This window comes from Lampris incognitus, chromosome 3 (assembly GCF_029633865.1).
Source record: "Lampris incognitus isolate fLamInc1 chromosome 3, fLamInc1.hap2, whole genome shotgun sequence".
In the NCBI taxonomy this organism is placed as follows: Eukaryota; Metazoa; Chordata; class Actinopteri; order Lampriformes; family Lampridae; genus Lampris; species Lampris incognitus.
Window position 1 is genome coordinate 74,667,651 of NC_079213.1, and position 72,089 is coordinate 74,739,739.

At 43.3% G+C, this 72,089-nt stretch overlaps 2 protein-coding genes and 1 pseudogene across 4 annotated transcripts in view; 2 read left to right on the top strand and 1 right to left on the bottom strand.

The window, feature by feature from the left end:
* lrrc8c (leucine rich repeat containing 8 VRAC subunit C) overlaps positions 1-3,900 on the bottom strand; it is a 10,616-nt gene extending 6,716 nt beyond the window's left edge. Inside the window, exon 1 of the mRNA XM_056276393.1 lies at positions 3,787-3,900. The gene's annotated coding sequence lies outside the window, so the exon portion shown is untranslated. The remainder of the gene's footprint in view (positions 1-3,786) is intronic.
* Positions 3,901-6,284: 2,384 nt separating this feature from the next.
* On the top strand, positions 6,285-10,086 carry LOC130109832 (uncharacterized; annotated as a pseudogene).
* Positions 10,087-19,992: 9,906 nt separating this feature from the next.
* LOC130109627 (kynurenine--oxoglutarate transaminase 3-like) lies at positions 19,993-32,148 on the top strand. Of its 3 annotated transcripts, none has more exons than XM_056276608.1 (14): positions 19,993-20,181; positions 20,632-20,713; positions 21,972-22,033; positions 22,940-23,084; positions 23,877-24,026; positions 24,596-24,682; positions 24,794-24,919; positions 25,059-25,179; positions 25,285-25,361; positions 25,463-25,552; positions 27,005-27,191; positions 30,672-30,745; positions 30,882-30,968; positions 31,126-32,148. In XM_056276608.1, exons 2-14 carry the CDS (start codon positions 20,633-20,635, stop codon positions 31,180-31,182), a joined length of 1,344 nt encoding a protein of 447 aa, XP_056132583.1. In that variant the 5' UTR covers positions 19,993-20,181; position 20,632; the 3' UTR covers positions 31,183-32,148. The 3 variants fall into 3 exon arrangements, with proteins under 3 accessions (XP_056132583.1, XP_056132585.1, XP_056132584.1); XM_056276610.1 differs by having other exon boundaries at positions 20,042-20,108; XM_056276609.1 differs by lacking the exon at positions 19,993-20,181 and adding an exon at positions 20,467-20,475.
* Positions 32,149-72,089: the final 39,941 nt, after the last annotated feature.

Genomic DNA, 72,089 nt, shown 5'->3' on the forward strand with positions numbered 1-72,089 from the left:
TTGATTAAATGATTAATCAAACTTTAACATCATCGTCAAAATTATAGATGACGATGATGCCATGTGCAGATTCATCGCCTTCTCTGGTGAGGGGCAGTCACTACGCAAGAAGGGGAGAAAGCCTTGAAGGTTTCAACTGAAGTGAAGAGACTTACATCTGCATACAAACCCACCATATCTCATCTAAAACTCACCATAACACAATAAAAAATTGACCCTGGAAAGACTGGCAAACAGATGTTACGTCCCTTGGAAATTGCGGTTCGGCTTTCTGTTGGGGATAGATTCAATTAATCCTCTGGTAATGTTACATTCACCAAATATGATGTGAATGTAAGCTCCAAAAATGAATGCTGTAGTAGTAATTTGGTGTTTTTGTCCAAAGTCCAGGGTTACTGTTTTGATACTGCCTCCCACACAAACCAATAAACTTATCGATCAAATTTGTTTGAACACCAGATTTGAATTACCTTTCCAGCATTGGAATTAATCCAATTGGTGCATTTGGTTTATTATACATTTTCTTAAGGCTGACGTGTGGCAGTACAATGATACAGCCCTGTGATGGCCTGGCGGCCTGTCCAGGGTGTCTCCCTGCCTGCCGCCCAATGACTGTTGGGATAGGCTCCAGCATCTCGGCGACCCTGACAGCAGGATAAGCGGTTTGGATAATAGATGGATAAATTATTAATCCTTAAACTCAATAGTCAAGCCTCGATTGTTTATCTCCAGCAGATGGCAATTTGTAGAGTTGACTAAATCTGGTAAATGGCTAGTTGCAAACAAAGAGCCTTTCAGTCCAGTCCTGGGTTGATAATTATCTTCAAGGAGACTTAACCAGAGAAATAACATGTAGAGTGCCACTTTTATGCCAACTTAACACAGTCACAGGTCTGTATTAAACTGGCTAAATGAACATGTCTCATTGAGCATACTGTTTCAGAAACTAAAAAACAACAACTGGGGGACAATAATCTTGCTTCCTCTGGCAAAGAAACTAAAAAGAAGAGTCAAAACTGTTTTTTTTTAATTTATTTTTGCTACTGTGTGATCAGGTGAGGTTGTTAAAGGAAAGTTTTTTTTTTTTTTTTTTTTTTGCACAATCTTGGTCTTATTTTTGTAGGTTTTATCCATTGTGCATATCGGTTATGATACCATTTTACTCACCAGCATTATTTTGGGGATTCTGGACATGAGATCGCCGCTAGACACAGCTTTACATCCTTGTCTTAGCCTCAGACTGTACATGATTTCCCATAATGACTTCTCACTTGCACTGGCTGGGTAGCTTATTGGTGGTTACTACTGCTTAAGGCAAGTATATGCTGATAATTCCTGCAATCAGGAAGAACCAGGAAGTAACCCGGCATTGTGATGGACCATTGCTGATAATATTAGACATTTCAGGTAATAACTTTTAACTTGGATTTTTGTTTTCACCTCCAAATACATGGTTTAGATAATTGGGTTAAACTGGACTTGTTGAAACATATCTGACGCTTGTGTTCCATTGACCCCGTAAGACACCATTGTAAAGCTATGTCCATCCGTGGTCCCATATCCAAAATCTCCAAAATTAAGCCAATGAGTAAAATGATATCACAACTGATATGCATGATAGTAAAAACTATGAAAATAAGACCAAAGTTGTAAAAAAAAAATCCTTTAAAGGCCTCAGACTAACTGTAAACTCAAAACTGCTTTTTAGTACCTACCTAGAAATAGTCAATAAGACAGATTGAAGTAAAACGTTATTTAATTTGCAGACTAGTTGGTTTATGTCCACATATCTTCATTACTGTCTGTCTGACACAGCCATTATATCATTCTGGACAGACACAGGCCTGCACTTCGTTCTGTTTTTGCACAGCGCAACAAACATATAGTCATACTCATTAAGTGTCCATCAACCCACATATCAACCCAGAAACTGTATCTAGGAAATGCAATGTCCTCCAGCAATGCAATGCAGATATAATTATATAAACATGTAAAAACCCATAAAAGGACAAACAAATCCCTTCTTTTCCCATTTTGTTTTTTTGGATGTTGATGTTTACATTGTTCAAGCACTCTTACGTGCCTTCTACAAGAACTGTCTGTGCTGTAGTGTCACCTCTTCTTAACAACAAGCATGGTGAGAAATAATCCCTTTTCTAGTGAATGAAATGAGCTCTCACTCCACAGCTGACATACAGCATAGACTTAAAGCTACTAATACCTGTGGTGATGAAGGCGGTAAGAGTAACAACCCGGTACAGCCACAGAGCGGTAGCATGAACAACAGCAACGCTTTCCTTTCTTCCCATGACTCATCAGTTCAATTCCTTGATGCTGCTCATTACTATATCTCTTTTTGTTCACCTTTAATAATTTGCTTACCCATAACGGGATGTATCTTGATCCCAGTATCATCACCCAGAGCGGATTGTGGTGTCATTCAAACTCAAAGGGCCAACTTAATGAACTTGCCGAGTAAACGTCTCTGATTCGGGTAAAACGCCACTTTGTAATCAACTCAAAATCTAAATCAAAGCTGTCACAGCACACTTCACTAATGGAACAGCTTGCCATACTGAGGTGTTGAGGAGCAGAAAAAGAAAAATGCCAGCAGACTTTACACGATATTCACCGGTCAACTTTACAGTGGAAGTACCAAGATGAGCTGTATATCTATGGCTCTGGGCAGGTGTAAAGCCTATGATACAACCTTTAATTTTGAAATACAACCTCTAAACTCTCACACGTTCATCGGAGTTGTGTCATTCATTTGGAATTATGCCACAGGGTGGGTGGGGGGAAAAAAGCAGTGTTGCAAATAGTTTCCCATGGATAGATCTGAACTCGTGGTTTTGCTTATAATGATACTACTGTTAATGCTCTTCTGTCATGCGATACTCTGCAATATAACAACAATATTAGCAACGTGTCAGTGTGTGAACAGGGTGACTTGCAGTGTGCATACACACACACACACACACAGACACACACACACACACACACACCCCATATTTTCCTAAACTTTCTTTTTAAACTGAGCAGTGGTTTATGATATACATTTTCATAAAGCAGCATCAATGGACTTATCAACGAATCTATGAGACGAAGAGACAAAACAAAACAAAAAAGTAAAATGCAGCTATATTTTGCTGGCTAATTCATTTTGATCTTTCTTTGGTTGTTGGATAAAATGATTTGCTTCCGGTGGGTGAGTCAGCCGCCATTGAGCGGGTCCATGGACCAGACCTCATCCCCTGTCTCTTCCTGACAGGAAACGGTGCGAATCTGAAATAGACCGTGTTTGTATCACACCCAGTCGCAAGATCCAACATCCTGTCTTATTAAGCTTACAGGCAAACACCATAAAAACATGAAAGAAAGACTGCTCCGCCAGAGTCGATAGGACAGACTCAGAAACTACGAAATTTGTTTGTTTCTTCCTCTGAAACATTAAAAGGAGAGGAGAAAAACATCTCGAGTTAACAGTGAGGGTAAATTTAAGATGCGATCCGAAAAGCCCCTCCACAGTCAGTGGTAAACAACGCAGTTATCAACTCGCGTTGTACAAACATATTAATGACTCATCACGTTTTCTCTAATCATCATCGTCGTCGTCGTCATCATCATCATCATCATCTCTGACACGGAATAGTTCAGCATTTTGGTAACCTTACACCGCTACGCCAAGCAAGCCTGTGTGTCGGACTCGGAACCAATGGCAGTGTGCTCTACACAAAGAGGAAAGGACCGTAAATAGTTTATATATTTAGGATACCGTTGACTTACCTCGCGTTCAAATGTCAGCCCGACTTCTGTCCGTCTCTGAGCAGTCCGCTTCTTACACGATGGTGTTGTGGAGCATGGTGTCCTTGTGCGGTCCCCTTTTCCGTTATGTCCGGCAGCCTTCCTGAAACCTGAATCACACTATACAGTACGCTGGTTTGTACACCACCACAGGGCGTGGACTTCAGTTGTGGACACGAGGAGAAACTTTTTTTTGAGGGGGGGGGTGCGTGGGTGGGAAGGGGGATTGAGTTGTTGGCAATTTTTCAGCTTCACTCGTTAAGGGTAAAACTTTTGGAGTTTATCTTCTCACAGCTTTACCTGGGATGTTAATCTCTTGCAGGTTCTTCATTGTAACAGGGAGGCTTGCTGTTTGCTGTAGTCTGCAGTAATCTTGTAATCCCAGATGGAGTTTGCTAACATTTCAGTGTTTAAACTCAGACAAAGCAATTTATATACTTGTTTGTCTGCATTATTCATTCGTTGTACAAAAGGCAGTGAATTTGAAATCACGTTAACAGTGCATTAACAGTGCACTTGATTAAAAAATTGTTAAAAATCCTGAGCTCGGGTAGGCTATAACTGAAAATAATGAGAAAACATATTTCCATACAAAGAAATTTCAGTTGAGGTTATATGAAATTAAGGCCTACCAACACGTTTTAACCACATCTTGTTACAACCAAATTTTCTGAATATTATAACAAACATAGTGTGGCATGTAGAAGTCAGTAGCATCCGTAGTGTAACTGAGTGTATGAATGCATATTATGGCACTGTTTAGTGTGAAGTCAAAAATACCAAATAGAAGTCAAGGCAAAACAAAAACAGTGTTTTTATGAGGAGTCTCCACATGTCTGCAGTTTAGATACATTCTTTCATCATTGGGGAAAGAGGGCCCAGATGTTCACAGCTGCACTGACAACCCCACAGCTCCAGTCACCACAACCTTCAGAGAAGAAAAAATCCTGGGAGAGAGCAGAAGTTGTAACCGCCTACCTCATAAAAAGAAATGAAGTCCCGATGGGAACACCCAAAACAAATGGACCAAAATCAAATATAGGTGGTAAACGTGTTAAAGAAGACTCTTTACGGTTGTTCACTTCCAATCTGACTTGTCATCTGACCTGCTATCCTCCACCCGATTTCTGCCATTTGTGTCTTAATTGAAGCAAATTGTGAGATGCAATAGAAAGCACAGTGCCAGAGCACACCCTGTCTTTGTCATATTGTCTTACAAACATTCATAAACATCAAGTTCATGCATCAAGTTCATGCTCTGACCAGTAATTTTCAAAAGATGCATGGTGAGTATATGGCACAACACACCTTGGTTGTTCTATCATTTCTATATAATGTATGTCTGTCATAGTTATTCATTTAATGCCAGATTTAACACTATATTTTACAGATCTAATGAGATTTCCTACGTTATTGCGAGACAGTTTAATATGGAGCCTGAGAGCTGTCAGTAGAATTTGAATGTTAATTCGGTATATCTGAATTTTTCAGTGGTGTATGTCATGAATTTGAATTTCTAAATAATGATTTTTTAGTTCCAGCAGTCATTGGGCGGCAGGCGGGGAGACACCCTGGACAGGCCGCCAGACAGGCCACCATCTGCTTATCCTGCTCTCATAGGGCACAACCCTGAGAGCAGGATAAGCAGTACAGATAATGGATGGATGGATGGAGTTTTGAGTTTCTTTACAGGTGAATTTAGCTGTTGAAATTCAAAAAAATATAAATCCCTCAAATTCAAAGTGCAGAAATTCAGATTGTTTGCATCCAAAATTACATACTACTTACTACATACTACATATGTGTACTATCCTCCAGTGTACTACCAGTATGTGGGTAAACATTAATACTTACAATTAAACCATTCAGCCATTCTACAAGTTGTGTTGTGTAACACTCTTTATTGGTCGTTGTTGTTAAGTATTACAATGCATTGTGAGATATTCATGCCAGCATAGTGTCCATTGTTTGCATACTACGGATTTTCTCTGCATGTAGTATGACATCCTGGTATTTTTTGTGGACTATTTGATGCATATTATGGTTTCGGACATGCTAAAAATACTCACATTCTATTTTGGAGTGCAGAATATTTTGCTAGTATGTGATTTTGGATGCAGCCATTGTAACTGAACTAGGCCAAAGGTGATGCATCCGGGCTTCAGGAAAAGTAGTAAGATGCGTTCCAACTGCCTAGTAGTTCTTTATGAAGTGGACTGCACAGGATATTCAGCCATGTTAAGTAAGATTTCAAACTGTAGGGAGCAAACAATTCTCAGTTCAAAGGGAGCTGTGAACTGTGTAGAGAAGAACTGAACAATGGTTTGTCAGTCCGCCAGAAGTTGGCAAGCAATATTACCTATCAATCATTGCGCCTTCACTGGAGTGCCAAAAATAAAAAATGGAGCTCATAAAGGAGTTTACATATATGTCTGTAAGTATTGTCGTTGTAACTTAACGTTATCATTATTGATGTTACTATGTCAATGGTTAAGTCAGAACGTCAAGGCAGAGTAAGAGAAAGGCTAATCACCCTTCAGCGTGCTGAGTGGCACAGGAAGAGGGGCAAGGAAAAGGCCTGCAAGTGCAGTGTCTTTATTGCAGATCCATTTGGATTTACAAAGAAGCTGCTGGGGCAGAAACACCGTGGTCACCTGTCATACCTTGAGGAAGAGATCCACTGCCACGTTAGCAACACCTACAGTGACAGCATGAGGGAGCAAGACCTTGGCCACTGCGCAGCCCTTATATCCCCACCTGAACCCAGCACCCTACTCAACATCAGTGAACCCACACTGAAAGAGATCAAGGAGATCATCAAGTCGGCCAGAACATCTTCAGCCCCAGGCCTGAGTGGAGTGCTGTACAAGGTGTTCAAAAGGTGCCCCAGGCTTCTGAAATGCCTTTGGACGATCTACGGGGTGATCTGGAGGAGGGGAAAGGTTCCACAGCAGAGGAGATAAGCAGAAGGCACGTGGATTCCTAAGAAAGAGAACACAAGCAACATCAAGCAATTTAGGATGATCTCGCTCCTCAGTGTGGAATGTAAGATCTTCAAGATTGTTGCCAATCACCTCACAAGATTTATCCTGAAGAGCTCCTACATAAACACCTCAGTGCAGAGGGGAGGAGTCCCTGGTGTTCCATGATGCATAGAGCACACAGGTGTGGTAACCCAACTGATCAGAAAGGTGCGAGAAAGCAGGGGAGACCTAGCAGTGCTGTGGCTGGACCTTGCTAATGCCTATGGATCGATCCCACACAAGCTGGTAGAATTGGCCGTGATCAGACACAACATCTCAGAGAAGATCGAAAACCTCATCCTCAACTATTACAACTTTAGCCTGAGGGTTTCCTCTGGGACCTCAACATCAGCATGGCATTGGCTAGAAAAGGGTATCATCACTGGCTGTACAATTTCTGTGTCCCTGTTGTGGCCATAAATATGCTTGTGAAGTCTGCGAAAGTGGAGTGCAGAGTTCCCCGGTCCAAATCTGGCACCCGACAACCCCCGATCAACGTGTTCATGAATGACCCAATGGTAACAGCTACATCATTGCCCGGAAGCAGGTGGCTCCTTCAAGGATTTGAACAGCTCATTATATGGGCAAGAATGAGCTTCAAGCCCACAAAATCCAGGTCTCTGGTCCTCAGGAAAGGAAGAGAAACTGACCAGTTCAGCTTCCCTTTGAGAGGCACCCAAATTCCATCTGTGACTGAAAAGCCACTCAAAAGACTGGGTAAGAGTTTCACTAGCAATCCGAAGGACACATTGGTGCACCTGGTAACCAATGATGACCTCAACACTTGTTTCTCCACAGTGGACAAGTCAGGGCTTCCTGGAAAATTCAAGGCCTGGATATATCTACATGGAATCCTGCGCTGACTCCTCTGGCCACTGCTAATCTACAAAACCACTATCACCATCATGGAGGGCTTCGAAAGGAAGATCAGCCAGTTTCTGCTCAGGTGGCTGGGCCTGCCGTGGAGCGTAAACAGCACTGCCATTTATGGGCATAACACCAAGCTACAGCTTCCCCTCAGCAGTCTGACAGAGGAGTTCAAGGTCACCCGAGCCAGAGAAGCCCTGCTGTACCGAGATTCCACTGACTCCAAGGTCCTCCCTCTGTGGCTTTCAAGGTCAGGACAGGAAGGAAGTGGCACACACAGGAGGTAGTTGAGCCGGCTGAGGCAAGGTTGTGGCACAGCATCCTGATGGGCATTGTGGCATTTGGTTGGGCCGGGCTTGGCAGCAACTCAAGACCTTGCTATGGTAAAGCCCAAGGAAAGGAGAGGTGAACGCTGATCCAGGAGGAGGTACGCACGAAGGTGGAGAAAGCTCACTGCAGCAGAATGATGGGTATGTGCAAGCAGGGGACCTGGACCCAGTGGGAGCATACAACCGGATGAAAGATCACCTGGGCAGAACTCTGGAAGGTGGAATCACATCGAATCAAGTTCATTGTATAATGTCCTCCCAAGCCCCTACAACCTGTTCAGCTGGGGTCTAGTGGACTCACCTGCTTGCCAACTCTGCCAGAAAAGGGGATCCTTGGAGCACATCCTCAGCTGCTGTCCAAAGGCCTTGGGGGAGGGGTGGTATTGTTGGTGCCATGGTCAAGTTTTGTGGGCAGTAGCAGACACCATCTGCACTGGGATCAGCTACAGCAAGCAGCAACACCCAACAAAATGCACCATTGCCTTTGTTCGAGCAGGGGAGAAGCCCAAGCCAAAGGGCCAGGGTGGGCTGCTTGCAACAGCAAGGGACTGGCAGTTCCTAGTCGATCTAGGGAGACAACTGAGGTTCCAGGACACCATCGCAACTACCACACTCAGGCTAGACCTGATCCTGATGTCCATGGCAACAAAGCAAGTGGTTTTGCTAGCGCTAACTGTCCCCTGGGGAGATCGGATAGACGAGGCGCAAGAAAGGAAGAGAGCCAGGTATCGGATCTGGTAGCTGAGTATCAGAGGAATGTCAAGTGAAGTCAAACTTATTTATATAGCCCTAAATCACTGTTAAGTCTCAGAGGGCTTTACAGTCATTTTACATATTCCAACAGATGGGAGAGAGTAAATGAAAGTGTACGGCATCCCCAAGCCTGATTAGGAAAAACTCTATAGAAAACCTCATCAGGAAAAAAAATGGAGGACATCTCAGGAAATGGATCAGAGGAGGGATCCCTCTTCCAGTGAAGCTAAAGCCTCCACAATGGGTGGAGGGCCCACTGTGAGCCGGTCGAAGTGGGCTGCAGTGGTTTTGCAGGCCAGTCTCAACACCAGGTCTTGGAACTCTTTGGGGTTTGTGGGCTGCAAAGAAGAAGAGCCATTAGGAACAACTTGAAAGCTTGAGAAAAGGCTTCCCATTGGCTCTGGGTGAAGAGGGGTGATGTGTGATGTAATGTGCTACCTGGACACAAGTCAGGGTTTGATCACCCCTGGCTGGGTTGCTCAGGCGAGGGTGTCTGATGTTAAGACCCGAAACACCTGAGGTCCCCATGTTCATTACTGACGATGTGTCCTGGTTGCACCACGTAGTGTATCAAAGAAACTCAGTGCAAATGTTAGCTGCTGTAGTTAGAAACATAAGTAACCTAACCAACAGATGAGTACAGCACTCATTCATTATACATGCCACAGCCAGCATTATGCTGTGGAGACATCACTGTTCGATGAGTATTGCGGAGTTTAACAATAATGTTATTGACGTCTAACTATTAATTCAGGGTCCTGGGGGGAGACCTCCGAATTTATTCAGCACCACAGCCAAAATGAACATTTGTTCACAGGGAGGTGGAATGAGGCCAAGAGCAGATGGGAGTAAGTAATTCAGGATAAGATAATTGTACTTTTTTATGTCTTTATTATTAAGCGCTATTACACCTTTAACCTAGCGTTAACCATAATTATCCTTAATTTGTTACAGAACTGTGCTTAAAGAGATGAGCTTGGAGATCAAGGGTCTCGGTCCTACAGGTCTTAAGGAAGTGGGAAAATTTGAAGAAGAAGAAATACAAATACAAGATAGGAGTTATAAGCACAGAAGTTGTTGTGGAGGGGTACTTAGTTCCAGAGCTATGGGGGGGGGGGTGTGATGCATGAATATATATAATATCAATCAAAATAGTGAACTGATTAGTGCTTAAAGATACATTCAGCAATAAGTAGTCTAAGTAATTCTCAGTGAGTCTTAATAGCCACAGTATTTTTTTTCTTAATTTTGCAATATCTGATGTTTTGCAGAAGCTTAAGTACCCACAAGCTGGGTCAGGAGTTGAGTGAGGCAATGTAACTTCAGCCTCCTGGCCCTTGTTTTATGCAATGGATGAGGCCTTAGGTCAAAAAGCATCTATTTCTTCTTCTTAAATTTATTTCTGATTTTCCCCCTTTTCTCCCAATTTAGTGGCCAATCGCTCCCTATTCTAATTCAAACACCCACCCTCGTATGGTACGCGTTCGCCAACTGCATCTGTCTGGCCGGCAGTCTCGAAGGAGAGAATCCAGGCCGAACCACTGCTTTTTCTGACACACACAGAGACGCATTCATGTGACAAACACAAGCTGACTCCGCCCCCCTCCCGAAGACAGCGATGCTGCCTAGCTATGTTCTCCCCTGTCACCACCCTGCAGTCTCCAATCCCTTTCTGATCACGCCTCTTACATAAGATATAGTCCACCTGTCCGCGGTGGCGTAGCGGTCTAAGCATCGGCTTGGTGTCGATGCAGTTGCCCTCTGGGGACTGGGGTTCGCGCCCCGGTCTCGTCAGATCCGACTATGGCCGGACTCGATGAAGCAGCAATCATTGGCAACGCTGTCTTCGGGAGGGGGGCGGAGTCGGTTTGTGTTCGTCATGTGAATGCGTCTCTGTGTGTGTCGGAAAAACAATGGTTCGGCTTGGATTCGCCTTGTCACGAAAGTGGGGAGGCGCTTTCCTTCGAGACTGCCAGCCGGAGAGATGCAGTTGGCGAACGCATGCAATACGAGGGTGGGTGTTTGAATTAAAATAGGGATCAATTGGCCACTAAATTGGGAGAAAAAAGGGAAAAATCAGAAATAAATTTATAAAAAAAAAAGATATAGTCCACCTGTGTGCACTTTTCTCCACTCTTATACGTCACCCTGTGTTCCTCCCTCATCTTGAAATTCACCACAGCCATTTCCACCCTTTTCGCAAAATCCACCACCATCTGTCCTTCCAACGTTCCTCACCTCTGTTCCCTTCACCAGCACGCCCATTGAAGTTCACTCCAATCACCACTCTCTCCTCCTTGGGTACACTCTCCACCACTTCATCCAACTCACTCCAGAATTCTTCTTTCTCTTCCATTTCACTCTCTCCCCCACTTGCAGGGGATATGCGCTGATAACATTCATCAAGACACCTTCAATTTCCAGCTTCATACTCATCACTCTGTCTGACACTCTCTCTCACCTCCAACATAGTCTTGACATTCTCCTCCTTCAGAATTACCCCTACCCCATTTATCCTCCCATTCGCACCATGGTAGAAGAGTTTGAACTTTCATCCGATGCTCCTGGCCTTACTCCACTTCCAAATGGTCTCTTGCACACACAGTATACCTACTTTTCTTCTTTCCATCATATCAGCCAGCTCTCTCTCTTTACCAGTCACAGTGACAGCATTCAAAGTCCCGACTTTCACGTCCACACTCTTATCATTCCTCCTTTCGCGCTGCCTCTGCCCAAAAGTAGCTCAGTTTCCACTGGCACCCTGCTGGCCAACAGTGCTGGTAGTGGTTTGGTAACCCGGGCCTCGACTGATCTGGTATGGAAATCTGATTTATGACCTGCATATTTGATTTGGCAAAGGTTTTACGCCGGATACCCTTCCTGATGCAACCCCTTCCCCATTTATTTGGGCTTGGGGCTGGCACTAAGAATGCACTGGCTTGTGCATCCTCAGTGGCTAGGTTCTGATAGGGCTATACAACTGAAGGGTTTTTCTGTGCACCACATGGACTGTTCTATGATGATTACTGGCAAGGTAAAGGGAGGTGGTGTATGCTTATTTATTAACAATTCATGGTGCATTGAGTGGAAATAGTCTCTCAGTCCTGTTTGCCAGCGTTGGAACAACTAACAATAATGTCTTTCCTTCTCTTGGGAGAAAGAATAGACAATTCTTTCTCCCAAGGGAATTCCCCTGCGTGTTAACTGCTGTTGACATACCGCCGCAAGCTACTGCCACAGAGGCACTGGACGAACTATATGGAGCCGTTAGATGGCAGGAGAACTTGAACCCTGAGGCCATTTCAATTCTGGTGGGGACTTTAACTACTGTAACCTGAAATCTGTGCTACCAAAATTTTACCGTGTCACCTGCCCAACCAGAGGCAATAAGACTCTCGACCACTGTTACTCCATGGTCAAGGCAGCTTACAGGTCTATCCCACGACCTCACTTTTGGAAATCCAACCATCTGTCAGTACTCTTGCCTCCTGCCTACAAGCAGAAAGTTAAGTGCGTGCAGCCCACTGTGAGGACAGTACAGTGCTGGAATACAGAACACGAATCCAAACTTATGCTTTGAATCAACAGACTGGTCAATCTTTAAGAATTCAGCCTTGAATTTGAATGAGTTTGCTGAATCAGTCACTGGCTATGTTAGATTCTGTGTGGATAACCTTATCCCAGTACAGACTATTCACTCCTACCCCAACCAGAATCCCTGAATTAACAGCGATGTTCACTTGAGGTTGAGGGAGCGTACCACTGCTTTTAAATCAGGAGACAAGGAATGCCACAAATAAAACCAGGTATGACTTAAGGAGAGCCATCAAGCTGCTAAAAGTCAATATAGAGACAAACTGGAAAATGTACCTCAGGTCTGCTGTCTCAGTCCCTTATTGTAGAGTCTGTTTACATATGACTGTGTTGCCAAATATGACAACAACACCATTATTAAATTCACAGATGACAGTTATTGGACTAATAGGCAACAGTGATGAGAGGGCTTATAGGGGGAAGTGGAAGATTTAACTATATTCGACCTCTCTCTTTGTGTCAGTAAGACAAAGTAACTCATTGTTGACTTTAGAAAGATAAGAGGAAATCACATTCCTATTTCCATCAATGAGTCATCAGTTGAAATTGTGGACAAATTTAGGTTTCTTGATTTACACATTACAGACACCCTCACATGGTCTCTCAACACCAATATCATCCTCAAGAAGGCCCATCAGAGACTGTATTTGCTGAGGCGTCTGAAGAGTTTTTGTATGAGTACCAAAATTCTTTTGAACTTTATCGCAATACCACCGAGAGTGTCTTGACAGACTGTCTAACAGTGTGGTTTGGCAACCTGACTCAGGACTGCAGACTGCTGCAAAGGACTGTAAAAGACAGCAGCAAAAATCATTGGCATGGAACTACCACAACTCCATAATATTTACACCACTCGCTGCAAAAGGAAAGCCCGAAACATCATTAAGAACTCCAGCCCCCCTGCCCATGTTCTGTTCTCACTCCTTCCATCTAAAAAACGTTACTGGAGCATCAAATCACACACCACCTGTGTCAGTAATAGTTTCTTTCCTTCTTTCCACAGGCAGTCAGGTTGCTGAATTGCTGACACGCCCATTGTGTACTGTATATTGTGTATATAATGTATGAATTCATTGTGTACAAAGTCTATGTGGTCTATAGTGTTGTCTTTTTTTTGGAGGGGGCGGGGGGGGGGGGTTGTGTCCCTTGTGTTAAGGCAGAGAGAGCCAGAGCACAATAATTTCATTGTATTCCATACACATGATAATAAAGTTGAATTTGAACTTGATCTAAATATTACATCATAATAATAATAATCTGGGCTGCACGGTGGTGCAGTGGTTAGCGCAGTCGCCTTACAGAAAGAAGGTGCTGGGTTTGAGCCCCGGGGTAGTCCAACCTTGGAGGTCATCCCAGATTGTCCTCTGTGTGGAGTTTGCATGTTCTCCCCGTGTCTGTGTGGGTTTCCCCCGGGTGCTCCAGTTTCCTCCCACAGTCCAAAGACAAGGTGAATCGACCATACTGAATTGTCCCTGTGTGTGTGTGTGTGTGTGTGTGTGTGTGTGTGTGTGTGTGTGTGTGTGTGTGTGTGTGTGTGTGTGTGTGTGTGTTGGCCCTGTGATGGCCTGGCGGCCTGTCCTGGGTGTCTCCCCACCTGCTGCCCAATGACTGCTGGGATAGGCTCCAGCATCTCCACCACCCTGAGAGCAGGATAAACGGTTTGGAGAATGGATGGATGGATGGAATGATGATCTGTAAATAATTTGCATAATCTTAATCTCTTTAGGAATGACATCATACATCTTGTAAATGAATCAAACCACATTTATTCACGAGTTACATAAATGTCAATAGAATACATTTTTAACGGTATCAGTTTTTGTTCCAAAATATCTTGAATATTTCTATTTCAGTAGTGTAAAATGTTCACAGTAGCAGCAACAGGTATCCGAGGTGTTTACGTTACCAGGGTAACACACGGAGGAAGTGACGTGCACTGATGACGTTGCAGGGTGTTCTGGATGAAGGGATTTTGTCGAGGAAAATTCCCTTAGCCGAAATTCCCTGAACAAGGAGTAGGGAGTACTGTTTATGTACACCGTGGAACGGAACGCTGTTGAAGAGTTTGGAACAGTCGAATTTGCTGATGTTCAGTTTGCATGCAGTAGGTGGCGGTAATGCGCCACGTAACGTTCAATCCTCCTTAAAACTCTTCCAAGCGGAGACGTCGTAATGGTTTGTTTCTGCTTCGCCAGACAGCCAAGCAATTCACAAGCTTTGCCAAACTGGGCATCACCTATCCAGTTGGACAGCACTACCCTGTTGTTTGGCAATATATTAATTAATTCATTCATTCATCCATTCATCTTCAGCTGCTTCTCGGGTTACGGTGGCAGCAAGCTAAGTAGGGCACTCTAGACATCCCTCTTCCCAGCAACACCCTCCAGCTCGTCCTGGGGGATCCCAAAGCATTCCCAGACCAGATTGGACATGTAGTCCCTCCAGCGAGTTCTGGGTCTACCCCAGAGTCTCCTTCCCGTTGGCCGTGCCAGGTAAATCTCCAAAGGAAGGCGCCCAGGAGGCATCCTAATCAGATGCCCGAACCACCTCAACTTGCTCCTTTCGACGCGAAGGAACAGCTGCTCTACTCCGAGCTCCCTCTGGATATCCGAGCCCTCAACCTATCTCTGAGACTGAGCCCAGACACCCTACGGAGGAAGCTAATTCAGCCGCTTGTTGTCTGCGATCTCACCCATTCGGTCACTACCAAAAGCTCATCGCCGCAGGTGAGGGTTGGAACGAAGATTGACTGGTAAATTGAGAGCTTTGCCTTCCGGCTCAGCTCCCTTTTCAGCACAACAGTCTGGTACAACGTCCACTTTACTGCTGATGCTGCACCAATCCGCCTGTCAATCTCCCGTTCCCTCCTACCCTCACTCGTGAACAAGACCCTGAGATACTTGAACTCCTTCACTTGAGGCAACAACTCATCCCCGACCCGGACTTGGAGGTGCTGACTCTCATCCTGGCCAGTTCACACTCAGCTGCAAACCACCCGAGTGCATGCTGGAGGTCGCATTCTGATGAAGCCGACAAAACCACATCATCTTCAAAGAACAGAGATGCAATTCTGAGGTTCCCAAAATGGGCACACTCCTCACCTTTGAGATCCTGGCCAATGAATATCACAAACAGAATTGGAGACAAGAGACAACCTTAGTGGAGTCTAACACCCACTAAAAGCGTGTTTGACTTTGTGCCGAGAATGCAGACACAGCTCTCACTTTGGTTATACAAGGACTGGATGGCTTGTGGCAACTGCCGCGGTACCCCATACTCCCGCTGTACCCCCCACAAAGTGCCCCGGAGTACACAGTCGTAAGCCTTCTCCAAGTCCACAAAACACATGTAGATTGGCTTGTCAAACTCCCATGCCCCCTCAGCACTTCTGCAAGGGTAAAGAGTTGGTTCATTGTTCCAGGGCCAGGACGGAATCTGCATTGTTCCTCCTGGATCCGAGGTTCAACAATCGGTCGGAGCCTCTTTTCCAGCACCCTAGAGTAGACTTTCCAAGGGAGGCTGAGCAATGTGATGCCCCGATAATTGGAGCACACCCTCCGGTCCCCCTTTTTAAATATGAGAACCACCACCCTAGTCTGCCACTCCACAGGTACTGTCCCCGACCTCCACGCAACACTGAAGACGCATATCAGCCAAGACAGCCCAACAATGTCCAGAGCCTTCAGCACCTCAGGGTGAATCTCATCCACACCCGGTGCCTTGCCACCATGGAGCTTCTTAACTACCTTAGAGACCTCTGCCAGGTATATGGGTGGGGCTTCCCCTGAGTCTTCAGACTCTACCTCCTCCACTGAGGACATGTTAGCCGGGTTCAGGAGCTCCTCAAAATGTTCTTTTCACCACTCAACAACATCCCCAGTCCGGGTCAACAGTTCCCATCCCCGGTTGAACACAGCCTGAGTTGAGCCCTGCTTCTCTTTCCTGAGTTGCCGGATGGTTTGCCAGAACTTCCTTGAGGCCAATCGAAATTCCTCCTCCATAGCATCGCCAAACTCCTCCCATACCTGAGTTTTTGCTTCTGCGACCACCGAAGCCACAGCCCTTCTGGCCTCCCGGTACCTGTCTGCTGCTTCAGGAGACCCCTGGGCCAACCAAGCCCGAAAGGCCTCCTTCAACCTGACAGCTTCCCTCACCGCCGGTGTCCACCAGCGGGTTCTTAGGTTGCCACCTCGACAGGCACTGAGATACTATGTCCAGTCTGAATGCTTCTACTTTTCCTGGGAAGCCCAGATATGTCACCTTTGACCTAGTTCATTTACAATCTGAATTTCTGCTATTTGAATTTGAGAGATTTGTATTTGAACTTTTGCATTTTCAAAATCTGATTTTTATGAATCTGTAATTACAAATTGGGATATTTTAACAGCTAAATTCACCTGTGAAGAACTTCAAAAATATAAAAGCCATTATCTGTATAAGATACATTGACATACACTTCCCTCTGTTGTATGCCAAGCCTGTTGATAGCACAGGTTAAAGAATTATCCAATATCTAAAAATTCAAATGAGTGAAATACAACACCCATAAATTCAGATATACTAAATTAACATTCGAATTCTATTGACAGCTGTCTTGCTCCATACTTTAAGCTTAGTTAAAGTTTGGCTTGATTAAAGACTTACTTGGAGATTTCATTAAGAAATCTGGGATTCTTTTAATAAGACCAAAAAGGAACTTTTCTGGGAAGTGCGAATGAATGGGTATGAATTCCAGGTGGTGGTGGGTGAAGGGGCAGTAGAAGAACCCATGCACAGGAAAACATGACTGCGATTACTCTCTGAGTCAAGTCAATTTTATTTATATAGCCTGTTATCACAAACTAAAAATTTGCCTCAGTGGGCTTTACAGCAATACAACATCCTGTCCTTAGACCCTCACATCGGATAAGGAACAACTCTCTAAAAAAAAAAAAATCCTTCAACAGGGAGAAAAAATAGGAAGAAACCTCAGGGAGAGCAACAGAGGGGAGATCTCTCTCCCAAGATGGACAATGTGCAATGGATGTTGCGTGTACAGAATAAAGCACAATTTACAGAATACAACATTGAAAGAGGATAACAGGATTGTAATGGAATTATAAGGTATATGAAGAATATGAGGAGGATGCCAAGCAGTGTCCAGATGCCACCGGAACAGCCCAGGACCTGAGCCACACGACCACCATCACCATGTAAATCTAGCAGGAGGACAGACTACAGATGCACACAGGGGAGACTCACATCACACCATTCACATACACGGGAGAAGAGACAAGAAAAAACACCAGTCACATCTCAGAGAGAGAAGGATATAATATTGAAAAAGGATAACAAAATTATATGGATTTGTAATATATACAAAAAAGACAGTCTGTTATACAGCTCACTCTGCTATTAAAGCATCAGGTAAATGGGTGCTTAAATTTTGAGGACCATTTCAAGCAGACATAGGGAGTCTCATCTGAAGAACTTTTATGAACTAAAGATCTAGAGAACAGTAAAACAAGAGTTGATATTTGGCTCAACCTGAAATTCTGTAAGGACAGCAAGTCACAGATGGCACATAATTTGTTTTTGCAATAGTATTACTGGCAGTGAACTTCTCTGCTCTAACTCAGTTGCTGCCTTGTTTTTGCTTTGAGAAGTGCTGCATCCAAAGCTTATCCTGATCTCATTAATGAAATTTTGATGGTCGAAACAATGACCAGTTAGGCTATGAGCTGGGGCTATTGTGGATTTCAGGACATGCTGAAGTGGAGGGACATCGATTCTATTGCAAAGTTGTCACTAAAAAGGGGAAAGGAGATCTCAAAGTGTCTCTTGGCAGAACAGAATACTGACACATAATCAGGGAAGCTATTGAAAAGACATGGCTGGAAGAATGAAAAAAAGAGTGAGGATTTATTTTTCAATCCAACAATCAGTAAAAAAAAGATAAAGATCTTCTATATCAAGATAAAGGAGAGACAGTTATACAATAAGAATGAGGCTGGGGCACTGCAGGTGTATGTGTTTACAGGTGGCAAGAAAACAGCCAGATCCTGTGTGAGTCTGGCTGCCCTGAGATGGTCAAATGCCCCTGCAAGCTGAAAGACATTTTGTAAAGAAAGGGAGACTTTATTCAAGGACACGTCAGATTCAGTAGTTTTGTCTTTTTATTTGACATCAATGATTGGTCTGAATGAGAACCATCAAGTAAATGAAAGGAGGATTCTGCAGTTTTTTTGTCACTCAGATACACTATATGTGGCCCAAAGTATGAAGACGCCCCTTCTAATGAGTGGATTTGGCTATTTCAGCCACATGGACTATTGCTGGCAGATGCAGAAAATCAAGCAAACAGCCATGCAATCTCCATAGACAAACATTGGCAGCAGAATGATTCATATTTAAGAGCTCAGTGACTTTCAACATAGCACTGTCATAAGGATGCCACATTTTCAACAAGTCAGTTTGTCAATTTTCTGCCCCAGTCAGCTGTCAAGTCTGTCATTGTGAAGTGAAAATGTCAAGGAGCAACAGCAGTTCAGCCATGAAGCGATAGGCCAAACAAGCTTATAGAACGGGACTGCCAAGTGCTGACGCGCGTAGCGCATAAAACTCATCTGTCCTCAGATGCAACACTGACTACCAAACTGTCTCTGCAAGCAACGTCAGCACAAGAACTGTTTGTCGGGAGCTTCATGAAATGGGTTTCCATCGCTGAGCAGCCACATACAAGCCCAAGGTCACCATGTGCAATGCCAAGTGTTAGCTGAAGTGGGCTGGAGTGGTGTAAAGCATACCGTCATTGGACTCTGGAGCAGTGGAAATGCATTCTCTGGAGTGATGAAACACACTTCACTATCTGATCATCTGATGGGCCTATCTGGGTTTGGTGGATGCCAAGAGGATGCTGTCTGCCTGAAGGCATAGTGCCAACTTTAAAGTTTGGTGGGGGAGGATTAATGGGCTGGGTTGTTTTTCATGGTTTGGGCTCAGCCCCTCAGTTCTAAGTGAAGGGAAATCTTAATGCTACAGCATTCAATGACATTCTAGAGAATTGGGTGCTTTCAAATTTGTGGCAACAGTTTGGGGAAGGCCCTCTCCTGTTTCAGCATGACAATGCCCCTGTGCACAAAGCAAGATCCCCAAAGACATGGTTTGCCGAATTTAGTGTTGGAAGAACTTGACTGGCCTGCAAATATAGAGCCCTGACCTCAACCCAATCCAACACCTTTGGGATGGACTGGAACGCTGACTGCGAGCCAGGCCTTCTCGTCCAACATCAGTGCCTGACCTCACTAATGCTCTTGTGGATGAATGGGAGTGAATCCCCACAGCCATGTTTCAAATCTAATGGAAAGCCTTCCTAGGAGAATGGAGGCTGTTATTGCTGCAAAGGGAGGACCAACTCAGTATTAATGCCTTGGCTTTGGAACTAGATGCTCAACATGCACATATGGGTGTTCTTGTGTCCACATGCTTTTACCATGTAGTGTATGAACAGACTGATGTGATTTGTTTTCACTGACCAGTGAAGGGCAGTGTTACACCTCTATACAATCCGCCGTAAAATGTAGAAGAAGAAGAAGAAGAAGAAGAACCTCAAGGCCTGTGATTGGCTGTTTGCGTGCCTCCCTTTAATCTGAAAGTGATCGCGTCGTAGCTCGATCAGAAAACAGATTAAACTGCGATTTATAGTTTCTAACAACCCCCTACGGGCCCAGTAAACATACTTTCTAACGTTAGGATTTATGTAAGTGGTTGACAATATTGAATTTAATCCCGTGAGACGGAACTCTCTTCCGGTGCTTTCGTTTCTCTGTTCAGTAAGTGCATGTTATGGTTCAGAAGCATTAAATGGGTAGGCGCTATCGCTGTGGACGAGTGAAACAATGAAAGCACATTGGGGGTGGTTGTGTACATGGTGTCATAACGTCGCTATTGCTAGAAGTATCAGCACTGTTTTAAATGATAGCATAGTTGTGCTAATAATGTTAGTATTGTTTTACGTGATATTACGTGCAATCTGCGTTACCGTTACACTACGAGGCTAGGTCATCAGGTGGGTACGGGACGAGGTGTGTTTTTAAATAGGAAACATACATGGCGATGACTTCAAGGTTAGGACAGCTTTCTAACTAGTCGTGTCAATGTTCAGTGTATGGAAAATGTGAGGTTAAGTTGTACAAGTTCCGGACTCACTTGCTTTGCGTATTGAAAGAGAAAATATTCTGTTTCAAATGTTTTGTTTTTTTCTCTCTCCTGTTTTTATGCAGCATGAACATAGCACTGCAAACCCTGCGACTTGGATGTCATTTGGTTCGGGTGAACTGTACACGATCTGTTTGTACGTCACAGGTAAGGCCAGATCTACTTCAGAGATATCTGCTGGTTTGCTGTTATTATAGCACAAATACAGATTTTCATTGCAGACTTTTTATTTTGTTGGTAATGCAGTCAGTCACACCAATAGGCAAGGACTTCTAATTACCACTGACCTTGATGAATGCAAGATGTATTTAGTGAGACTATAAGACGACAAGGACAGAGGTTTGCAACAGATACTCAGTTAGATAGATAGATAGATTATTTTATTTATTTTAGTTGCAGGGATTTATATGAAAATGAAACCACAGCATTATTACTGAAAATGTATAACAAGGAAGCTGGGAATATATACTCAGATTTGTTAATATGCAGTCATACTTGCAAATCGTCACCTTCTTAAAATAATGGCCCAAGTAATATTTTCAAGTTTTTCAAAAAACAGAATAAACTGACATACAAATAACGCTGTAATTGACAGACAGGGTTATTTGTATGTCAATAGTCATATATTGTCATTACCTTTTTGTGTGAAATGATTAAGAAATATCATATATTCTCTATTTGTTTGAGTTTATTCTGTTTTATGAAAAACTTGAAAATATGACTTAGGCCATTATTTTAAGAAGGTGATGAAATGTGCATTCACATCTGCAGACTTGTATCATAACCTCCAAAAAAAAAAGATGACTGGCTGCAGCAATGACACTCTGGGGTAAGCAGTTCGCAAACAGTCTCATGATGGCAGTCTGATTGGGTTTGGGAATATTATGAGACTTGATTGTTTGGATGTGGCTGCTTCTATTCTTCTGTGCAGTTTTTCAGAGGCACATTAACATATTTAAAACCACAATGTGCTGGAAGACTGATAAAATTCACAACTAGTCAAACTGATTTGCAACTGTAGGTACATGGGAGCTCAGTTGTAAATCTGTTAAGCAATAGACAGGTTCCAAATTTAAGACATTTGAATATAAATGTGTGAAATGTTTGCAAATTGTGTACACATTCCCAAATATTAATAACAATTATGAATTTTTAATCTTTGCAGACTATCATACAAATCTACATATGAATCCACATTTACAAATACGACTATAGCAGATCTGACTCCACATTTCCAACATCCGAATACAGATTAATCATTATTAAATACACCTTCACAAATCAGGGTACACATTCACAGCTTGCCATGAACACATTTTTAATAATAGTCCTGATTATTTCCAGATTTAAAGATTCACAGAACCTTAAATAAGATTTTTACTGTTTCCTGGTTTTTATATTGTAGTGCATAATGGCATCAAGGCATAAACACTCCAAAAGAATTGAAGGACTGGATAAGAATGTTTGGTAAGTTCAAGTAAAAATGTTCCTGTATTGTTAAAGCAGTAAGTTGTTATGTGAAGAATAATCAGGTTTCACTAACAGGTTACAGAGTCAGACAAATCTGGTCTTGGAAAAGCTAAGGGCAAAATAAGTGTGGCAAACTGTAAGGGCACTCTTTTGTTATACCTACACGTATGGGATTTTTGTTCGTTATTTTTACACCTGCCACATTATGGGGGGGGGGCAGTATTCAGTGTTTCACACAGGTCTGAAATATACTTGTGGTGGTGGTCTGCGCTGGGTGGGGTCGGGTAGGTGGGTGTGGTTGTGACCTGTTGGCTCTAAAAACAGGCTATTAATGATACTAACAGTGCTTTACTGTGTGAAAAGTTTGTAGTCTAACTTTAGTTAACCTAGTATGTCTCTCTAATTGTGACTGCTCAAAGAGAAAACAGATTATGTTCCTTTTTATGAGAAGCCTTTGGAGGGATAACCACAGCAACTGCTGTACACTTGCATTTTTGGTATTCTTTCTTTCAAAGAATTGGAAGTGATAACCAAAGTCAGAGTTATTACATGGTAAACAGAATAATTTATACAGTAAACAGCAAGTGTGTGCAAAAACTATAAAATCTGTGCACTCTCTCTCTCATTCTTTCTCTCTGGCTCTGTTTTTCTGCAGAGTGTGCAATTGTGTGCATCCCATTGAGCTGAGTAGAGCAAACAGGGAAGTGAGGGGCAGAGCAGGGAGAGATTGTCCTAGTTTTGTCAGACTGATTTGAAAAAATAAAATAAAGATAAAGTGGGACTCCCAGCTATACCTGGGTGGCTGCTAGTGTCCCGGGATGGCCCGTTACTCCTTTAAAAGTATTGTAATCCGATTGATGATGTTTTTGTCACAACTATGTGCTTAATTCATTGGTTTGGTAGGGTGGCCTTTACTTCAGTGGCAGCAGACCCATCCATTGTTAATCTGGGCCAAGGTTATCCAGACATCCCGCCACCTTCTTATGTGAAGGATGCTCTAATAAATGCTGCATCATTGGACAAGATGAATCAGTACACCAGAGGCTTTGTAAGTATGAGGAGAGGACCTAATAATAATAATAATAATAAAACAATCTTATATAGCGCTTTTCTAATAAACGAAGTCGCTTTGAGTATTAGAAATGCCAGACCAACCTCATGTTAATCTGGCATGGTCATGCAGTTGGTAACAGCTGAATTCTAGGTAATAAGTAAATAAGGAAGTTCAACAGGAAGCTGTTGATTGACCAACGTTAAATCCAAGACAACATTACATGTTTTTAGCCTTTACACGCTTACAATTGCAATCCAAAAATCATCTCTTGCCCATGACACGTCACAGGCAGGTAATTGTGTGCTACAAATTTTAAAAATTCTGCACAAAAAGGGATTATTCAGAATTAATATGTACTACTACTGCCACTATAATACATTTCTCCCACTTAGCTACAGTTTGAGTTAGTTTTCTTCTCAGAGCACCAGTTAGAAAATAATGTCATCTGCTGTTAGTTTGGTGAATGGGTGGCTGAGTGTTTAATAGAGATACATTTTAATTATATCACCTGGATTCAAGTTTCATATTGTTTGGCATCTCACCTGCTGAAGTGCCCTTGGTTATGAAACAATCCCGGCCAGCTCCAGGGGCATTGACCCGGAGTACTGAATTCACCGGAGGAGGGCAGGTGAAAAGAAAATGTAAATTTCTCCACAGGAACAATAGATAGATATCACATTAAATTATTATAAACAACTTGGTTATTAGATAATTTCTTTCTGCTAGAAGGCTGCTGTTTATTTATACTATCTCTCATTTTATGTTACTTATCCTTTCAATTGTTAGGGCCATCCATCCTTGGTGAAGGCCCTTTCTCAGGTTTATGGCAAAGTCTATGGCCACCAGATTGATCCTTTGAAGGAAATACTGGTCACAGTAGGGGGTTATGGTTCCCTTTTCAGTACCATGCAAGGGCTGGTGGAAGAAGGAGATGAGGTAAGGAGATGTATTTTACTTTTAAGATACAATCCTGGAGATTTACATGCAAGATAATGTCCTTTTTAATAGTTTTTATTGCTGGCGTATTGAAGACAATAGCTAATCCACAAATAGTCAAATCATGAACACTTTTGTAAAATGATATGGCACATAGCATTTTATGCCTTCTTCATAACAGCCAAATGCATAAGAATAAAGAAAGTAGTGGGCAGTTTTGAAAAGAAAACAAATTGGTTGTGGCTAACAAGCAGATATGACAGACTAACCATGTTTTTGTTTTTTGGCAATGGGGAAGGTGATGACACAGCAACATTAGTGACTCTCTCATTTCAAATAGATATCTTGGATTTGGATTGTTCAAACATTGATGCAATTACTTGTATCACAGTAGGCGTCGCTTAGTTAAAACAGTATGATCTTCAGGATTGTAGCGATAGAGGCATTTAAAAACACAATTTCCCTAAATTTGCTCATGTAAGTGATACACATTATGATTCCATTGTGTTTTTCATCACTCGGTCTTGCATGTTAATTTTTTTTTTTGTATGGAAATCTCTTTTCTCAAGGTTATTATAATTGAACCCTTCTTTGATTGCTATGTACCCATGGTACGAATGGCCGGGGCCAAGCCTGTGTTGATACCATTGCGCCTTGTAAGTTTTACCCAAAACCTTTGCTTTTTTGCATTGCTTTTCATGTCCCATACATGGTCAGTAACCATTATAAAGCCTATGTTCTCCAATTTCCCTTTTTCAATATTATAGAAGTCTGAAAAGAAGAAAAACATTACAAGTGCTGATTGGGCTCTTGACCCAGATGAGCTCGCAAGTAAATTCAACTCCAAGACAAAGGCCATCATCATTAACACCCCGAACAACCCGATTGGAAAGGTATTCTAATGAAGCTCAATTGTCATGAAGCCCAGAAATCAGAACAATGATTTTCTTTGCATAACTATAATAATATCACAACCTTTCCATAAAGATGACTCCACTATCAGATTTTACCATTGCTGTTATCATCCTCCAGATATTCATGAGAGATGAGCTGCAGCTGATCGCTGACCTCTGCATTAAGCATGACACTCTGTGCTTCAGCGATGAGGTTTATGAGTGGCTCATCTATAAAGGCCACCAACACATCAAAATAGGTACCATTTCTGTCTAACGAACAATGAATTTGTCTTTTCCAAGCATTATTTGCACTCTTTGTCTTGGTGTCACTATTCAGTTTTCGTATATATTTTTCTCAATAGCTACCCTGCCTGGGATGTGGGAAAGAACAATCACAATTGGCAGTGCAGGGAAGACATTTAGTGTTACAGGCTGGAAGGTAAAAAGATTTAAATCCTCCAACCCCCCCCCCCCCAACATTTCTGATTTTTTTTTGTGTTCTGCCAGTCATAATAATCTCATAACATTTTTGTGTGTCAGCTTGGTTGGTCTATAGGGCCGGAGCACTTGATAAAACACCTTCAGACTGTCATGCAGAATACCTTGTACACCTGCCCAACGCCATTACAGGCAAGTCTTCGAAGCCCTTTTCTGTTCTCTTTGGAATATAAACGTAAAACCAAACTGGCATCTGTTTTACTTGTATTCTCTCCGTGTTTCCCCCAGACATTTTCTATTATTTAAGGGTGTGGGAGTGTGAGGTGTTGGTATTATTATGTTGACGACCAAGGGGAGTGCCGTTGACATTTTTGCCTGTTGTGCTTCCATTACTTCACCAAGGCTAACGTTAAACCCTGCACCGTATTCCATTACACCGCACTTACAAGTTCAGTTTCACTGTGGTAATAATGTTCCAATAAAAAAGCACTTGGTATGAAAATACAAATAGTCTCATCCCACGATGAGTCACCTTTCAACTCATTTGAACTTATAAGCATCTGGAATTTAAAGTAATCGTTAGGGAAAAAAATACTGAATTTGAAGCAATGCATGTTTTAGTCAATGTATCATAAGCCATCCCACCGCGGTCTGGCATACACCAAAATACCAGACAGTGTTTGACATCTGTGTTCTCAACAGTGCTTCAACTCTCCTGCATGGATTAATGATGAAACAAAGTTGCATTTCATGGGGCGTCCGGGTGGCATAGTGGTCTATTTTCGTTGCCTACCAACATGGGGATCACTGGTTCGAATCCCCGTGTTACCTCCAGCTTGGTCAGGCGTACCTACAGGCACAATTGGCCGTGTCTGTGGATGGGAAGCCGGATGTGGGTATGTGTCCTGGTCGCTGCACTAGCACCTCCTCTGGTCGGTCGGAGCCCCTGTTCAGGGGGGAGGGGGAACTTGGGGGAATAGCGTGATCCTCCCATGCGCCACTTCGCCCTGGTGAAACTCCTCAGTATCGGGTGAAAAGAAGCGGCTGGTGACTCCACATGTATCGGAGGAGGCATATGGTAGTCTGCAGCCCTCCCTAGCTTGGCAGAGGGGGTGGAGCAGTGACCGGGGTGTCTCAGAAGAATGGGGTAATTGGCCAGGTACAATTGGGGAGAAAAAAGGGGGGAAAATCGCATTTCACGGACAAAATAATAAAAGGAGAACTATAGATTTTTCTTGTGAAAACCTGTAATAGGGTTGAGCGAATAGACAAATGCATAAGGAATCGCTTGCTGGTGCATTTTCTGAAAAAATCTTAGGCTGATTTTAAAGTACTTTATTTTAGTTATTTAAATTTCTGCATCTACAAGCATTCAAAGCATCACGCGTGAGGCAAACCAGCACATGTGCCATGAATAGTTGCAGTTAAACATGTAATTTTGGCTTTATTCCGGATATGCAGCCTACGTCTACTAACAAGCCCCCATAAACCAATCAAGGCACAGCCATCTCCACGTACCTGCTAACACAGGGGTGTTAGCAGGTGGCCCATTATGGTAGAGAAAGCTCCTCTGAAGCTTCTAGCGCTCATTGCCTCCATGATGAAACAGTGGACTTATCTTAGCAGCTGTGTCTTGTTCTGCAGGAGGCTGTGGCACAAGGGCTGCTGCGAGACTATGAGCTTATGGGCCAGCCTGAGTGCTACTTCTCCTCACTGGCAGAGGAGCTGAAGGGCAAGAGAGATCGCTTGGCTGCCATCCTGCAGGAGGCTGGTATGTCTCCCGTCATCCCAGAGGGAGGCTACTTCATGATCGTGGATGTCACAGCTCTCAGTGAGTTACTGAGTCATGTTTATGTTAATATTTACACAAATGTAGTTTGTCACTCGGTTCAGGCCTGCTTGAAGAAGGACACTGTGATAGGAATGTTCTGCAAGACCGTTTACAATATGTTATCCAACAAACCACTCAGGTTTTTCACCTCAACCTGCATCAAATTTAGGACAGTCCCATTAAAAGATGCCCTTAAATGAACTAAAAGTGGGTCATTCATTATTTCCCAGAAAGGCATCCTTACATGGCAGTGTCAGCATTCCCAGAGCTCCTTATCTTCTCAAACGAACACAACAATTCAACAACATACACTACCGTTCAAAAGTTTGGGATCACATTGAAATGTCCATATTTTTGAAGGAAAAGCACTGTACTGTTCAATGAAGATAACTTTAAACTAGTCTTAACTTTAAAGAAATACACTCTATACATTGCTAATGTGGTAAATGACTATCCTAGCTGCAAATGTCTGGTTTTTGGTGCAATATCTACATAGGTGTATAGAGGCCCATTTCAAGCAACTATCACTCCAGTGTTCTAATGGTACAATGTGTTTGCTCATTGGCTCAGAAGGCTAATTGATGATTAGAAAACCCTTGTGCAATCATGTTCACACATCTGAAAACAGTTTAGCTTGTTACAGAAGCTACAAAACTGACCTTCCTTTGAGCAGATTGAGTTTCTGGAGCATCACATTTGTGGGGTCAATTAAACGCTCAAAATGGCCAGAAAAAGAGAACTTTCATCTGAAACTCGACAGTCTATTCTTGTTCTTAGAAATGAAGGCTATTCCATGCGAGAAATTGCTAAGAAATTGAAGATTTCCTACACCGGTGTGTACTACTCCCTTCAGAGGACAGCACAAACAGGCTCTAACCAGAGTAGAAAAAGAAGTGGGAGGCCGCGTTGCACAACTGAGCAAGAAGATAAGTACATTAGAGTCTCTAGTTTGAGAAACAGACGCCTCACAGGTCCCCAACTGGCATCTTCATTAAATAGTACCCGCAAAACACCAGTGTCAACATCTACAGTGAAGAGGCGGCTGCGGGATTCTGGGCTTCAGGGCAGAGTGGCAAAGAAAAAGCCATATCTGAGACTGACCAATAAAAGAAAAAGATTAAGATGGGCAAAAGAACACAGACATTGGACAGAGGAAGACTGGAAAAAAGTGTTGTGGACGGATGAATCCAAGTTTGAGGTGTTTGGATCACAAAGAAGAACGTTTGTGAGACGCAGAACAAATGAAAAGATGCTGGAAGAATGCCTGACGCCATCTGTTAAGCATGGTGGAGGTAATGTGATGGTCTGGGGTTGCTTTGGTGCTGGTAAGGTGGGAGATTTGTACAGGGTAAAAGGGATTCTGAATAAGGAAGGCTATCACTCCATTTTGCAACGCCATGCCATACCCAGTGGACAGCGCTTGATTGGAGCCAATTTCATCCTACAACAGGACAATGACTCTAAACACACCTCCAAATTGTGCAAGAACTATTTAGAGCAGAAGCAGGCAGCTGGTATTCTATCGGTAATGGAGTGGCCAGCGCAGTCACCAGATCTGAACCCCATTGAGCTGTTGTGGGAGCAGCTTGACCGTATGGTACGCAAGAAGTGCCCATCCAACCAATCCAACTTGTGGGAGCTGCTTCTGGAAGCGTGGGGTGCAATTTCTCCAGATTACCTCAACAAATTAACAGCTAGAATGCCAAAGGTCTGCAATGCTGTAATTGCTGCAAATGGAGGATTCTTTGACGAAAGCAAAGTTTGATGTAAAAAAATTCTTATTTCCAATACAAATCATTATTTCTAACCTTGTCAATGTCTTGACTCTATTTTCTATTCATTTCACAACATATGGTGGTGAATAAGTGTGACTTTTCATGGAAAACACAAAATTGTTTGGGTGATCCCAAACTTTTGAACGGTAGTGTATATGAATCGCACACAAGTGTTCCTCACTGCCAAGATGAGACGCTCCTCATTCTCCAACTACCTGCTAAACGATGCTCAAGTACCACCCTGCCTAACGAATACTTACAGGCAGTTTGATTCTTTTTATTGAATCAGAAGGTTCAAGTTGGGACATGTTAGTGAATTGAACTTTTTAGCCTTTTGAGTATGTTGAGATGGATAGATCTGGTATGATTCCTCAATCCCTTTTTCATGCAGTACATTCAATAGTCCAATAGAGGGCTCCCCTGTTCGATCGATATTACATTAGTTGACTGGATTACCATTGATGGCTTACTTAAATACTGTGACTTACATACGTATCAATTATGCCAAAGCATTGTAAGGTTTATAATATTATAAGACATTATTTGCACTTTGATGATTCTGTAAACTCATTAAGCCAAATGTTGGCAACACTGTGCTACCAACTTCTTAAGAAACTTCTTTTTATATATACATATATATATATATACATATACACATATACACATATATACACACACACACACATATATATATATACATACATACATACATATATATACATACACACACATATACACACACACATATATATATATGTAGATATATATATATATATACACATACACATACGTACACATATATACATACACACACACACACACACACACACACACACACACACACACATATATATATATATATGTTGTCATTTATTTGTGCTGAATATTTTTTTCCATACTTTGAGAATTGGAAACGGGAACAATCATGTGTGTTTGTAGACAAAATTACCAGCCAACTGTGAATCTGGCAGTTTGAGGTCGGATACAGAAGCCAGTAATCACTATTTTGCCAAAAATGTATAGTTTTATTGGCTGCTTATTCCACTGTTTTATCATGCGTTTGGTTATCCTATTCAGCTCGAGAATTGATGTCAATTTGACAAATGCTGTCGCATTTAGACATGGACAGTTTACTATTGTTTGATACCTTTTGAGATTTGTAGTATCGATGGATGGATGAATGGGTGGGTGGATGCTGTGGCACAGCAACGCTGATTTAGTACATGCCATATGATTCTACTTGAGCTTTGTAGTGTCACCGTATGGAGCAGTATGAGTCAAGTCAGTGCATTCAGCATCTACCATTTGAGACTCAGTTCATGTTAAACTCAAATAATGATTCCTTCAAATGTGATTTTGTTCCATTTGTTTTGCCAATATATTGGAAAGGAGGAAGGGAATTAGTTACTTACAAAAGTCAGAGAACATTCTTCCATCATTGCACCAAGTTATTTACAAACTCTAGTTTGTCCTGTGCACCTGTGTCGCACACTGTGCAGTCAGCATCATTTGGCTTTATGTCCTTAACTCGCCATTTTAATAGGTCATTTATTTAAACCTCCGAGACATGCTAGAGAAAAAAGAAAAAAAAGCAGACAATCTTATTTCCTCCCGTGTTTCAGCGGCTCGTGAATCTTCAGTATGCATTATTCTGTAAGGGCATATTAATAATGTTTAAGTTCACATACTCTCGCTATTGTTGTAGATGAGGACTTGTCTCACATGGCAGACGATGAGGCTTACGACTACAAGTTTGTGAAGTGGATGATCAAAGAAAAGGTAAACGGTTGCAGATAGGATCCATTTCAGGAGCTTCTTTTCCCCTCTAAGCACATGCTTTCTAAACCTCACTTATTGCTCCACCTTGGTTTTTCATTATGCCTTTTTCATTCTTTGTCATATGCGATTGGTGCAGAAACTGGCTGCCATTCCAGTCACAGCATTCTGTGGAGAAGCATCCACGAAACAGTTTGAAAAATACATTCGCCTGTGCTTTATCAAGGTAAACTCAAAGCTACCGCGCTGCTGCACTGTTAGAACAGTGTACAACATCAACTTGTGAAGACAAACACTGTCTTACATGGGACTTTTTCCACTAAGGAACACAGCGCTTATTTACCTGTGTCTTGTTTGTTTTTCCACCCTCTATCTTTCAACAGCAAGAGAGCACTCTTGACGCAGCAGAGACCATCTTGAGAAACTGGAAAAAAGTTTAATGGAATGGAAGTTTAATATACTGAATGCCTATGCAAAATTTAAAGCACTAGCACAGTTTAGTCAGTGTGGATTTGTAAGATTTTCTTACGCCGAGTGTACTCAAAACCTCTTCGTGAGCTTGATCCGATCTGATTTAGTTTGTGATGCCGCTATTCCATATTAATATAGTTGGTGTTTTTTAAATTAATTGCACTGAATAAATTGCATTTTCTTCAATCATTTATGGTACTGGAATTCTCATCCCTTACTTGTGCCTTGTATGGTGAAAGTCACATGTTGATAAACTGAATATATATGTGCCAGTGAACGTTCGATTAACTTAGTTGGTTTTGAATGTCGCAGAGAAAAAGAAAGACTTGGAGGAACCTGAACAGCTGATCAAGTGTTACGTTGACATCAAGATATATGCTGCCTCATACAAAGGATCTAAAAAGTAGAAGAAAGTTACACATTCAGAAATGAAAACACTGCTTTCAGAATGGACCTTCAGTAGAAGGTTTTTATATACCTTTTATGTATAACATACCAGAAATAACTAGCCCTCATCTAAAGGTTTTTATGTCAGAACGTTAGTGTCTCTAATTAGAGTATTAAAGAGGTTTGCTTCCCTCCTATACCTCCTGATTGCATCTCTGCTAATATATCATAGCTATGCAAAGTACTTTCTGAGAACCGTCAAAAAGGAAATTATTAACCACGGCAGGGTCTGACTGGTTCGAACTTGTAATTCCACTGGGCTGCCGATAGCAGTTCTTCCCCACTATAATCATATGCAATATATTTTAAAACAGTAAAAACAATCCAGATATCATTAATCAGGATCACATGTAGGATTGCTATATTTACATTTTAGGCCTACATTAATTCAAAATATGTTCCCGAATATTTAAATTCATGGAGTTGTTATGCACATTTGCATACAACAGAAAGGCAGTGTGCTTGAATTTTGATTGTATCAATAAACAAACCCGAAAATGAGAGAACATTGTCAAATGCCGCAAGATTCCTTAAATATTTTACATGCATACTTACAAACAGAGCCGTGGATGTGAGCAGGTGTTGCATGAAGTCCAGCGTGTCCATTGTCTCGTCTCCTTGCAAATCATGTGTAAGAATCCTTGCGTTTAACACAGTATGAAAGTTGTCATCACTAAATTTACACGATGAAAAATGACTCAGTAGATAGCTGTTTAGGATTGGATCCCAAAGGAAGAGCGAGAGAGACTCCAGTAGGTCCTGACAACTCATTAGTCTCACTTTCAAGGTCTCAGTGCACAACCGGTGCCAGTGATCACTTGCAGGAGATACATGACTTTAAGGTGAAGCATTTCTTAGCTACTGGTTCATAGTGGAAAAGATGAAGTAGCTACAGTGGGGAGAACAAGTATTTGATACACTGCCGATTTTGCAGGTTTTCCCACTTACAAAGCATGTAGAGGTCTGTAATTTTTATCATAGGTACACTTCAACTGTGAGAGACAGAATCTAAAACAAAAACCCAGAAAATCACATTGTATGATTTTTAAATAATTAATTTGCATTTTTGCAAAATAAAATAAGTATTTGATCACCTACCAACTGGTAAGAATTCCGGCTCTCAAAGACCTGTTAGTTTTTCTTTAAGAAGCCCTCCTGTTCTCCACTCATTACCTGTATTAACTGTACCTGTTTGAACTTGTTACCTGTATAAAAGACACCTGTCCACACACTCAATCAATCAGACTCCAACCTCTCCACAATGGCCAAGACCAGAGAGCTGTCTAAGGACATCAGGGACAAAATTGTAGACCTGCTCAAGGCTGGGATGGGCTACAGGACAATAGGCAAGCAGCTTGGTGAGAAGGCAACAACTGTTGGCGCAATTATTAGAAAATGGAAGAAGTTCAAGATGACGGTCAATCTCCCTCGGTCTGGGGCTCCGTGCAAGATCTCACCTCGTGGGGCATCAATGATCATGAGAAAGGTGAGGGATCAGCCCAGAACTACACGGCAGGACCTGGTCAATGACCTGAAGAGAGCTGGGACCACAGTCTCAAAGAAAACCATTAGTAACACATGACGCCGTCATGGATTAAAATCCTGCAGCGCATGCAAGGTCCCCTTGCTCAAGCCAGCGCATGTCCAGGCCCGTCTGAAGTTTGCCAATGACCATCTGGATGACCCAGAGAAGGAATGGGAAAAGGTCATGTGGTCTGATGAGACCAAAATAGAGCTTTTTGGTATAAACGCCACTCGCCGTATTTGGAGGAAGAAGGATGAGTACAACCCCAAGAACACCATCCCAACCGTGAAGCATGGAGGTGGAAACATCATTCTTTGGGGATGCTTTTCTGCAAAGGGGACAGGACGACTGCACCGTATTGAGGGGAGGATGGATGGGGCCATGTGTCGTGAGATCTTGGCAAACAATCTCCTTCCCTCAATAAGAGCATTGAAGATGGGTCGTGGCTGGGTCTTCCAGCATGACAACGACCCGAAACACACAGCCAGGGCAACTAAGGAGTGGCTCCGTAAGAAGCATCTCAAGGTCCTGGAGGGGCCTAGCCAGTCTCCAGACCTGAACCCAATAGAAAATCTTTGTAGGGAGATGAAAGTCCGTGTTGCCCAGCGTCAGCCCCGAAATCTGAAGGATCTGGAGAAGATCTGTATGGAGGAGTGGGCCAAAATCCCTGCTGCAGTGTGTGCAAACCGGGTCAAGAACTACAGGAAACGTCTGATCTCTGTAATTGCAAACAAAGGTTTCTTTACCAAATATTAAGTTCTGTTTTTCTGATGTATCAAATACTTATGTCATGCAATAAAAAGCAAATTAATTACTTAAAAATCATACAATGTGATTTTCTGGATTTTTGTTTTAGATTCCGTCTCTCACAGTTGAAGTGTACCTATGATAAAAATTACAGACCTCTACATGCTTTGTAAGTGGGAAACCCTGCAAAATCGGCAGTGTATCAAATACTTGTTCTCCCCACTGTATATGTAGGTACCAGAAATAACCAGGATGTTATGTAATGATGTACTAGCTTTGTTCAGAGATGTGATGTGGAAAAAAATAAAGGTTTAATGAGCCAAAATGTATGCTGTCATCAGATGTTGTCTAGATTTTATAAATATTCACATCTTGTTAAACTTGTAATGATTGTATGATTTTACATTAGTAGACATGGTAGTGATTATTTAAAACTGAAATATCTTTATAAATGCACCTGGTAAAACTGAAATATCTTTCAAGTGTATCTGGTAAAGTGCAATTATCTAACAATGTCACCTATCATACATATGATGGCAAACATTTAGCTGTAAGTGATTAGTGTCAGAATAACAATCAACCATAAATTAATGTTAAATATTAAGGCAGTCTCTCTCTCTCTCTCGCTGAACATTTACATTTTACAGTTGATCCAATCGTGAGATGTAAACCTTAATGGTCCTTTTAAAACTAGTCATTGAGCCTATGGCCTTAGAATTATAAGTCCAGCGTTTGGCATTATCATATTAGATCTTGACCTTTTGAGTAATGCATGCTTTCTGCCTGCTAACTCTTGATCTGCCCATTGGTGGTAAACCTGGTAGTCTGGGTCTTCAACAGCGTGATTATTAACCTTTAAAGAAAACATAAAAGTTGTCTCTTGTTGGACTTTTTTTGCCTTCTATCACTACTAAAATATATCAGAGGAATCCCCATGAGTGCATGGAGAGATTTCACTCCCACACTTATAATCAAGGCTCTTGATGCTGGGATGGGATAGTTCAAAAAAATAGTTTATATGACACTTCTTATTTTTAGTAAGGGATGTGGAGCATAATAAAGAGGATAATAATAATAATATGGAGGTGTTTAGGAGAGATGGCAGTGAAGTTTTTCACTAGATTGTTTAACACAATGTTGGAAAGTGAGAGGATGCCTGAGGAGTGGAGAAGCATACTGGTACCTATTTTAAAGAATAAGGGCGATGTGCAGAACTGTAGTAACTACAGAGGTATAAAGTTGATCAGCCACAGCATGAACTATGGGAAAGAGCAATAGAAGCTAGGTTAAGATGAAGCTATGGGAAAGAGTAATAGAAGCTAGGTTAAGAGGAGAGGTGACGATTAGCGAGCAGCAGTATGATTTCATGCCACGAAAGAGCACCACAGATGCGATGTTTGCTTTGAGAATGTTGATGGAGAAGTATAGAGAAGGCTAGAAGGAGTTACATTGTGTCTTTGTGAGATTTAGAAAAAGCACATGACAGGGTGCCGAGAGTTGAGGTGTGGTATCGTATGAGGAAGTCGGGAGTTGCAGAGAAGTATGTAGGAGTGGTGCAGGATATGTATGAGGTAAGTGTGACAGTGGTGAGGTGTGCGGTTGGAATGACAGATGGGTTCAGGGTGGAGGTGGGATTACATCAAGGATCGGCTCTGAGCACTTTCTTGTTTGCAATGGTGATGGACGAGATCAAACAGGAGTCTCCGTGGGCTATGATGTTTGTGGATGACATTGTGATCTGTAGCGAGAGTAGGGTGCAGGTTGAGGAGCGCCTGAAGAGGTGGAGGTATGCACTGGAGAGAAGAAGAATGAAAATCATTTGGAGCAAGACAGAATACCTGTGTGAATGGGAGGGAGGACAGTGGAATGGTGAGGATACAAGTAGTAGAGGTGACGAAGGCGTATGAGTTTAAATACTTAGGGTCAACTGTACAAAATAACTGGGAGTGCAGAAGGGAGGTGAAGAAGAGGGTGCAGGCAGGGTGGAGTGGGTGGAGAAGAGTTTCAAGAGTGATTTGTGACAGAAGGGTACCAGCAAGAGTTAAAGGGAAGGTTTACAAGATGGTTGTGAGACCAGCTATGTTGCATGGTTTGGAGACAGTGGCACTGACGAAAAGACAGGAGGCAGAGTTGGAGGTGGCAGATTTGAAGATGCTAAGATTTTCATTGGGAGTGACGAAGAAGGACAGGATTAGGAACGATTAAATTAGAGGGATCGCTCAGGTTGGACAGTTTGGAGACAAAGCAAGAGAGGCAAGATTGAGATGGCTTGGACATGTGTAGAGGAGAGATGCTGGGTATATTGGGGGAAGGATGCTGAATATGGCGCTGCCAGGAAAGAGGAAAAGAAGAAGACCAAAGAGGAGGTTTATGGATGTGGTGAGGGAGGACATGCAGGTGGCTGGCATGACAGAGGAAGACACAGAGGACAGGAAGAAATGGAAATTGATAATCCACTGTGGCGACCCCTAACAGGAACAGCCAAAAGTAGTAGTAGTAGTAGTGAAGCATAATAAGACTAGTACTGCATTGATAACTGCTTTACTCACGTGAAAGAAAAAAAAAACAATAATTGAATGACAACAGACAGATAGATACTATGCATGCATGCATACATAGTACATATATATACACACACACATATACATACATATACCATATACACACATACATACATATACATATACCGACCAGCCAATACATTAAAACCACTGACAGGTAAGTGAATAACATTGATTATCTCGTTACAGTGGCACCTGTCAAGGGTGGGATATGTTATGCAGCAAGAACAGTCAGTTCTTGAAGTTGATTTGTTTGAAGCAGGAAAAATGGACAAGCGTAAGGATCTGAGCAACTTTCACAAGGGCTTGTGTTGGCTAGATGACTGGGTCAGAGCATCTCCAAAACAGCAGGTCTTGTGGGGTGTTCCCAGTATGCAGTGGTCAGGACCTAACAAAAGTGGTCCAAGAAAGGACAACTGGTGAACCGGTGACATGGTCATGAGCACCCAAGGCTCATTGATGTGCGTGGAGGTCCGATCTCAAAGAAGAACTACAGTAGCTCAAATTGTTGAAAAAAATTGCTAAAGCCACTAATTGCATGCAGACTCTCGCAAGTCCAATTAGTGGCATGGTACAGCGGTTGGAGTAATAAGGAAGTTGTCATCCACCCATCTCTGGTGTTGGTTGGGAAAGGCTTTGCAGGTGCTCTTCGACCTAGCCCCAGCGGAGCAGCGGGACCTCCCAAGCCCTCACTATGGCACTGGAGAGGCGATTTGGGCAACAACCCTTCACTAACCAGAGCAGGGAGCAGCTAGCCAGCCACTGCTACCAAGAGGGAGAGAACCTTGGTGCCTTTCGCTGCAGATGTGAAGCTACACACCCAACACGGTTACCTGTAGTTCAATGCAGCCGCCCAAAAGGAGCTGGCCCTCCCTGCACGCTTTCCAGTGGGGAGTCATGCCAGAGCAGTTGCACCAGCATGTTTGCCTTGCCATTCCCCAGTCTCTTAGCAGGGCTCTCTGCGAAGCTGAATGGGCCGAGGTAGTACTCTCCACGTGGCTTATCCAGCAGAAGACCCCTGCTCTCTGACCGCATGTCAGGAGTGGTGACCATGAGGAGGAGGGGAAGGAAGCAGGCAAGGTCTACCAAGTCTGGCTTCCACCACAGTCATCTTGGTGATGGCCTCCAACATCCAGGCGACGTCCACCCTGGCTGACTGACTGCTGCTACTGGTGTGAGGAGCCTGGTCACAGCCCACGACTGCCTAGCATCAGCACCAATGGCTAGAGTCACCCAGCCAGCGGGATACGATGGCAGAGGGGTCTAGTGAAGGGACCACCACTCCAGTCTCCTGACCCACTTCAAGGCGTATGCATGCTGGTTGGCCGCCTAGGTCACATCAAAGGGCTGTATTTGAATTGTCAAATTGATGGTCGATCCTGCAGGGCCCTGGTAGACACGGGGTCTACCATTTCCCTGGTGCAACCTCGCATCCTCCCAGGCACCACCAGCCCATTCTCAGTGGCATGGTCACCAACCAACACCCAGGTAATGATGGTGACAGCGGAAAAGGCTGGGATGAGAGGGAAGAAGTCACTGCAAGTCCAGGCTGGAGACCAGGAGCTGGCACACGAGTTCTGGCTCGCCAACATCTGGGACTCGTGCATCATCAACCTGGACCTGTTGACCCGCTGGGGAACCCGTGTTAATGTGTCAGGGACAACCATCACCCTCGGCACAAAGACTGTGGCACTCCAGTCTGGTCAAGAGAGGAACAGACCCTAAGACCAACGAGCCAGTCACCAAGCAGCCGCCGCCCAGCAGGCAGAGTGTTCTACCCCTGAAAAGGGGAAAAATATGACAAGCGGTGTTTCTCCACTAAAGGCATTATCACAAAGTCAATGAAATTATAAGCAATACATTTTCCCTATTCTTTCAATAACCATAATACCATAATAACAATAAGGCTTTTCAATAACCTAGAAACATATTCCATTCCCAATCAATATAAAAATCTGTTTACATTTAGTTTTTCAGTTTGGATGGCATAATTGGAAATAAAGCTTTTACTCATTTTATATGTTAGTCTTTTACAAAATATTTGTTCTTTGTATAAACGCTTGAAACAACACAAAACAAACATGGCGTTGTGCTGACAACCAATGACTGTGTAATACAGTCTATGCTGGCAACGTGCGCGCCATTATGAGTTAGCAACGTCACGTGCACCTCTCATGCAACTGCGTACCGTACTAGACAGAAACCGTAGCGCTTTCCCGTCATCTGTAAAAGGCTAAAACTCGACAAAAACACTCAAATGTTAATCTCCTGATGACGATAACATATACACCAAGAGTCAACAACTATTCTCGCATCATTAAAAGCGACACATACCAGGAAAGGGGAAGAAATATGTCAAGTGACTCAACGCGGTGCTTCTCCACTAAAACACCACGAGCTCCCCCTACTGCACAAAGGCAGGCATGAGTAATCTATCTGCAGCTCGCAGATGAAGACTGTTTTGCAGATCACAGATAACTTTTACCACCCAAAGAAGGAACTAAACAAAAATGAATTAATAAGCAATGAATGAATTAAAGGCTTTAAACGCTTTTTAGCATCCAATTAGTTTTTAACCATTTTAAACACGTCTTATTAACTTCTCATGAGCGTACGATCTTTTTAACCTCGTTATCACTGTGTTTTAATCTTATTACAGACCATGCTTTTCAAGCAGACCTTACTGTCTTTTGTAATGGACCATTTATTATCCCTTTTACCTTTTAACTTGTACTCCCATGGAATAACTTGTACTCTCTCATGAACTGACATCAACCATGTAATATTCCTATATAATAAAACATGTCCATTATTATAGAAAAATACACGCACACATTTTCAACTATCACACAAAGCCCAGGTGCTTCTTCGCCCCAGTAGCCCAGACCGCCGTCCAAGCAGCCCGCCAGCACACCCACCACTAGTGGCCCTGCACCACCACAACCTTGTGTTGCTGTCACATGATGTGTGACGTAATGTGTGACGTGAGAATAAGCGATAACCTGACTGGTTAGTCTAATAACATGAACTTTGACTGTTTGGATCACAGTAGAAGAGGGAAAGCAGCCGTGTCATCGGGCCATCATGTCGGAACAGGTAAGTCTTACACTAACGTTAACACCTTTCAGAGATGCCATTTAAATATTGAATGAAGGTATTGATTTTGTGTACTGTATGCACTATAATACGGCTATAACTAGCTCATATTTGATGTTAGAAAAGCTAACATCACCTTGCTAAATTTTGCCGCAGGGCTCTTGTCACTGAAGTTTGCTAAAGCTAACGTTAGCCGGGCTAACCCTTAAAACCCTTGCGGGAATTCCGGTATTTTTAAATCTGGGCCCTATGTTTACATATTTTGGTGTGTAAATGACTAATAGGTGCAAAAGGTTTTGGTATTGGTGCTGTGGATCGCCTCAGCCAGCAGCCGCGACACGGTCAGAAATGGCTGCAACTTAAATCCACAAAAAGTGCTTGTTTTTGTCACTGACAGGCTCAGACTGTTATTCTAAGTGGCTGACAACATTACAGAAAGGATCCCTGCAGAAAGAGACCTTTTTGTCAAAGAGTAAAATCCTTTTTGTTTAAGTCATTTACACACCAACATACGTAAACATAGGGTCCAGGTTGAAAAACACATGAAATCCCCTTAAATCTTACAGGGGTGGGCAGTCTTATCCAGAAAGGGACGGTGCGAGTGCGGGTCTTTGTTCCAACCAAGCAGTTACAACCCTGTATCTCCCAATCAAGTTGCTCAGCAAAGACTCTACTGGCTGATAAGTGGGATCAGGTATGTAACTGCTTGGTTGGAACAAAGAGCTGCACCCACACTAGCCCTTTCTGGATAAGATTGCCCACCCCTGCGACAGCGACTTGGCGACAGAACCGGCTCCAGGGGGCGCTGTAGTGAGGCTTAGACCCCCCCAGGCGACATTCAATGCCCCCCCCCAATTACTTCAAGATGTTGAAATCCTTTAAATAAATCAAAATCTTTATTGCATTATTTTATGTTGGTGTGCTGTTTACCAAATTATAATTTTAATTCAATTTAGGAAAGATCCGAATCATCCAGATCATATTTGTTTTTGCACGTTCCCTTCACGTGTTGCGTCAGCAGGTGTCTCGCGAGTTTCAGTAGGGTAAGGTTTGCTCAGTCGGTACACTGTTTTTGCTGCGCGAGAGTTGACCGAAAATCGAAATGGATATAAGAAGATTTTTCAAAATTGACAAAAGCAAATTACAAACTCAAAATGATCGAAGCGAAGAAGGATGGGAGGGAACCCCAGCTGGAGTTACTGAGGGTAGTCCACGGAGGGAGGAGCACAGGGAATCGCTTCCAAAGTAGCAGAGGCATGGAGCGGGGAGCAACAGCCATCTTTAGCCATAGCTAACAGTGAGGAAAGTGGCCACGTTCCCTCAAACAATCCTCACAGTAGCTCTCCGACTGGCAGCTTTGCACCGGACGATTTGGGGGTTGATATGCCTGCTCAGCCCACCTTGAGCAAATTCCCAGTTCGTTTGTTTAAGGGTCAGAAACGGTCTTTCGTAAGCCAGCGGTATAACCGCAGGGATACAGCGTCAAAGCTGACGCAGCATTTTGTTTCGCTTGCCGGAATTTCAGAGTTGACTGTGTTCACCAAAATGGGATTCTCTCACTGGAAGCATGCGATCGAGAGAGACAGAGGCCTGAACAAACATGCTGCATCAAAAGAACACATGAGGAATATGACAAGATGGAAAGAGAGGGAGAGACGAGCAAACACTGGTCTAGCAAAGAGGTATCGACAATGGTCAACACAGCAGTTGGCGAGAAATCGTTATTATCTCTCTGCTATCATTGATATGATAGAATTTCTAGCGTCAAACCAGCTAGCTTTTCGAGGGAGCAAAGATGTGTTTCTGAGAGGAGGGCAGTTGTGGCCTGTTTCTAAGGAAAGATCCAGAATTACAGGAAATATTGATGATGAGACCCGAAAATGCACGATATACTTCACACACCATACAAAAGGAGATGATTTGCATAATGAGTGATATACTGACGGGGGAAATTGTTGATGAAATTGGCAAGTCCTGGTATACTATTAACGCGGACGGCACACGGGACCCAACTGGGGTTGAGAATATTTCCATTGTTTTGCGATTTGTAGCAGATAATTATGAGGTGAGAGAACGGCTGTTGACCATAGCCAGTGCAGAGACTGGTGATGCACAGACGCTAGCAAACACAATCCTGTCTGAGTTACAGAGTTGGACTCGACCCGTCTAAGACAGCCTTTCTCAAACTTTTTAGTCCCGGGGACCAGTAATCCATGGCCCTCAACCTCTGGGGACCGCTTACGTAATTTTTTTGGGGGAAAAAAGACTAATTTTTTTATTCAATGTATTTTATTATATAAAACATTTTAATCATTTAAATGTAGGCTATATTTATAGAATTGTGTCTCTCTTGTCCGCGCCACATCATGTCTATTTGAAAGTCTTTGTTGTGTGTCTGTCTGTTGTCTGTTGTTGGGTGAGTTGTCTGTCTGTCTGTTTGTCTGTCTATTGGCTAAGTTATCTGTCTGTCTGTCTGTCTGTCTGTTGGCTGAGTTGTCTGTCTCTCTGTTGGCTGAGTTGTCTGTCTCTCTGTTGTCTGTCTCTGTGATGGCTGAGTTGGCTGTCTCTCTGTTGGCTGAGTTGTCTGTCTCTCTGTTGTCTGTCTCTCTGTCGGCTGAGTTGGCTGTCTCTCTGTCGGACCTCATCTTTCCCTGCAGTAAATGACAGGTACTAATTAGCTTTAAAAACGAAATAAATTAGACAAACACCTTCACACATGACTGACATTCCCTCAAATCATTTTGCTGTCAGGTGACCAAATCAATAGGCTATTTAATAAAAAGGTCTGTGCATGTGTGAGAGAGAGGGGGTATAGGGAGAGACAGAATAAGAGGAACAATATAAATCAAATTAGTCTTAAAAAAACATAATATAATCAATGTCTGATTCATGTGCTCACCTAATGAGATGGGTGCGCCTGTCTTCTTGAAACCAGTAGGTCAAATCGAGGGGGAAAGGAGGAGAGGGAAACACGCATGGTGTTTTCAGAAGCCAGTCTATTCCTGTATGTCGTTTTTGTCGCAGCAAGAGTTGAGAAGCCGGACTCGTACAGATAGGTGGAATGAAAGGGGAGCAACATTTTCACTGCCGTCTCACTGGGTTGCGGGTATTCTCCTCGGCAGGCCAGCCAGAATTCTGAAAGCAGTATAGTATTGAAACGAGCGCGCAGCCCTCCGTCACATGACAGCTCCACAAGTGTGTCCTCCTTGAGAGTGGCAGATAATGTGCTGGTCTCGGCAGTGGTGAACAGATCACGCATCCATTGATTTCCGGTGCGTGCGTCAGATTGTGATGGGAAGTATTCCTCAAATTTGAGCAAAGTCTGGCTCAGGTGTTCTCCCATAAATTTGCGCATGGGGCTCAAATCCTCCTCACTCTCATCAGCCAGAGAAGAAAATAATGGGAACACATCATAAACTCCCTTGCCAACTCGAGTTTTCCAGACGGAGAGCTTTTTCTTGAATTCAGCGATTTTGTCATTCGTCTGAAAAATGTCCCGTCGCTAACACAGCCATAGATATGAGTGGTTCTTTTGTGTACCGATGTTTGGCCGCGCCTGTCGTTATCGGAGCGATTGATTTGCATATGTTTAGCAGCGACGGTCATTGGGGGTGTTGATTTCGACTTCATTGTTCAGTGGTCATGAGAGTCGTTGGAGCCGTTAGTGACCGACTGTTGTTCTTGGAGGCTAGGCTTCTTGAGTCTCCTGGGTAGAGATGAAGAGCCACGAATATCTATGGCTCTGTTAGCGACGGGCGTTGGTAAACATCGGGACACAAAGAGCCACGCATATCAATAGCTCTGACAACGACTCCTAGAGGAGAAATTCTGAGTCTCATCAGCAGCCAGTCAGACTAACTTGGTCTAGTCAGAAAGGCACGAACTGAGGAAGCCTCTTGGATGAGAGGCGAAACGTCTTCACGGATATATACCAAGTCCAGTTGCACTTGATTCAACTCCTTTGGATAACCATGACCTGGATGAATGGGAACATTCACAGATCCATTGAATTGAATACAGTTATTTATTTAAATTAAAAGAAAAAATATATATAGCCTATATTTTTTTAAAGACAGTTATTTTGTGGCGGCCCAGCAGGGATTCCTTCGCGGCCCGGTGCCGGTCCCCGGCCCATAGTTTGAGAAAGGGGGGTCTAAGATACTTAGCCAAGTCTATGACTGTGCGTCGGTGATGTCAGGAAAGCACGGTGGTGTGCAGCAGGTCACCACACCGGGACAAATTGGACAGAGATACCATACGTCCACTGTTACGGCCGCTAGCTACATTTAGTAGTCACCAACGCTATGTCAAATGAAAAAGAAATCGAACATTTTTTGGCGGTGTGCGGCACATTACAAGTTTGTTAAGAAACCCACTGTCAAAGGTGAAAAACTGAAGCGACTTCTAGAACAGCGCTGGACAGGACATGTGGCCACAGTAACCGCTGTACTCTGATCCTCTGAGGATATTTGCTCCTTGTTGACTGAAATTGACAGCAGCGACAAATACGGAGCTGATTTGCGCATTGAGGCAAAGGGTTAATTAAGGCCATTACTGACTGCAGCTTTGAGTTCATTGCGAGAATGCTGCAAAAAATCCTTTGTTGCTTGGTCCTCCCAACAAAATCTTACAAGCAGAGAACACTGATCTTCTCTCTGGTCTTCGACTCATTGGAAGTGCGGCAGAATGTGGCAAAGCCTGGCTGTGAGAGTGAGTTCACCACCGTTCTGTAACGGTGCCGCGCGCGATGCTGAAAGGCCACAAAAATGGAGAAGGATGCAGAACAAAAATCTACAGGGCTTCGTGGTTGAGGCAGGAGTCGGACAGAGAGAAATTGATGATGAAGAGGGTCAAGATAATGAACTGAGGAGGTTGATTTTCAGTACTGTCGATACTGTAATAAAATAAATGGAAGGTTCAGTGTGAGGGACGGTGAACTGATCAAAGCTATAGCAGCACTTGACCCGTGTAGTGAACATTTTCTGGATGCCACGCAGGTGCAGCCAATCTGGGCTTTATCTGGAACTGATGCTCTAGAATCCGAGTTTGAGGTTGCTCGCCAGTTTCTAAGAGGAAATGTCCGCAGTGATGATAACTGGACCATCTCCCGGATTCTCCGCACCTACTGCTTTGGAGGCAATGCCAAGTGTTTTTATGGCATTAAAACATGCACTCACTTTTGGCGCATCAACCGCCATGTGTGAAAACTCTCAGTGTTGAAAAACGTCTTTACAGACAAAAGGCTAACCATGTTGCATGAATGGAAGGCGCACTTGGTACATTTGTCTTTTGAAACGGACTTGACAGCAAGATTTCGCAGTGAGTGGAAAGATGATGTCATGCGGAGATTCAACTCGCAGCGGAATAGCCGCCTTCAACTCTACTAATCGGTGAGTTCAATATTCTATTGAGCAAACTTATTGTGGAAGGTATCTGCTGCACCATTTAAAGTTGCGTGCCTGGCTGCCATGCCCCCCGATTTGTGAATGAGTTAAGCGAAAATGCGCGTGAGAGATATTACTGTCACTCGCCTTAGTGGATGTGGACTGATGTCTATAGGGCCTACCTGTTCTGCATGGGAAGTGGCTAACCTAAGATGCATAAGCTTGGAACGAGCTGCTATGTTTTGTGCCAATTAGATTGTAATCCTTTATTTGTCTATATGTATATGTGTATGTATATATATATATATATATATGTGTGTGTGTGTGTGTGTTTGAATATCGCACCTCTCCCTTCCCCATAGACCACTGCACTTCCGCGTTCGAACGTTAGAGCGGGGGGAGCTAGAGGGGGATAGAACCCGGCAAGTTTGACCACGGTTTAAATGGCTAACTATGTCACTACGTTGGCTGCTGCGGACAAGAACCGATATTTGCGAAAAATTCGCAGTATCGGTGGCCAGTGTCCTTTCAAGGGACAGTAGTCCGGGTGCATGGGGTCCTTTGCATTACACCCTGAAATGATAAAACGCAAAAATTAAATCACACATCATGACCTAGAGCAGCCATGGGGAAAAGACATAGGAACTAGGCTACATTTTCAACAAATGTTTGCATTTTATTCAATTATTACTTTTTACTGGATTACACATGACTGCATACAATGATGCATGATATACTACTCAATAAGGATTACAATAATAATGTGATAACAATGTTTGCATTTTAACTGGGTAAGGGAGACCGGGGTAGTTACCCCTTGTTTCTAGGAAAGATAAACAAAATTGAGCATGTGACCAAATATTCAGGGGGGAGGGACCATTTTATGATTTTTAATGGATAAAAATACATATGGGTTTGAAGAATGTGATCCCATTCAGACAGGTTTAGCTAACTGTGGAATTCCATATAGCCACCGGCTCAACCTGCGCCAGACCAAACTGTTCCAGGGAGGGAGAGAGAGGGGAAGGGGAGGAGGTGAGGGAGGGGCCAGAGCGGGTCTTAGAAATATGAGTGGAGGAGGGAAGGCAAGGGGAGGGGAAGAGGGAGATGAATCAACCTACCCCGCAACTGAGTTTCACATCTAGCTGCTATAGTGTAGCTGAAGGGAGTCTGGCGAGGGAGACTACAGTGTAGCTAACATTATGCGGGTTGTAGCCTAGCTAACTTGGCTACATCTCGTTCAATGTAGCTAGCCTATTACACTGACTAAATTCGTTTTCCCATCTGGGCCCACTGATCTATTGGCATTCTAACTTGACATTTTGGTGATTATAAAATGTAGAATAGACGTAAGCAATTATTAGCTAGTTAAACTAGCTAACATTACCAGTGATGAAGTGCAGACCGCAGACGTAAACATGTTTGCTGTCAGGATCCCAAAGTTGTCCATCCTTGTCTTTCCTTCTGATCGCCTGGACCCATTTCAATCGTTTTTCTCCCTCCTTCTGCCTTTTAGGCAATACAAAAAAACGAATATTTGGGTTGTTTTTCTTGTTAACAGTACAGTCCACCACACAGCAACTTTTGGGCATCGTAGCTACGGCTAGGCTGCGTATCTAATACAGTGCGGCTTGGCGGCTTGGGTTTTCTATCCCCCTCTCCTGGCCTCCTGTTGTCAAGGTACCCGGAAGTGTTCCGGTGGTCTATTGGACGTTGTGCACGTGATGTGCATGACGAGCAAGTAAATGGTATATCCTTTCCCGAGTAGCTTTATTGACGGCTGATGATTGCTTATGGGATGAAACAGGCTTGCACTGTCATAAAGAATTGACTTGACATCACTGGATTATGTTGCTCCTTATTTGTTGAGCACTTTCTTTTAACAAAGTTATATATATATATAGTTTGGGTGCATTTGACGGTGGTCAGATTGGTAATTTTCCGTGTTAACATCGCTCGCCCCCCCCCCCCTATTATTCACAATGCCCCTTTAAAAAAGATTGCACTGGAGCCGGGGCTGCTTGGCGACACACTGCGACAAAGTCTCTGCCGGTGAGCACAGGCTGATCCTTGCCATGTGTGAGTTCCCTATATAACTATACACGTATAACTATTCAGAAAACACTTATATATCTCAAGTAAACCAATCAGTTGAAACTAATTTGAAAGCTAGCAGTTGTTAGAAAGGTTCCAAATGGGTGTGTGTAGATCACCGTTGATACCGCCTCCCGTTGTGGGGCGGAACCTTCCTCGTTCTCCAGGGAGAGCGTCGGACCTGTTTAAGTGACGGACCGAAAACCAGCATGAAGTTTACCGTAGAAGTTAAGGGAGAGTTCGCTTATATTTTCCTGCTGTCGCCCGGAAGACCTGTTTTGTTCGTGAGCGTCCAGAGAAATAATTACACACACACACACACACACACACACACACACACACACACACACAAACACACCTACTTGTTAATAAACATCTTTGAAGATAACATCTTTGCATTCTTGCCGATGCACCACAGCGGTCACATACTCCCAACCGGCTAGTTACTGTCCGAGCTATCAATCCTCCACTACAACAGTTAGTTATTCAGTTATAGACCCTTTGTTTCAACATTTCCAGAGGATATTTTTCAATATGTTGCTATAGCCTATAAAAAAAATACAGTTGTACCGACAGGGATCCAGTAGTGCGCAGAAGCCGTTTCCATGGTTACTACGCGTAGCGCGCCAGGCTTACTCTCGGGAGCGCTTGTCTGCTCGTATTTCACACGAGGAGCGCATTGAGACCCCGTGGATCCAAGTGGGTACGTAGGCGGAGTGTCGTTTACTGTCTGAAAAGACCTTAATCGCACTTTCGCGGTGGCATGACGGTAGGCTCATCTGATTGGTTAAACCTAAAAAAAAAATCACCGAGGGAAACCGACTCTGGCCTGGCCTTCTCGCGAATTTGACATGATTGCGTCTACAGTAGGCGTGCAATACAGTGTTTCACCAAACACATTCACTGAAATTAAAACACATTTTAACATTTAGAAGTGCGCTGTTTCCCTCATCGTAAAACGCCAATGAAAAATGGGGAAGAGATGGCGGCAACAGCACAAAAGAATTACTGAAACTGTTAAGCGAAGTTATTTCATTAAAATGACAGCTGCAGTCTGAAAAAGCAAGGGCACTGCTGACATCGTAGTTTGTTTTTACTCCGCTCCACTCTTAAAAGTACCAATATGTTGCCATGGCTACGCATCAGCGTCGACTTTAGAAGACGTTTGATTCAGGCGGATACGATTGGTTAGGGAAAATTGAATCCCCGTCCCCCCCGGAAATCGGTCATACTGAAGATGGAAAACGAGTGTAATGAGTTGACAATTCTGTGATATCAGGTTTCAATTTCAGTATGCTTTATTGGCATGAATGTCAGATAAACAATATTGCAAAAGCGTCAAGACGAGAGAAAATATATAATTCACTAAGTTGATAAATAAAATAAAAAGGAACAAGAGAATGGTGGAAAACTGTGTGGCAGAAAAGTGTGTGTGTGTGTGTGTGTGTGTTTGCTTGCTTGCATTTTTTCCCAACCACTTGAGGGCGACAAAGCCCATCATACGTAAAACCTACTAGTGTATTTTTTTCTGTTGATACCGTCACCTACGGGGAGGTAAAACAATTCTTAATCAGCAGTTATTAAAAATCAAATTATTAAAACACACAAACTCCACTGCCACTGTTGATTCAATCTGGAGAGCAGTTGTTCTTCAGTAATAGTGTGGGCAAATGAAAAGATCAAAGGGACAAGGATACAATAATATCCAAAGTTTAAGGACAAAGATCGAAAAAGAGGAGCTGAAACTTAAATTAAGTTTCTTTTCTTATGAATAAATCCTGTTTTTCCTTCCAGGCAAGGAGACACTTGATTTCGGCAACTTTTTTACCTTTACAGGATTACGGATCTGCTCTTCATGGATGCACCTGACCAGTGCCTAAAGGACGTTGGACACTGTATACCATTGTACTTTACATTTTATTACTGACTGTGGCAATCTCGTACACCACTGTACTGTGTATGCTGCTGCAAAGTGGCCATCTCTGTATGTCTGCAGACTTTCATATTGGTTGGCTTTTATATATAAATCTCTGCTCGGGCTGGTTCTGCCATATGTGTACATACATGTGTAAAAACCAAAATCAGTATGCTTTCACTCTCATTATATTCTACTGATGTTGGTCCCAGAGTTAGAACAAAATTAGGGGTAAAAGCTTTCAAATACACTGCGCGTTTTTCCTGGAATAATGTGCAGAAGGACCTGAAATTGTCAGAGCTGACTACTATGGGGGAATTTAAGTCAATTTTAAAGGATCGAGAAAATAATACTCTTGGTCAGTGTGATTGCTCCTAAATTATTCACTGAATTGTTTATGCATCATGACTGGATTTTTTTTGTACTTGACCTTGTATTGCATACTGGATATTGTGCTCATTTGTTTATAGTGTGTGACCGCTATATTTGTCTGTTTGTGTTTATTGTAACAACGTTAATGCTGCTCTCTTGGCCAGGTTACTCTTGAAAAAGATTTTAATTTCAATGAGACATTTACCTGGTTAAATACTACTACTACTACTACTAATGGTAATATGACGCTGGTGAAGCAAAGTAAACTTTGTTTTAGTAGTGTTCATACACCTAAGTTACATGTATTTGTTTGTATGTGGCAGGTGAAAACTGACTGAATATGGCCACTGGTGAACAAGCAAGTTTTTACCCAATACCAAAGCGCCCACGGGTGGAGTGCATTATCCACTGTTCTGATGATACAGATAAGCTGGTTTCACTACAAAGTGTCGACTCATGGAGAACTCTGCTCAGGGCAGCTCAGATACGAAATCATGCACCAGTTTTGAAACTGGCAAAAGACATTCCTGAGGGACAGATTCCAGCAATCTACTACCACAGAAAGTGTCGCAGTATCTTCACTATGAAGCAAATTGGCCTCCTTGCAAAAGAAAAGAAAAGTTGTGTCTCTGCTGAAGAGAAACAATCTAAGAGAGTAGCTCGACATGCTCCAAGTACATCTAGGACTTATGATGCAGAGTGCATATTTTGTCAGAAAAACAGCAAAAATTCCAAGAGACAGAATACGAGAGAAGTACTGGTGCAGTGTCGAGAACTGCGAGCTGATGCAAAGATCAGGAGTGCAGCCACAAAGAAAAGGGACAGCAGAATCCTTGCCATTGTGAGTAGAGACCTTGTAGCAGCTGAAGGGCACTACCACAGGTCATGCTATAGACTTTACACCAAGGAAGAGGTTTCCAAAGGAGAGGTTGCCAGCAATGAAGATGACGATGCTGCAGCCCAGTATGAAGCTGCTGTGAATAAGGCATACAATGAGCTGTTCCTCATCAGGATGGAGCTTTTTGGCAATCCTCAAGTGATGACAATGACTGATCTCTCTTCTAGACTGGTAGCTTCAATGAACTCCCAAGGCATTGCCCAAGTCAAGGAATCAACCAAGAAGCACATAAGGCGAAACCTGGAGAGTGAGTTTGCTGGAGCCTTGCAGATATTCCCTGACGAGGAAGGAAAATTCCTCCTCTATCCCGATAACTTGTCTATGAGGGAACTTGCCAAAGAAAATCAGTCTCTCAAAAGGGAGCTGCAGACCCTGAAAAGTGTCAGTGCACAAGATGTTATAGCCAAAGCAGCCATCAAATTGAGAGTAGACATTAAAAGTCAAGATGTTCCTCAAACCTGGCCGCCTGAAGTCAAACCAGAAGCAGAATGTCCTACCATTCCAGAGTCGCTCATTATCTTCCTGTACTCTCTACTCACAGGCTTAAATGATCCTGATCATGCATCCCAGAGAGTGCAGTGCCTTCTGCAGTCACTTGGCCATGACATAGTATATGCAGTGACATGTGGAAATACCAAGCCTTCCAAGCACATTGTTCTGCCATTCAGTGTCAAATCGTTGACAGGAAATGTAGAGTTGATAAACATCCTCAACCGACTTGGTCACAGTGTGTCCTATTCACAGATGGAAGAGATCAACACTGCCCTGTGTCTCCAGAAACTCTCATCATCAGGGAGTGGCATTGCCCTTCCAGCTAACATCCATCCTGGCATATTCACAACTTTAGCCTGGGACAATATCGACCGTCTTGAAGAAACTGTCAGTGGTGAGGGAACATCTCACAGAGTCAATGGGATTGCTGTGCAAGCAAAGCCAGTCAACCCACTTCCTGTCCAACCCATGCCCACTGTTCCCAAAACAAAGAAGAGAAGCATTGATGGACCCCCACCAATGTTACCAACTTACAATGCTGGACAACGGGTAGGGCCACCACAAAGCAAAAAGTCAGATGCAGATACTGCAGCCAATACTAAGCTTGCCAGAGAGAAAAACCTTCTTTGGGTCCTAGCACGCATGTCACAACAAGAAGAACAGTCAGTCAGCAGCTGGACAGGCTTCAACATCCTGACTCGAGGAGAGATGACGGTCATCCCCGACAATATAGGCTATCTGCCTACCATCAATGCTCCAGCGACACAAATGTCTACTGTCAACGAGGTGCTTAACCAGTCACTGAGCATCCTGCAGTGCTTAGGCCTGAGGAAGATTGTCTGTGTCTTTGACCAAGCCCTGTATGCGAAGGCTGTCGGGATCACATGGAAACACCATGACAAGTTCCATGATATCATCGTTAGGCTTGGGGTATTCCACACCATCTGCACACTGCTGGCAATAATAGGAAAGCGTTTCCAAGATGCTGGACTCAAAGACCTCTGCATTGAGTCTGGCATGATTGCAGAAGGCTCAATTGCTGGTGTTATGGATGGCCGCAAGTACAACAGGGCAGTGCGACTACACAAGCTCCTGTATGAGGCTCTCATGCGACTGACCTTGAATGGTTTCCTGTCCTGGTTGGAAGAAACTCACAGGAATGACATGGTTCACCTGAATGAGACACTGAAGACCATTGACAGCCTTGGGAAAGAAGTCTCACAACATGCTTTGAAGGAGGTCCTCGAGAACAGCTCTTGTACACGCATCATGGATCTATTTGAAGTCTACCGTGAGTTCCTTCGAGGTGGAAACGGCAGCCTCTCGAACTTCTGGATGTCCTATTTGGACATGGTTGAAATCTTGTTGGGGCTCATCCGAGCATCCAGAGAGGGAGACTGGATGCTACACTTGGCTAGCATTCGAGCAATGATCCCATGGTGCTTTGCTTATGACAGGATGAATTATGCACGCTACCTCCCCTACTACTACGCCCAGATGTCTGAGCTGCCCATCACACACCCAGATGTGTACACAGAATTCATGGAAGGAGGCTTCTCAGTCCAACTGGGCTCCACCAATCCCTTTGGCCGAATCCCTGTTGACCAAGCTATAGAAGAAACGGTGAACAAAGACACCCAAACAGCTGGAGGGACAAAGGGATTCAGCTTGAAGCCAGGAGCTGTGACCAAATATCATCTCACAGCTGAGTATAGAAGCATGTACCTCAGACAGCTGAGAGACCTGACAGGTCAAGGCAGGTGCAAATGGTCTCATCCAGATCTACAGAGTCCAAGGATCAAGAGAGATTAAGCAAATGTCCAGTCTCTCATGGACCTTATGGAGAATAACTGGCTCAATCCTATGTCCCCTGATGAGATTGATTTGGTTAGCCTCTCCACTGGCAACGTGGCTCCACCTGATGTGACCATAGATCTCTTGAGAGCTCTTGAGAAAGGAGAAGAGGCCTACCAAGCATTCCAGCAAACAAGGTTAGATGCAGACCCATCACCTGTGAAATTCCACGACAAGATGACCAAGCAAAGTCGGAAAACATTCTCCAATGTCAGCACAAAACAAGCTCATGGAAAGAAAGCACAGGATGTGGTTCTGAAGGCAGATAGAAACCTTTTCAGTCACTTGATCCTGGTGGCTGAAAGCAGGAAGGTGAATCTGAAGGATGTCCTTGCCTACCCATTGGGCCCACTACCATGGGCACTGGCAAATGCTGATGGGTCCTTACGAAAAACAAACAAGGCTGCACTTGCCAGAGAGCTTGAAAAGAATGTATCTCCTGCAGAAGACATCCCAATCCCATCTACTTCCATCATTGATGGGATGAGCCTGGTCCAAAAAATGAATGGCAACAACAAAACCTTTGCACAGGTGGCAGAGTCAGCCTTGACCCAGGTCCTCCATGAGGGAGCACAGAGTGGGAGGATTGATGTTGTTTTTGATGTCTATCACCAGACTTCGATCAAAGATGCTGAACGACTGAACCGGGGTGGAGACATCACTCTCCAGTACAAGAATCTTGCAGGGGGACACCACGTCCAGCAGTGGAGAAAATTTCTGTGCAGTTCCTCCAACAAGACCAGTCTCATCAAGTTTCTGGTGGAAGAGTGGAAACTCCCACGATACAGAGCTATGCTGCATGGCAAGGTGTTGTACATGACCTGTGAGGAAACCTGCTACAAGTTGACAGAAGATGGGTGTGAGGAAGCAGCAGAACTGCACTCCACACATGAAGAAGCTGACACCCGTCTGTTCCTGCATGCATTGCATGCAGCAAATGCGGGCTCAAAGTAAGTTATCATCACAGCTGAGGACACTGATGCCATGGTGCTTTGTGTTGGCTTCCAGAAGGACATCACCTGTCCCATCTACCAGAAGTGTGGGACTCAGAACCGCACACGGTTTGTCGACATCACCAAACTGGCAAGTTCACTTGGAGACAGCATCTGTGACAGCCTAATTGGCTTACATGCCTTCACAGGCTGCGACACTGTCAGTGCATTCGCTGGTCGAGGGAAGCTGAATGCCCTGAAGATAGTGAGAAAGCACACTTCCTGCCAAGAGACTTTTAGTCAACTGGGACAGACATGGAATGTGAGTGATGAGCTGTTCCAGAAAATTGAGCAGTTCACCTGTCGGATGTATGTTGCTAATAGCAGCACTGCTGAGGTGAACAAACTGCGTTACCAGCTCTTCTGCACCAAAAGGGGAGAGGTTGAGTCCAGCCAGCTGCCACCATGTAGAGACTGTCTCTTTATGCATGTTCAACGAGCCAACTATCAGGCAGCAATATGGAAGTGCTGTCTGCAGGCTAACCCTGTGGTGCCAAGCCCTACTGAGTATGGATGGACAGACGATGAAGGCAAGCTGGCCATTTACTGGATGCGCTCCCCACCTGCACCAGATGTGGTCTTGGAAATGCTAACATGCAAGTGTGTGCATTCATGCAAAATGCCAAGCTGCATGTGCCTGTCAAATGGACTTCCATGCACAGACATGTGCAGGTTACAGACCTGCAGTAACCAAAAACAGCAGGATGGTGCAGAACTGGACTTTAAACTTGGGGAGTCAGATGATGAGAGAAACGAGCAGTTTGATGAATGACAGTGTTATGATTCCGATGGTATTACTGTGGTAGTAGTCTATTGATGCACAGGATGTTGATTCTGGACTTGGTTACCCAGAGCTTGATAACAATAATGTAGCCATATTCACATATACCCATTACCCTACCCATTACCATTACATATACCCACTAATGATATGGGATTACATGTATCATTGACTAAGTATATATGTAAATGTCAATGTTGTTTAAAATATTAAAATAGTTCATTACCTCACTATGGTATTCCTTTTTATCATGTATTTTGATTGTGTATTTAAACAAATTGTATAGAGACCAGTTTGTGACCTAACTGGCTTTGGTCTAGTTCTCATTTAAGGCTCACAATCACCTCACACAATGAAATAGTATGGGTATATTATACATTTCCTGAATCTTTACAGTCCTGTGAGTATTCCAGTTTTTGTGTTTTGTGTCCCTGATATTCCTAGATGCCACAGGGCTAAAAGAAAGTATATAGTTTAGGCGAAAATTGCAGAAAGATGTGTGTTATTGACGGGTTGAAGAGCTCAAGTGACCTCTATATTTGTGAGAAATATCCACAACAGGGCTTGAATGAAAGCTAAGAAGGTCCCCTTTAAAATGATACCAAAGACAATATTATAGAACATTGAAAAATGTCCTGACCATGAGGCTAAACCAGGATATGCACCAGCGTCTAAAATGCAATTTAGTTTAGCGGGTGGTTAACTTCATGAGCTGATAACTGTGATACAGCTGCCACTCAGGAATGGTTATCATACTAAAATATCATCTACAGACATGGATCCTTTCAAAAATTATAAGTAAGTTTTGCCACCTTGAGTGTACCGAAATATCGTCTGGCCCATGGACTAATATAAGTAAGCCTATCTCAAATATCTACATTTTTTTTTCAATAAGAAAGAGTTTTTTTTTTTTTCCCAAGTGCAAAAGTGTTTAAGCTGAGGTTAAGTAAATAGATGAAGAATGTTCAAAGTGTACTCTGCAAATCAACTGTGGCTGCAATGCTGCGAACTCCTTCCAAACGTTTTATACACTTATGTTATTCTGGTTATCCAACCTAAAAGCTATTTCTAGTTTTCTTGGCTTAGAACAATGTTGCTGGGAAGGTCAAGTCTCGATTTGATGACTTTATCTGGTGAAATGCATTTGATTCTACGATCACAATTGATGGTCATTAACATTTGAAGGCACTTAACATGAAAAAGTGCTGTTAAGGACGAGGTTGCTCTGCTTTGATTGGGTCTCAATCCAAAGGAAGGGGAAGTGTGTGTGTTTGTGGTGGGTGGCGGGGGGTTGTAGTGTGTGTCTGTGTGTGTGTGTGTGTGCGTGTGTGTGCATGCATGCACGTGCATTTGTGTTGTTGTCTGTGCATGTATGTGTGCATGTGTAGTATGTGTGTCAGAGTTGAGGTAAGGGTCCGGGGTGGGAGAGCCTTCACTGTCCCAGATAAACACCACAACTGCATGAACCCTTGAATACATGCAGGTTAATAAAGTCATTGAAACTTGAGGCTGGTTCTATGCATAACCGCGGAGAAAATGTGCCAGGGTGGCGGAGAAAATTTTGCACCTGCGTGCTGAGGACACAGATTCGTGTCATTGAAATATACATTTTTCCACCACTGAAACCCACCCATTATCCTGTGCTGTTTTCACCATCTCATAAATGTGGAACATCAACGCCGGCTTTACCCTCTTAGTCCATGGGCCAGAGCCCAAAATTTCCTATTTCGGTACACTCAAGGTGGCAAAACTTACTTATAATTTTTGAAAGGATCCATGTCTGTAGATTATATTTTGGTATGATAACCATTCCTGAGTGGCAGCTGTATCACAGTTATCAGCTCATGAAGTTAACCACCCGCTAAACTAAATTGCATTTTAGACGCTGGTGCATATCCTGGTTTAGCCTCATGGTCAGGACATTTTTCAATGTTCTATAATATTGTCTTTGGTATCATTTTAAAGGGGACCTTCTTAGCTTTCATTCAAGCCCTGTTGTGGATATTTCTCACAAATATAGAGGTCACTTGAGCTCTTCAACCCGTCAATAACACACATCTTTCTGCAATTTTCGCCTAAACTATATACTTTCTTTTAGCCCTATGGCATCTAGGAATGTCAGGGACACAAAACAGCAAAAACTGGAATACTCACGGGACTGTAAAGATTCAGGAAATGTATAATATACCCATACTATTTCATTGTGTGAGGTGATTGTGAACCTTAAATCAGAAGGGCATTATTACTAAGAAACTAACTAGACCAGCGGTCGGGAACCTATGGCTCGCGAGCCATATATGGCTCTTCCGGTGACGGCATATGGCTCCCAGACAATTTTGAGTTGAAAATTATTTTTTTTTCAAAAAAATCAGTTTGGAACTGATTTTAAAATACTTGTGATATTTCTTAATAATACTGTGTCATTTTAAATTAAACAGAAATTCGTTTTGAAGATAAATTTCACGGGTCACGGGTCACCCGTGGGTCGGGTCGGGAACCAATGGCTCGCGAGCATGTCCGGGTCATTGTAAAGGTGAAGAAATCAATTTTATCAGATAGCCAACTAGTTTATCCGCTTCAACCCTTGTAACGGAAAAGATGGCGAAAAGAAAAAAAGACGATGATTACCGTGCATTCCAGGCTGCGTGGACAGAGGAATTTGCATTTGTGGAGAGAGCAGGATCTGCGGTATGTCTAATATGCAATGATAAAATTGCATCGATGAAACGGTCAAATATAAAGCGGCACTTCGATACGCACCATGCTTCATTTGCATCGAAATATCCAGCGGGGGACAGCAGGAAAAGGGCATGCGAGGAGCTACAGCGGAGAGTGCAGACGAGTCAGCAGCAACTACGTGTGTGGACCAAGCAAGGTGACGGGAATTCCGCTAGCTTTGCGGGGGCTTTGGCAATAGTAAGGAATGGAAAGTCATTCACAGATGGCGAGTATGCCAAAACATTCATGCTTGATGTGGCCAATGAACTGTTTGATGACTTCCCAAATAAAGACAAGATAATCAAACGAATAAAAGACATGCCCCTGTCAGCAAGAACTGTGCACGATCGTAGCATCATGATGGCAAATCAAGTCGAGGAAACACAAATTAAGGACATAAACGCCGGGACATACTTTTCTCTCGCGTTAGATGAGTCAACAGACGTTAGCCATCTATCTCAGTGCAGTATCATTGCCAGGTATGCTGCAGGTGACACACTGCGTGAGGAAAGCTTGGCTGTTTTGCCAATGTAAGGGACAACAAGAGAGGATTTATTCATGTCTTTCATGGAGTTTGCTAAAGAAAAAAAACTACCGATGGATAAACTTATTTCTGTCTGTACTGATGGTGCACCCTGTATGTTGGGGAAGAACAAAGGATTTGTAGCGCTTCTCCGTGAACATGAAAAGCGAGCCATCCTAAGTTTTCATTGCATCCTGCACCAGGAGGCGCTTTGCGCTCAGACGTGTGGCCAGGAGCTTGGCGAGGTGATGTCTCTGGTCATTCGAGTGGTCAACTTTATTGTTGCCCGAGCTTTAAATGATCGCCAGTTTAAAGCTCTGTTAGAAGAAGTTGGGAATCATTATCCCGGTCTGCTTTTACACAGCAACGTGCGTTGGTTGTCAAGGGGGAAGGTGCTCAGCCGTTTTGCAGCTTGCCTGAGTGAAATCCGGACTTTTCTTGAAATGAAAGGCGTCAAGCATCCTGAGCTAGACAACACTGACTGGCTCCTGCAGTTTCACTATCTCGTGGACATAACTGGCCATTTGAACCAGCTCAATGTGAAAATGCAAGGTATTGGAAATACAATCTCATCCCTTCAACAAGCAGTGTTTGCATTTGAAAGCAAGCTGGAAGTCTTTCTCAGGGACATTGAAACAGGTCGTCTTCTGCACTTTGAAAGACTGCAACAATTTAGAGATGCATGCTTAGCAAGTGACTCCACTCAACATCTGGATCTCCAGCAGCTAGCTGGCTTTACGTTCAATCTCCTGCAGTCATTCAAAGCACGTTTTGGAGAATTTCGTGCGCGCACTGGTCTTTTCAAGTTCATCACTCATCCACATGAGTGTGCAGTGGACAAAATCGACCTGACATGCATCCCCGGGGTCTCTATCGGAGACTTTGAGCTGGAAGTTGCTGACCTGAAGGCATCAGACATGTGGATGAGTAAGTTCAAGTCACTTAATGGAGAGTTGGAAAGTCTTGCGCGACAGCGAGCAGAGCTGGCGAGGGAACACAAGTGGACAGAAATTAAAAATCTTCAACCTGAAGACCAGCTGATTCTTAAAACTTGGAACGAGCTTCCTGTGACATACCACACAATGCAGCGTGTGAGTATTGCCGTATTGACCATGTTTGGCTCTACATATGCATGTGAACAGTCTTTCTCGCATATGAGGAACATTAAGACCAACCTACGCTCACGTTTAACTGATGGAAGCCTCAACGCCTGCATGAAGCTCAACCTCACCACGTATGAACCAGACTACAAGGCCATCAGCAAAACCATGCAGCACCAGAAGTCACATTAAAAGTAAGACATATTTAATTTATTATACGTTAAAAATACTATATGGCTCTCAATGAAATATATTTAGAAATATTTGGCTTTTATGGCTCTCCCAGTCAAAAAGGTTCCCGACCCCTGAACTAGACCAAAGCCAGTTAGTCCATGGGTCAGACCAGATATCGATATCACCCAAGGTGACACAACTTCACTGGTGCCATTTTATTTGGTACACTAACAGAAGTAAAATAATACATGATAACCTTTCCAAATGAGCAGCTATTTCATTTTTCTTTCAGGAAACCTGTTTCTGTGCCTCTCACGATTGTGTATTTGCCAAGATTTTTACAAATATAGCATTTCAACACCCCTGGTACTGATTAGCCTAGCTTAAACTCTGGGACAGTTCTTAGTTGGCCAACAACCAAGGATAACCAGTACTGTGTACTTCCATTCATTGTGCTAAGCTAGGCTAACGTGCAGCCAGATAGCTTTCTACTAAACACATATAGAGGAAACTGGTATCTATCTTCTTGTCTCACTCTGGAGAAGATTGTAAGCTAATTTCCCATAATGTTAGCATGTTCTTTTAATGTATATGTTAATATGATTAGTTAAAGTAGCTACGAGGAACTTTCATCTTGTGTTGATTTTAGCGGCCTCATGTGGACAAAATACGGCTGTTGCATAGCAACTAGGTAATGTATCTATTTGTGGCTATGTAAGATAAATAATGGTAATATGACGCTGGTGAAGCAAAGTAAACTTTGTTTTAGTAGTGTTCATACACCTAAGTTACATGTATTTGTTTGTATGTGGCAGGTGAAAACTGACCGAATATGGCCACTGGTGAACAAGCAAGTTTTTGCCCAATACCAAAGCGCCCACGGGTGGAGTGCATTATCCACTGTTCTGATGATACAGATAAGCTGGTTTCACTACAAAGTGTCGACTCATGGAGAACTCTGCTCAGGGCAGCTCAGATACGAAATCATGCACCAGTTTTGAAACTGGCAAAAGACATTCCTGAGGGACAGATTCCAGCAATCTACTACCACAGAAAGTGTCGCAGTATCTTCACTATGAAGCAAATTCTTGATGGCCTCCTTGCAAAAGAAAAGAAAAGTTGTGTCTCTGCTGAAGAGAAACAATCTAAGAGAGTAGCTCGACATGCTCCAAGTACATCTAGGACTTATGATGCAGAGTGCATATTTTGTCAGAAAAACAGCAAATATTCCAAGAGACAGAATACGAGAGAAGTACTGGTGCAGTGTCGAGAACTGCGAGCTGATGCAAAGATCAGGAGTGCAGCCACAAAGAAAAGGGACAGCAGAATCCTTGCCATTGTGAGTAGAGACCTTGTAGCAGCTGAAGGGCACTACCACAGGTCATGCTATAGACTTTACACCAAAGAAGAGGTTTCCAAAGGAGAGGTTGCCAGCAATGAAGATGACGATGCTGCAGCCCAGTATGAAGCTGCTGTGAATAAGGCATACAATGAGCTGTTCCTCATCAGGATGGAGCTTTTTGGCAATCCTCAAGTGATGACAATGGCTGATCTCTCTTCTAGACTGGTAGCTTCAATGAACTCCCAAGGCATTGCCCAAGTCAAGGAATCAACCAAGAAGCACATAAGGCGAAACCTGGAGAGTGAGTTTGCTGGAGCCTTGCAGATATTCCCTGACGAGAAAGGAAAATTCCTCCTCTATCCCGATAACTTGTCCATGAGGGAACTTGCCAAAGAAAATCAGTCTCTCAAAAGGGAGCTGCAGACCCTGAAAAGTGTCAGTGCACAAGATGTTATAGCCAAAGCAGCCATCAAATTGAGAGCAGACATTAAAAGTCAAGATGTTCCTCAAACCTGGCCGCCTGAAGTCAAACCAGAAGCAGAATGTCCTACCATTCCAGAGTCGCTCATTATCTTCCTGTACTCTCTACTCACAGGCTCAAATGATCCTGATCATGCATCCCAGAGAGTGCAGTGCCTTCTGCAGTCATTTGGCCATGACATAGTATATGCAGTGACATGTGGAAATACCAAGCCTTCCAAGCACATTGTTCTGCCATTCAGTGTCAAATCGTTGACAGGAAATGTAGAGTTGATAAACATCCTCAACCGACTTGGTCACAGTGTGTCCTATTCACAGATGGAAGAGATCAACACTGCCCTGTGTCTCCAGAAACTCTCATCATCAGGGAGTGGCATTGCCCTTCCAGCTAACATCCATCCTGGCATATTCACAACTTTAGCCTGGGACAATATCGACCGTCTTGAAGAAACTGTCAGTGGTGAGGGAACATCTCACAGAGTCAATGGGATTGCTGTGCAAGCAAAGCCAGTCAACCCACTTCCTGTCCAACCCATGCCCACTGTTCCCAAAACAAAGAAGAGAAGCATTGATGGACCCCCACCAATGTTACCAACTTACAATGCTGGACAACGGGTAGGGCCACCACAAAGCAAAAAGTCAGATGCAGATACTGCAGCCAATACTAAGCTTGCCAGAGAGAAAAACCTTCTTTGGGTCCTAGCACGCATGTCACAACAAGAAGAACAGTCAGTCAGCAGCTGGACAGGCTTCAACATCCTGACTCGAGTAGAGATGACGGTCATCCCCGACAATATAGGCTATCTGCCTACCATCAATGCTCCAGCGACACAAATGTCTACTGTCAACGAGGTGCTTAACCAGTCACTGAGCATCATGCAGTGCTTAGGCCTGAGGAAGATTGTCTGTGTCTTTGACCAAGCCCTGTATGCGAAGGCTGTCGGGATCACATGGAAACACCATGACAAGTTCCATGATATCATCGTTAGGCTTGGGGTATTCCACACCATCTGCACACTGCTGGCAATAATATGAAAGCGTTTCCAAGATGCTGGACTCAAAGACCTCTGCATTGAGTCTGGCATGATTGCAGAAGGCTCAATTGCTGGTGTTATGGATGGCCGCAAGTACAACAGGGCAGTGCGACTACACAAGCTCCTGTATGAGGCTCTCATGCGACTGACCTTGAATGGTTTCCTGTCCTGGTTGGAAGAAACTCACAGGAATGACATGGTTCACCTGAATGAGACACTGAAGACCATTGACAGCCTTGGGAAAGAAGTCTCACAACATGCTTTGAAGGAGGTCCTCGAGAACAGCTCTTGTACACGCATCATGGATCTATTTGAAGTCTACCGTGAGTTCCTTCGAGGTGGAAACGGCAGCCTCTCGAACTTCTGGATGTCCTATTTGGACATGGTTGAAATCTTGTTGGGGCTCATCCGAGCATCCAGAGAGGGAGACTGGATGCTACACTTGGCTAGCATTCGAGCAATGATCCCATGGTGCTTTGCTTATGACAGGATGAATTATGCACGCTACCTCCCCTACTACTACGCCCAGATGTCTGAGCTGCCCATCACACACCCAGATGTGTACACAGAATTCATGGAAGGAGGCTTCTCAGTCCAACTGGGCTCCACCAATCCCTTTGGCCGAATCCCTGTTGACCAAGCTATAGAAGAAACGGTGAACAAAGACACCCAAACAGCTGGAGGGACAAAGGGATTCAGCTTGAAGCCAGGAGCTGTGACCAAATATTATCTCACAGCTGAGTATAGAAGCATGTACCTCAGACAGCTGAGAGACCTGACAGGTCAAGGCAGGTGCAAATGGTCTCATCCAGATCTACAGAGTCCAAGGATCAAGAGAGATGAAGCAGATGTCCAGTCTCTCATGGACCTTATGGAAAATAACTGGCTCAATCCTATGTCCCCTGATGAGATTGATTTGGTTAGCCTCTCCACTGGCAACATGGCTCCACCTGATGTGACCATAGATCTCTTGAGAGCTCTTGAGAAAGGAGAAGAGGCCTACCAAGCATTCCAGCAAACAAGGTTAGATGCAGACCCACCACCTGTGAAATTCCACGACAAGATGACCAAGCAAAGTCTGAAAACATTCTCCAATGTCAGCACAAAACAAGCTCATGGAAAGAAAGCACAGGATGTGGTTCTGAAGGCAGATAGAAACCTTTTCAGTCACATGATCCTGGTGGCTGAAAGCAGGAAGGTGAATCTGAAGGATGTCCTTGCCTACCCATTGGGCCCACTACCATGGGCACTGGCAAATGCTGATGGGTCCTTACGAAAAACAAACAAGGCTGCACTTGCCAGAGAGCTTGAAAAGAATGTATCTCCTGCAGAAGACATCCCAATCCCATCTACTTCCATCATTGATGGGATGAGCCTGGTCCAAAAAATGAATGGCAACAACAAAACCTTTGCACAGGTGGCAGAGTCAGCCTTGACCCAGGTCCTCCATGAGGGAGCACAGAGTGGGAGGATTGATGTTGTTTTTGATGTCTATCACCAGACTTCGATCAAAGATGCTGAACGACTGAACCGGGGTGGAGACATCACTCTCCAGTACAAGAATCTTGCAGGGGGACACCACGTCCAGCAGTGGAGAAAATTTCTGTGCAGTTCCTCCAACAAGACCAGTCTCATCAAGTTTCTGGTGGAAGAGTGGAAACTCCCACGATACAGAGCTATGCTGCATGGCAAGGTGTTGTACATGACCTGTGAGGAAACCTGCTACAAGTTGACAGAAGATGGGTGTGAGGAAGCAGCAGAACTGCACTCCACACATGAAGAAGCTGACACCCGTCTGTTCCTGCATGCATTGCATGCAGCAAATGCGGGCTCAAAGTAAGTTATCATCACAGCTGAGGACACTGATGCCATGGTGCTTTGTGTTGGCTTCCAGAAGGACATCACCTGTCCCATCTACCAGAAGTGTGGGACTCAGAACCGCACACGGTTTGTCGACATCACCAAACTGGCAAGTTCACTTGGAGACAGCATCTGTGACAGCCTAATTGGCTTACATGCCTTCACAGGCTGCGACACTGTCAGTGCATTTGCTGGTCGAGGGAAGCTGAATGCCCTGAAGATAGTGAGAAAGCACACTTCCTGCCAAGAGACTTTTAGTCAACTGGGACAGACATGGATGGTGAGTGATGAGCTGTTCCAGAAAATTGAGCAGTTCACCTGTCGGATGTATGTTGCTAATAGCAGCACTGCTGAGGTGAACAAACTGCGTTACCAGCTCTTCTGCACCAAAAGGGGAGAGGTTGAGTCCAGCCAGCTGCCACCATGTAGAGACTGTCTCTTTATGCATGTTCAACGAGCCAACTATCAGGGAGCAATATGGAAGTGCTGTCTGCAGGCTAACCCTGTGGTGCCAAGCCCTACTGAGTATGGATGGACAGACGATGAAGGCAAGCTGGCCATTTACTGGATGCGCTCCCCACCTGCACCAGATGTGGTCTTGGAAATGCTAACATGCAAGTGTGTGCATTCATGCAAAATGCCAAGCTGCATGTGCCTGTCAAATGGACTTCCATGCACAGACATGTGCAGGTTACAGACCTGCAGTAACCAAAAACAGCAGGATGGTCCAGAGCTGGACTTTGAACTTGGGGAGTCAGATGATGAGAGAAACGAGCAGTTTGATGAATGACAGTGTGATGATTCTGATGGTATTACTGTGGTAGTAGTCTATTGATGCACAGGATGTTGATTCTGGACTTGGTTACCCAGAGCTTGATAACAATAATGTAACCATATTCACATATACCCATTACCCTACCCATTACCATTACATATACCCACTAATGATATGGGATTACATGTATCATTGACTAAGTATATGTAAATGTCAATGTTGTTTAAAATATTAAACTAGTTCATTACCTCACTATGGTATTCCTTTTTATCATGTATTTTGATTGTGTATTTAAACAAATGTATATAGACCAGTTTGTGACCTAACTGGCTTTGGTCTAGCTCTCATTTAAGGCTCACAATCACCTCACACAATGAAATAGTATGGGTATATTATACATTTCCTGAATCTTTACAGTCCTGTGAGTATTCCAGTTTTTGTGTTTTGTGTCCCTGATATTCCTAGATGCCACAGGGCTAAAAGAAAGTATATAGTTTAGGCGAAAATTGCAGAAAGATGTATGTTATTGACGGGTTGAAGAGCTCAAGTGACCTCTATATTTGTGAGAAATATCCACAACAGGGCTTGAATGAAAGCTAAGAAGGTCCCCTTTAAAATGATACCAAAGACAATATTATAGAACATTGAAAAATGTCCTGACCATGAGGCTAAACCAGGATATGCACCAGCGTCTAAAATGCAATTTAGTTTAGCGGGTGGTTAACTTCATGAGCTGATAACTGTGATACAGCTGCCACTCAGGAATGGTTATCATACCAAAATATCATCTACAGACATGGATCCTTTCAAAAATTATAAGTAAGTTTTGCCACCTTGAGTGTACCGAAATATCGTCTGGCCCATGGACTATCTCCACAGCTGTGATCCTTTGCTCAAAATTACTTCAACCTTTTAAAGACTGTCATGTAACAGGCCACCTTGATAAGGTATCCTTTTTTACGTTGTACGGTTTGGGGTCGAGCCCTGTTACAGTCATTGAATAAGAAACCATGGTTATTGCATGCAGTGTGCAGCCACCAGTTGAAATGTTTCTCCCCCCTGGAGCAGATGGTAGGACTCATGTTTATCAAATACATGTTGCATTGATGCATGAGAGGAGGTGGCAAGTTTGAAACACAGTGGTACTCTATATATTACATTAATAACAGGGACACTACCTTATCTGGTGCGCGTACGTGCTTGTCTGCTTAATGCTCACATTTGCAAGAGGATGCCTTTGTGTCACCTCAGCCACAGCGAGTCGATCTCGCTTTGGCTTCACCATCGCGCCTCTTCTCTGTTCACGTTAATCACGGAAAAACCGATGATGTTCTGCAACAAAAGGGCCTAGTAGCACCCTGGGTAGCTGGCACAAGGACGGGAATTTCAAGATCCATATGCATTTACATACTTAGTTGCCATGTAGTCTGAAGAACTGATGCTGGGAACGACACAACTGTAGTTCAGCATTTTCAGCCGGATTATAATGAAGGCTGCTGCTGTTGTTATTATAAACTCTCAGTGCTCAACAAGCCTTTGGATTAGGCTGCCTAATGGATGGCATAATACCATCATGACTTATGTTAATTATGATGATTCTGTTAATCATCAAATGTCGTGATTAGGTGATTAGGTAGGAATTGGGTTGCTATTGTGCTGCAGACTAGACCACATGTTTCTGTATCGTTCGGTTTGAACGCTAGGTGGCGGTGTTGCTCACACTCAGCAGTGAAACATAGTTGACAGTGTTTCCCTCTAAAATGTTGCTCCCAACTAAACTGGTCTGCCAAAGAGCTTTGTAGCCAAGATTTTAGCGTTGACAATACAGAGACTATTTATCTTGCTTATCGTGATTTTTGCATCCCTTTTTGAATCAAGAATTTGGCCATTGTGTTTTAGTTGATATTGATATGGCCAGGAAACTCAACCCCCCCCCCCCAAAAAAAATAGACCTGTCACCAACTGTCACTTTCTTCATTCAAATAGTTTACCAACCAGTTAGTCATGTTGCTGAATTTTAGAGTTGAATTAGAATAGGGAAAAAAAACAGATTTGATAATTTTTTATGCAAAATGCTGTTGCTTTGCCCTGAAAAAACAAATGCATTAGCTGTTGATTGAAAAGATATGCTGAAACATTTCCCACATTACCACCATGTCACACCATATCCCTGCAGAACTCGGCGTACAGCACACTGCAGAGATGGTGCAAGCGATACAGGATTAATCAAAACAACTCATCTAAAGTAATTAGCAGAAATTATATGTTACATGGATTTTGCGCCCTTTCACCGAATGTCATGAAAAACATACAGTGGTATATCTATGAACAGGACAGAGAAATAAATATCTGTGAGAATTGTAAGGGTGTACCACTGCACCCCCAAATGATGTCCGCTCTCTCACAGGCCATATGGCAGTGTGTGCCCAGCTCTCAGTGCCAGCCATGCACTGTGCATGCAGGCTAACAGCTTGGTGGACACATAATTAATTTGCCCAGGCGTCTGCCATTTATTTTCCAACCTACATTTTGTTAATTGGACAGAGGACGTTAAAATCAAATGAATGTCTCTGGGTAATGTTAAAGTCACTAATTGCATGGAATCTGCAAGAGAGTCATCAGTGGGGTTATTTGCGGGAACACAAGGAGTCGGGTTTCGTACTTGAGGTTGTGGAGGAGAAAGATCACTGTAAAAACATTATTTACCCATTTACTCAGTGGGACTAATACTACTTTCCCCAGAGGACCTGAGACTGTCACTGATGATCGTAGCTGGACATTTGATAGAATTAGGATGATCTGGAATGCCATTTCAGTGAAGAATGGAACGTCCTGTTCTTCGCCGAGAAACTTAAATTTTAACTGTCAGAGGAAAGAGAAAAGAGCCTTTGAGCCTCCATTTGTGACATTACTTGTATTGGCTGTTTGGATTGTGATGTGTAATTTCTTTTAGCCTGTGTTATTTACTGAATAATGGATTCCACCCCACCCACCCACCCCACGCGCACACACACACACACACACACACACACACACACACACACACACACACACACACACACACACACACACACACACACACACACACACACACACACAAGCATGATGCATACACACTCTTTTGCCAGAGCTGCCATTTAATTCACTGAGTAATAACTCCTTCTCTGTCCCCATAACCAAAGTTGAATCAGATTTAAAATGTGAATTTCATCTAGTTAATTGACTATTAAATACAAAAGTAATTAGAAGGATAATATGGAGAATATAAATCTACATGATGTCTGGTTATGTACTTTGTAAACATAAAAAGATGAAGGTTGTTATTATCTAAATGATCGGAGAGATGAAAGATATGGATAAGGAGAGGCTGTTAATGAGACATTCTGAATTTCACAAATGAGTCTCATGTGTATATACAGCCCAGTTTACACTTTACAAGCGCTCGTGTTATAATATATCTTATCTTTCCTCTAAATATATACTCTTTGTTACTGGCTCCTTAGTGAAGCATGTGCATGCTATCACATCCTCTTATCAAATCCTGATTAAGCTACGGGAGCATGTTTGCACTCGGCTGTGATTGGTTACCTGACAAAGACTGTGATGTTTGAAACACGGGGGTGTTGCACAATATTAGTATTTGTTCATTATTTTTCTCTCAGCGGTCTTTTGAGAACCTTGGTTATAGTCTGAATATAGGAGTCTCCCCTTTGCTGCAGACTTTACTATCGATGGAGGACGTAAGCTGTGGCTCGTGAGTGTTCAGGTCTGGAGGCAGCACGGTGAGGGTTAAGGACAGTACACATTTTTGCAGAGACTTTATTTCACTCATTTAGGCGATGATTCTGCAAGACTTCGACGGTGCCTGCAGCAGCTGCGGAGAAGTGAGGGGCGCTGCTCCTCGAGCTGAGCAAAACAGGGCATGTTGTCCGCTGCATCATTCCCTGCTGTTAATCACCTGCACGCCCCCCCCCCCAAACCCTGTTCCTCCCTTACTATCTCTCCCTCCTTCTCTCTCTTTCTTTCTGTCTTTCCTCTGCACTGATTTGCAAGGGCAGATTAATCAGAGCATGGGGGCCTTGATGAAATTTTGCCGTTATTGTTCCCAATTTTAGCAACATCTTTTATTGTCTCCATCATTCATATTCAGGAGGGGGGAAGGTAGGTGTGTGTGAGAGTGAGAGTGATGGGGGGGATGCTGTGTCAATTATGCAAATTATGTTGCACACTTTTGCAGATTACTTCATTCGGATGCCATTGTTTGCGAGAATTTAATTATTAAATATTATTATGCTCATGTTTCCTTCAATTTTCTGAGGCTTTGTTTCAATTTGATCTCTCCTCCAGCTGCTCATCCCTCTGTTCGGAGCCAGAATCAAAGCAGTCTGGCATGCCAAGGCCAAACAAACTCCCCTCAATTTAATGATTTTGAAGTCAGTTCCTTCTTCTCATTTTCTCAGAACTACAATTGGGAAAAGGCAGAGCATATTCACTTTAATGACCAGGAATTGGATTCAAGTGTATTCAAAATTAACTTCAATTACGCAACACCTAATGAATGAATTTGTTTTCAAAGGCCTTGTCTGGCTGCTACACAGGGGTCGTGAATAAATCGTGAATAAAGACTACAGATTGGTGCTGGATCCTGCGAAAGATAGTGAAATTAAAGCTTTTATGGTTCACACATTCAGAAGAAGGGGAATGTACCCTTATTAGATGTTTCAGTCCACGTCTTCCCATCACTGCCATCTTTTCTCAGACATAAATTGGCAATTTGAACATTGCCAGGTTTTTAATAGAGTGGTAATCCATTTTAAAAAAAAACATTTTTTTTCAAGGAAATATTTATTACCTTAACAGTTTGTAAAACCTTGTGCAGACTAGCTGATGATGTCTGTTCAAACTCTTTCAGATGTCTAAAGTTTTGGAATTTGCAATATCGAAGGACTTTTTTTTTTCTGAAAATTTAGGTGTACAACTTACTTGTATTGCATATTATGAATGGAAAGTACAGGAGTAGTGTCCAATCTAATGGTACAGGCATAAATAATAGTCTTTATGGCGTATTCAGTGACATTTGAAAATGATCCTTTGTGCACTTTGTAGCAACTCTGCAGCCCCGTCCCTGCACCAAGGGGGGTAAGAAATCCAATTCTGTGATACCGTCCCACAGGTCCTGCAGCGCCCCTGTCACAGTGTTTAAATTTTACCGGTGTATTCCCCACCACAACCGGTCACTTGTGAAACCTCGATTGACTGTTAGTTGAAAGTATACTGCAGGTGACTGATTCCTCATGAGCCTACTCAGAGACCGGGCCTTGTTGCTATGCGGCAGCTTCCCGAACAGGCAGTGAGGGGGAGAGGCTGGTGTTGCAAGGGGTCGGCTGCTGGGCCGGCAAACATAACCCAAGGACCACTTTCTCTCTGATTACCCATTGACATTTTTATGCCTTGTGGTACGTTTCTATTTCTGACAGTTGCTGCCATGGTGGGTGCATTCGCCGGTCTGTCCGGCGTCGCTCATCACGCTGGCCGAGGCTGTGGCTGGGAGGAACAGCTGTCTGTGCTAACGAGGCCATCGCCACGCAGACCAGCGAAGGCGGTGGTACACGAGCAGACCAAAGCACGACTCGGGCTTCATAAGGCCCCGGGATACGTAAACAATGACTTAATGAGAATGCATGCCATTACAGTAATTAACCCAGCTCACGTCAAGCACTGTCAGCTTTCAAGAGTTTAAGAAAGGTCTTGTATTACATCGAAAAGGCAGGCATGCAATGGCCAGAGGCCATCCAAATAACAATCTGCCTGTCAGAGCTCAGCCTATATGCAGAGTAAACAGGCTGAACACAGCAGAACATACAAATAATATCCCCAAACAAGAAAAATCCAGCTTCCCAAACCCTATCTATCTAACTATCCCTAACCATCGTGTAAATGAATGTAATATTTAGAATAATATTGATATTTCTGAGGTTTTATTTGTAAAGCTTTAAAAGGTGGCTTGCCTTGTATTTTAATTTCAGAATCATGAGATTTTTTCTTCTTTTTTTTTGCCTGTTAAAAAAAGATCTTACTCAGTTATAAATGCATTTTCTTCCTAATGGGTATCTCTTTACAAATGGAGTGGCTTATCAGCCACTCACAGGATGATATCCGATAACAACATTTCACTTTACAGTAGTTGGCAAGTTTTCAATTCACTATTAATTTTCATCTAATGTTGTTTGTCTCCTTTCCAAGGGTAGAACAAAGATAAAACAGAAAAAAATATGCAAATATTTCACTTCAATATGTCTTTGCTTAGTCTATCAACCAATGGAAAGGTACTGTAGATACCAAAACTATGCGATAGATATCTAATGGAAGTCTCCCTGATAAAAAGGTGTATTTGAAATGTGTAATCAAAGAATACAAGTATAAACTTTGCAAGCCTTACATCCAAAGGTATGCGCTAAAATAAGCATGTGCCGGCTCTGGTACCTGGTATCCGGTTGAGCAGAGCTCGCAATCTAAACACCGTGTAAACATGCCAAGATAACTCAGGAGGGGAAATGTTTCTTGCAAGTAAAAAAAATGTGAACTTGAACTGGACTTGAATTGATTTAATCAGCCTCCATCAACGTGGAAGTTGACAAGACATGACACATTACAGTCATGCAATTTTGATGCATTGCTCAATAGCACTCAAGTTAGCACTCAAGACATAATGTACACTTTATATTAGGGACTAGTAAGTGACCCGCAACCAAGTTGCGGTGATCATGACGTTTATTAGCTATCCACCCGTCTAAATCTCCCTCCTCTTCATCCTGCCAGCTACCCGCCTTCCCCCTACCCCTAACCCCCCCCACTCCAACTCCCTCCCCCCAAATGCTCAGAATCATCTGAAATGCCGAGAAGTGGTTTTTAGCCATTTTTAGAAAAATGCATATTTTGCATATTTATGCATAATTATGCACAATTTTAATTTTCTGGGATTTTTCCCTTACTCTCTGAGACAATACCTACCATCTCCAAAAAGAATTAGGATCATAAATGCTTTAGTTTTCGGTCCCGCTATCTACACTAACTAACACACACACACACATTCCGAAAATATATGAGTAGAAGGTGCGAAAGTACCCACACCTGTACGACACGTCACAGAGAGGATACATACCACCGTCTCTTCAGTTTATTTTCTTGTAGAGCCAGCAGGCAAGAGCATCTCTTCCTCGTCGTCAGTGTCGGACGCCATGACAGAAGTGTAAACAACACGCAAGCATTGTGGGTAATGTAGTGTGTCACGGACAGTTTTACAGGAAACTACAACGCGGAAGTGCGCTCGACTATGGAAGCCCAAATGACTGCGGACATTCCTCGTGGAGTCCGCTCCGCGTGCGTTCCGCCCGAGTATGTTTGGGCCTTTAAATGTGATTCATCAGATAAGACACTCGGACACTTCCACGCGCGCAACAGCGGCCAACTTTATTGTTCGTCAGACCCGCCAAAACCCGAACCGCCCGCACGCGCTGATTTACATTGAAAAACAGAAAACTTATATTGAGTTCACTTCACGTGACAGCCGCCATATACGCCCGTGCTCGACCCATGCAAATGCGACTCTGACGTTGTGGCTTATTTCACGGACGCTTTCTATTTGCAACGCTGCTCGCTGTCTCCGACCGCCATCCAGCAAGCCGTTAAGAACGCGAGGTTTGTGCGGACGG

What these genes read in the sequence shown, in the direction of transcription:
- LOC130109627 (XM_056276608.1), top strand. Translation starts at nt 20,633, where the DNA reads ATGAACATAGCACTGCAAACCCTGCGACTTGGATGTCATTTGGTTCGG. An exon ending in TGTTGATACCATTGCGCCTT is followed by an intron (nt 24,683 to 24,793) that starts GTAAGTTTTACC and finishes TCAATATTATAG; the next exon opens with AAGTCTGAAAAGAAGAAAAA. An exon ending in AGTGGATGATCAAAGAAAAG is followed by an intron (nt 30,746 to 30,881) that starts GTAAACGGTTGC and finishes CGATTGGTGCAG; the next exon opens with AAACTGGCTGCCATTCCAGT.